At 37.4% G+C, this 65,239-nt stretch overlaps 3 protein-coding genes and 1 long non-coding RNA gene across 4 annotated transcripts; 1 reads left to right on the top strand and 3 right to left on the bottom strand.

Moving 5' to 3' along the window:
• Nucleotides 1-9,258: 9,258 nt before the first annotated feature.
• Nucleotides 9,259-9,579, bottom strand: LOC132281222 (uncharacterized). The gene has a single exon (XM_059782946.1). The coding sequence runs from the start codon at nt 9,577-9,579 to the stop codon at nt 9,259-9,261; it is 321 nt and encodes a 106-aa protein (XP_059638929.1).
• A 10,643-nt stretch (nt 9,580-20,222) lies between these two features.
• Nucleotides 20,223-23,981, top strand: LOC132281213 (sodium/calcium exchanger NCL2-like). Its single transcript, XM_059782940.1, has 9 exons — nt 20,223-20,517; nt 20,830-21,048; nt 21,156-21,349; nt 21,517-21,587; nt 21,859-22,108; nt 22,478-22,629; nt 22,720-22,978; nt 23,168-23,482; nt 23,583-23,981. The coding sequence occupies exons 1-9, from the start codon at nt 20,223-20,225 to the stop codon at nt 23,829-23,831; spliced, it is 2,004 nt and encodes a 667-aa protein (XP_059638923.1). The 3' UTR covers nt 23,832-23,981.
• An 813-nt stretch (nt 23,982-24,794) lies between these two features.
• Nucleotides 24,795-27,723, bottom strand: LOC132268130 (uncharacterized). Its single transcript, XM_059768908.1, has 4 exons — nt 27,343-27,723; nt 25,571-26,487; nt 25,326-25,491; nt 24,795-25,212 (listed from the first exon to the last, which is right to left on the bottom strand). The coding sequence occupies exons 2-4, from the start codon at nt 25,672-25,674 to the stop codon at nt 25,009-25,011; spliced, it is 474 nt and encodes a 157-aa protein (XP_059624891.1). The 5' UTR covers nt 25,675-26,487; nt 27,343-27,723; the 3' UTR covers nt 24,795-25,008.
• A 4,673-nt stretch (nt 27,724-32,396) lies between these two features.
• On the bottom strand, nt 32,397-33,774 carry LOC132268050 (uncharacterized). The gene is made up of 2 exons (XR_009469211.1): nt 33,466-33,774; nt 32,397-32,609 (listed from the first exon to the last, which is right to left on the bottom strand). It is a non-coding gene; the product is annotated as an uncharacterized LOC132268050 (long non-coding RNA).
• Nucleotides 33,775-65,239: the final 31,465 nt, after the last annotated feature.

Below are 65,239 nucleotides of genomic sequence, written 5' to 3'. Positions count from 1 at the left end.
ATGCAATGCATTCCACACACTCTCTTACACACCTAATCCACACACTGAAAATGTACTAACTAGCCAGACTTTGGTACCCCCGCCGTCCTTAAGGAGAATTTGCTAGTCATCCTTGGTAAAGGGTGACTCTCAACTACCATTTGAGGCCTGAGATAGCTAAATTACTCACGGGTACCTCTCGTGTCCCTATTAGCTAACTAGCACCGCCGATAAGGGGGTACCTCCCTAAAACCAAGTTCTAGAAAACTTTTCTTCAAAAACTTTCTTTAAACTTTTCCAATTCACTTCTCAAAAATTTCCTTCACAACATACCCAATACTCAATGCCAATGCAACAATGTTAATGTCATGCTCACAATTATCTATAAACTTCAATAGTCATCATTGTGCACTTATATCCGTAATTTTACCTCCACATGAATTGTTACACAATCATCAAATTATGAACATACATGGCATTGACAATGATACAATTATTCTACAAGTCAACATATGATCATTAACACCAAAATAGTATGAATTCTACAATTAGACATTCACATTGGCAATTTTACAAACACATAGTATACTTGGCATTTCAAGAATACTAAAAATGTCAATTTAATATCAAGTAGCATGTTTGCTCACAATTAGCCACGTAGTCCATTCAACAATTTAAGTTTCTTATCACATAATCATCATTTAACATATAACAACAAATAAATTAACATATATCATCAATTTAATAAAACCCTAATATGCTTGTAACGACTAGAACCCATAGATCCGAACCGTTAACCGGATCCTTACCAGAACCCAAGGTCAATTAAGGGCAATACCGTCCTTTCCTATGCTCATGGGTGACACACTAATCATCATAAGGTCCTCAAAAACTTCAAAATACAGCCTAAGGAGAGAAGTCAGTGATACGGGTCAAAAGGGCAAGATCAGCCTGTTGATGGCCCTTTGTCGGCTGGCTGAAAGTGTAAGTTCGGTCGGCTAATGAAGATAATCAGCCAACCGAAATGATTGATCAAATTGCATGTTCTTGGGATTTTACCAAAATGAACTGTTGGCCGGCTAAAGGTGGGGTATCGGCCGACTGATGCTGGAGTTTCGGTCGGCTGATGGGGAGGTTAAGCCGACCAAAACGATGATGCTGAGGATGTAACTATCTGGAATGGCCTCGAAATGGTCTATCGGTGGGCTAACAAGCCCTAGGATACTGTTATGTGCAGTCTGAAGATATTAGAATACTGGGCTCTTGTGAACCAACTCTGCACCAAACCTAATACATAATAAATCCCGAATTCAAAGCAACAGTGCTAAACATTTCACAAATATTAACATCAATAATTTATCAAAGTAAAACTTTATTTCCCATTCAACATAAAACATCTACATAGTCCCAATTTATTTCAAGATACTGTCAAGTGTCATAGTTACATTACATGGCCATGGTTTACAAAATGAACACACTTTTCTAAGGATCGAGACTTTACAAAACAATGGATCCAAATATATTTACATAAGGTGACAAAAATGAATTTCTAGTCCTCTTCAAACTTATGGTGGATTGTTATCCGCCACCTCCTTCCCATGACCTGAAAAAAATGTTAAATATAAAAGGTGAGCAAATTGCTCAGTAGGTGGTGCCTAAGACACACCTTTTGTGACCCCGTGAATCTAAACTAAGGAATAGATATAAGAAGAACAGGATCATGCCATGCCGGGAAAAATATCACAGTTTCAAGGCCAAAATAAACAGTGTGATGCTATGGAATGCAATACCATGTTATATCGCTTCCCATTTTTCAAAATCACTTTCATTCTTTACTTTTCAAACTGTTAGCATAACCCATCCCACGGTGACCCCATGGAGACACGAGAAAAGGATTAGCTACTGTTCCTGACCTTTGGTAACCCCGTGGCATCATTTGGGCCCAGATAGCTCAACCACGCTAGGGTAATCTCCCTAGTTCCCTCTAGGTTACATTAATGCCACAGACCCTCGGTACCCCCTTGGCGTCCAGGTTTTCACAAAACCTATTTTATCAAAACTTTTTCCAAAATTCCCTTTTTCATTTCAAAACAATTCTTTCCCATTTTTCTTTCCCAATGCTATGCATGAATGCATCATGCTTTTCCATGTCATGCCAATGTCCATTTTCATACATCCAATTTAAGTTCAAATCACATAGTACAATTTTACAAGAAATCCTAAAAGAAATATCATGCTTTCACATTAAAACATAATAGGCGAGGAATGTTACCAATTAAGCATGCTAATTTATGCAAAATCAACTAACACACAAAATCACATACTTCATTTACAATAATTTTAGCATCTTGAAAGAAAATCAACACAATCTAGCATAGTAGACATCAAATCATGAAGGATAATTCACAAATGTACAAGAAATCATGCATTAGAAACCCCTACCTCCAAAAATGCAAAACCCCCCAATTTGGACCCTTAAATTTGAAATTCATAGGGTTGGCCAAATGGTGAATTGCTCCTATCAGTGCGTAAATCTCGACGAGCTCTCCGTTTTGACGCAAACGGTGCCCAAAAATTCCAAGAAACCAAAAAATGATTGAAACTTGAAATTTAAGAGTAAAAAAGAAAAAGAAAAAAGAGAAGAAAAGTGAGGGAGAAAGAGAGCTTACAGGGAGAGAGAAAGAAAAATGAGACCAAACATGATCTCATGGCCACTAAAATGGATGATGGTGGCCCCCCCAAAAAGATTTTTCTTTTTAACATTAAATTTCTACCACAAATTCATATATATGGGCTACTTATATTACAACCACACAAAATGACATACAACCATATAAATATGTATAAAATAAATATGCATGGAATGCAATGGACCCAAAATAAAATCTTCATACCAACAATTCTGGTAGCGGATCCCACCAGGGATCGTCTAGCCCGAAAAAACGGAAAAATGCTGAAATGGCAATCCTTACATTTCAAAAAGTCTTGAACTCAATGCAATACCTCAATCAGCTCTCGGACACACTCGACACACCCCACGGTGTCCGGTACGTAAAACGAGAAAAGACGAAAATACCCTTGGCAAAAAATTAAAAATCCCAGAAAATTGAAAGATGGTGAAAAACAGAAATATTACAATGCTACTACCAAATTAACATGAAATTGGCATGTAAAAATTGGGGAAAAACATGAATTCAATTACAAAATTTAAAAACTATGCAAGTTAGACAACTCTACCTTATTTTGAAACAAACACCCCAATTCAAGCCCTAGATTTCAAAATTCCAAGGGTGCCCAAATGATGATTTGCTCCGAACAAAATGTAGATCTCAATAAGCACTTCATCTTGCTGCAAACGGCACTAACAATCTCACAAAATTGAGAGAGTAATTATATTTTGAAATTTGTAAAGAAAAGAAAAAAGAAAAATAAGAAAAGAGAGGGGAAGAGAGTGCTGATGGGAGAGAGAGGAAAAATGAGGCCAAAATGGCCTCTTGGCCACTAAAATGAAGTGGTGGGTCCCACCACTTAAAAATATATTTTTCACTTAAATTTTCTTCCACAAAATTCCTATACATACACCACTTATAATACAACCACAAATTAGCATTGGAACAATTAACTAATGCACAAAAATAATTATGCATGGTATGCAATGGACCTAAGACGCAATCCCCGTACACAAAAATTTCGGTAATGGGTCCCACCTGGGACCGTCGAGCCTGAAAAATGCCAAAATGGCAACCATTGCATTTTCAAGAGTCCTGAACTCAAAGAAATGCCCCAACCAATTCCAAGACGCACCCGGCACACCCCATGGTGTTTGGCAAACAAAACGTGAAAAGAAGAAAATACCCTCAAAAAATCAAAAAATTGCAAAAAATGAAAAATGGCAAAAATTGAAAACATTACATGTCAAGACTATATCATCCATATAGATAATTAAGACTGCAACCTTGCCTTCTCTACTGTGTTTGTAAAACATGGTATGGTCAGCTTGGCTCTGACAGTAGTCACAATTCTTCACAACTCTCCCAAATATCTCAAACCAAGCTCTAGGGGACGATTTGAGACCATATAAAGATTTTTTCAGTCTAAAGACTTTATTAGTTCCCAATTTTCCCTCAGACCTAGGTGGTAGATTCATAAAGACCTCCTCCTCAAGATCTTCATTTAAAAATGCATTTTTTTACATCTAACTGGTGTAATGGCCAGCTGAAATTCATAGCCAAAGATAATAAAATTCTAATTGAGTTTATCTTGGCTATAGGAGCAAAAGTTTCCTGATAATCAATTCCATAGGTCTGGGTGAACCCTTTTACTACTAGTCTTGTCTTGTACCTCTCTATGCTATCATCAGTTTTACATTTCACAGCAAAGACCCACTTATAGCCTACTGTTCTTTTCTCTTTAGGTAAATCAACTATCTCTCAAGTACCACTTTTTCTAAGAGAATTCATTTCTTCCATCACTACTAACTTCCAATTCGGATCATCAAGAGCTTTCTGAATGTTTCTTGGGACAAAAAAGTGTGATATTTTTTAGGTAAAAACCGTATGAGTATGAGAGAGTTTTTCATAAGATCGGTATTTAACAATGGGATATTTTGGATTTGTATATTTGATTTGAATACCTTTCCTAATAACTATTGGAATATCAAGGTCTGATGGTTCTTGGTTAGGAGAAGCAACAGGAACTGAAGAAGAGTTAGGAATAGAATTACCTATAATATCTAGAGGTCCAGTTCCTGGAGGTTAAGATTGATCATTTCCAAAAGGAATAGGCTGACTTTGACTCTTTTGATGAGATATTCTCCTAGTATAAACCAGAGGCTCAGTATAGGGAACTTTTATGCCTGGTTGTACTGATTTTTTCCCTGTTTCAGATACAGTAATGTTTGGCACTATATGACTAGGATTCCCTTCATTATTTTTATTGGTTTTATCACATTGTTCCTTACTTTGAATTTTAGGAGTAAAAGTAGGATGATGTGAAGTAGTCAAAATTACATTTGGTAAAGGCAAGGAGATAAATCCCAAAAATTTTCTTCTATCACCTCATTCTCTCCCTAAAGAGAATATTTGTGAAAGTATGATTTATTTTCAAAGAAAAAGACATCCATACTCACATAAAATTTTCTCTCTTTAGGGATTATAGCACATATATCCCTTTTAATTATAAGCATACCTTATGAAAACACATTTTTCAGCTCAAGGATCAAGTTTGGATCGAGTATTATTGGGTATATGAATAAAAGCTATGCAACCAAAAACCTTATAGGTAAATCCGAGTATATCCTTAATAATGGAAAAATTCTTTTGAAACATTCTAGTGGCATGTTATATTTTAAAACACGTGTAGGCATTCTGTTAATCAAATAAAGCTGTTAAAACAGCTTCACCCCAAAGATATTTTGGAATATTCATTGAAAACATTATATATAACGACCAGAACCGGAGGTCCGGATCGCTAACCGGGTCTTTAAGCAAACCCGATGACACACTAGGAGTAAAATGGTCATTTTACAATGTGAGAGGTTTATCCATCATTAATTAGTCAAATGAAGTTTAAAACAATCATATTAGTCATTCCATGAGGTTTGAAAAGGTTCTACGGTCATCGGTTATGAATTCCCAAAAATGCCCTTACTCGGTTCAAGGGGAATTCCGACACTGTTCCACGAAAATAATCATAACTCTCAACATGAATGAAATTTGAAGACGATGTTGGTCTCATTGGAAAGCTAACTCAAAATCCTTGAAAATGGACTCAATAATGACCCTATTTGGGTTCAGAACGAAGAAGTTATGACCGCCCGAAGTTAGATGATCAAAGCTAGCAAACTGACAAGGCAAAAGTGGGTACTGGAGGTCTTGAACTGGTTTAAGAATCCTGAATCGGTTCAAGATGGGCAGTATGCCCATATGTGAACCAAATGCACCCCTTGAACAGTTCAATGGGACTGAACCGGTTCAAAATGGCTAGAACTTTAAAATTAGCCCAGAAAGCTTTAAAATGTACACTTGTGCCTATAGGCACCCCTTTGGTCCCTTAGTGACCTTACCTATAGTCCAAACCTGTCCAAAATCATGCAATTAACATTGTAAAAACATAATTAACCCCGTACCTTCAATTAAACCGAATATAAGTCCAATATATTGTTTGAAGACCGAATTAAAAAATTAAATACAAAGAATGAGGCCTCCATGGCCAAAATTACATAGCTTTAATATAAATAAACTGAAATCCTAATTACATCAATATCCATGGATGCATATCATTCACCGGCTCATCTCTGAATTCCTGAAAAATGTTAATGTTAATAGGGTGAGCTCAACAGCTTAGTAGAAAAAGCCTAAAGTACACTCCTAAAATTCCCGTGAGCCACAACCAAAGAAAAAAGAGATCAAGGAAAAGGGATTATGGGAATATAAGCCATATTATCATACATGAATTTCATAAATTCATAAACCATTCCATCACACATTACAATGTAAATGCCCCCTTCTCCGTTTCCAACCCAACCTCACCAAAACCTTCATAACCTTCACCCTAACTTACAACACAAATCATCACCTCACTTCCTAACCTTCTCTCCCACATCAAACCTTCATCCTCTCAACTCACCCCATGCCAGGAATATGTATGTCATGCAACCATTCATCAATATACAAGTCATAATTTACATCATAGTTATATTAAAACATCCAAACATAAAAAATTGATCACTCTTATTTTCACATTTTCTCATAGAAAAATAGCATGATTGACACAAATACAAGAAAAACCACCATAGTCTCAACCCACAACAATTAAATCAATACTATCTCGTGCTTAACATCACAACCAAAATTGACAAACTAAGCATGCTTCACAACATCAAATTATTCAAGTAAGAAAACACATAGAAACTCACTAAAATTATAGGACTTGTAATTTAAACTTTCCTTACCTCAACATAGCAAACCAAACAAGGCCTTAGCAAGCCCTAGCTTTTAAATTCTCCAAACCCTAGCAATATGGGTGCCAAGTGGAAGACCTCTCCAAGCTCTCCAACTTTTCCTTTCTTGGTCACCTCCAAAATCTCACTCTAACCCCTTCAAATCAAGATTTACAACAATGGAGACATGTGTATATAGATATATAGATATATAGAGAAAGGAGGAAGAAAACTAAAGAGAGAGAAAGGGTTTTCGGCCAAATGAAGAGGAAGAGAAATTGGTTGATTTTTTTGCAATTCATTCTATAGCTTTAAGTGCGCTACTTGTCAAAATTTGGTTGATTTATAATTTTGTGCAAAGTTACAATCTTGCCCTCCTTCAAACCATACATTGCCTCATTTGCCCCATAAATATCTACCTCTAATATATAGATATAGATGTATAAATTATGGGAGAAAAGTCCATTATGCCCCTTTCTTAAAATGACAAAACCGGGAGAAGTTTTCGAGTCCGGAAATCGTCCCGACTTCCAAAAATTTTAAAAATAATACCTTCAGCTCAAATAACCAAAACGCCCCTCTGGGCCCGCGTGGCATGCAAAACGAGGTAAGGATTAAAATAACCCAAAAAAATCAAATAAATTACAGAAATAGTAAATAGGGAAAATCTGTAACATTACATTATAGAAGGAGTCACTTCAAGTAAATGTTTATTTTTTCTTTCAGCAATTTCGTTTTGTTGAGGGGTATCCACACAAGGTGACTAAAGATGGATACCCTGTTCTTTAAAAAAACTCCCCAAAATTTTATTTAAATACTCGGTTCCATTATCAGTGTGAAAAATGCTAATTTTTTCTTGAAACTGAGTTTCAACCATTGTGTAAAACCTCAAACTTTTCATTCATCAAATAAACCCAACATAAACGGGTATGATCATTTATAAAAGTAACAAACCATTTTTTCCTAGAGATAGTACTGACTCTTGAAGGTCCCCAAACATCACTATGTATTAAATAAAATGGTTTTGAAGAAGTATAAGGTTTTGGCAAAAAAGTAGTACGATGACTCTTAGATAAGCAACAACTTTCACAATAGAATGATGAACAATCCAAACCTTTAAATAAAGTAGGAAACAAATGTTTAAGATATGGAAAGCTAGGATGTCTTAGTCTTAAATGCCAAAATATTATTTGTGCATAAACAGAGTTAGAACTAACATTACAAAGGCCCTGAGCCATTTTATTACTGGAGAAGTCCCCATCAAAGTAGCAAAGTCCATCTATTATCTTAGCACTGCCAATCTTCTTACCTGAGCTCCGGTCCTGAAATTTACAGTAAGAATCACAGAAAATTACATAATAATTAGATTCTTTGGTTAGTTTACTCACAGATAAAAGGTTACAGGCTAGTTTAGGGACATGGAGAACAGATTTAAGATCTATATTCTCGGATAATTTTATCAAACCTTTTTCCTATAATAGGTGAGAAACTTCCATTTGCAATTCTAATTTTTTTTAAAGGCCAGAACATGGTGAGTAAGTGCTAAAAAGATTGGAAAGGCTGGTCATATGATCAGAGGCTCCAGAATCGATGATCCATGGAGTAGAATTTAAATAACAAGAAAGGGCATTAAGTGCACTACCTGTTTGTGCAAGAGAAACACTAGGAATACTAGATGAGGAATTAAATTTCAGCAACTTCAGAAGGTGATCCATCTGCTCCTTGCTTAAGGGACTTGTCTTAGCTTCATTAGCAGTAGGAACCGCACGCCTATTTCTGTCACCAGGCTTGCTACTTTTCCAATTCGCTAGTTTTTTGTGGATTTTTCAACAGTTCTCCTGAGTATGTCATGGTTTGTTATAGAAGTCACACCAGACTCGTGGCTTCTTTTCAAGTTTTTGTTGAAAATTGACTGTTTTATTAGCAGCAGTCTTGGCAATAATAAGGGCAGAACTCTCAATAGGTCCACTTGTAGTCTTTTTCCCCAACATTACATGTATGTGGCTTTCTTCTCTTCAAACCTCATCAAACACCTCACCAATTGGAGGAAGTGGAGTCCTGCCAATGATCCGTCCCCGTACTTCATCAAATTCTACGTTGAGCCCAGCAAGGAATTTGTAAATGCGATGAGCCTCCACGGTCCGTTTGTAGTGATTGGCATCTTCATTGGATTTCCATTCATAATCATTGAATAGATCCATATCCTGCCAAAGGCGTTTCAATGAATTGAAATACTTAGTGATCGAGTCTTCTCGTTGCCGAATCTCACCAAGTTTTAGAGTCAATTCGCAGATTTGAGACTGATTTCCCAAATCAGAGTACATCTGATTCACGTTGTCTCAGAGCTCCTTAGCCGTGGAGTGGCACATATAGCTGGAGCTAATATCCTCGTCCATGGAGTTCACAAGCCAAGTCATCACCATTGAATTTTTTGCATCCCAGGTTACGTACATTGGGTCCTCCGATACTGGTGCCTTCTTGTCTCCCGTCAGGTACCCAATCTTTCCCCGCCCTCTGATGTACATCTGAACGGACTGGGACCACCGTAAATAATTGTCACCATTAAAGCGAATATTGGTGATCTGAACTGAGTGAGAATCGGCATTGGGGGCTTGGGTTGCAGGATTTGTTGGTTGGGTTGTGATAGGCGAGGTTGACATGGAAAAACGTTAGATATGGCTCATCAACGAATAAATTGTGCAGAAAAGAAATATGGAATAAATCTTTTCTCTATATTAGTACACAATTCACAAGTTTACACCGATTCTTTTATAAAAGAGAATACACACACAAAATTAGAAAACTGATTACAATAACTAGTTAGCCTAATTAATAATTTTCTAATTTACAACATTTGACAAATATTCAATTTACAGCAAATATCCTCCAAATATTATAATATTTAGAGCTAATAATATTTGGTAGTATTACTACCGAATCTTTCATTTTCAACATTTTTCAACTTCAATCTGGTGGGATCAATTCATAAAATAAATACATATCCAGCCAACATAATCTACTAAATGAACTCGAATCTTCACGATTCAATCGTGTATACAGTATCTGGACTTTCTGGCAACAAAGATCGAGAGTGCTCAATCTTAATTTGGTGGTGATGGGAGTTGGTATTGCTAGTCATCTTGGGCATTGCAATTCTGACTTTTCTTGCAGGGCCTCTGGTATATGCTGTCTATAACTTATCGGTTGCAGTTCGCATACCTATTTTCTTCATATCTTTTGTAGTAATTCCTCTGGCCTTGAATGCTAGAGTGGCAGCATCAGCCATCTTTCCTGCAAGTCAAAAGAATTCAAAATTTTCTTCCTTGACATTTTCAGAGGTTTGTCTCTCAATTAGCTTTTCCTTCTTTATCTTCTTCATTATGTATGGGATTGGAATTGAATTCTTTGGGCCAAACTAGTACACATTTTTTTCTTTGTATAAGTTTCTCCAGGGCTGGTCCTGAGATTCCAAATATTTTGAGAGGCCCTAGGCAAACTTTTAAATGTGAGGCCCTTAAGTTTCACACAGGCAAAAAAAATTATAAAAGTACGGAATTTTCACACGATGCTTTCAAATTGTATAGCTACTTTAATTGTGCGCATGTGCATTGTGCATAAGACAACTAACTAATAACTATAATCGTCATTCGTTAAGCCTTCATGTTCATTGACTAACTTCCTATGATCTTCATTCATTAAATCTTCATATTTATTGAGATTTTCTTTATTTGCTTTCACATTCATATGTTCTTCATTCACCAAATCTTTAACTAAACTCTCTATTTGTGTATTGCTTCTAAAAAACTAAAGATTATCTCCTTTTTGAGATTGAATCAATTCTTCTTCTTCTTCTTCTTATTTATTTATTTATTTTCATGCCCAGATTCAAATTTTCTTGTAGACATAATGAAATCTCTTAAAATCTAAATAATAGGAACCATAATCAACATAAAACTAGACTGCAAAATAATAATAATAATAATAATAATAATTTGCTTTGTTTAAAGAAAAAATATATTACCTCAATATGCAATGATTTGATTCAAGTTGAAGGCAAATAACATCACGAGATCCTAAGAAGAGTGTCCTGCTAGCATAAAAGAAGATCACAATTAACATAAAACGGATGGAGAATCAAACAGAAATAATAATAACTAAGCATTGCCGATCATACAATAACTATAATAAAAATAAAAATTAAAAAAAAATCTAAAATCAAGCAACTTGGTCGAATGATCTCCTGGCTGGAGTTTTCACTGGAATCTGGAGGAGAGGAGAGAAGACAAAACAGAGTATCCAAAATACGGTCCAAAAGTGGAAACGGGGAATAGAAAACTGTAACGTCTTTTTTACATTCATTGTTTATCTTTTTTACTATATATATAGGAGGCTGAACTTGTAGTGCTGAAGAAGTAGTGGGACTTTTAGGTTATATGTGGCAATAGTTTTGTCTTTCACTCTTTATATTAACTACACTTTGTGTGTGTTTTTTTTGAGAGCCAATTAGCCCTTTCTTGATTTCAGGATGAGGAATCAACTTTAGTAGCAGTGATTGATTAATCATTGCTACAGAAGACCTGTGCAAATTAATAGAAAAAACCATTAACTTTTGTTTTGTTAAAGCCTACTCTTGATTTCCATGTGTTTGTACATTCTGATGGCTAGTGCTTTGACAGTATTATTAACTGAAATTCTAGCTGAGCCAACTTCAAATAACATCAATAATGGTGGTATGGCAAATTTTTTAAGTGCGTTTCCAGAGGCGATATCAGAATTAGGTTTTCAACCTTAGGGGGTTCGGCTTCACCATGGAGGAGGGCCAACCCTCCTCCCCTCCTTCACCGGCAAGGTCTGTCTGCCGGAATTCACCACCCATTCGACCTAAGTATAATAGTTTTTTTGATGAGACATAAGCCACTTTCAAAAATCTCAATTATCACCAAGAATGCAGAGGTGTAAAAGTGTCCATTACAGATGATGATGTTGCTAAAGAAGTTGCGTTTTGGAAATCGTCTGTGGTTGGATATGTAATGGGCAAGAAACCCTACTACCCTTATTCAAATCTTTTGTGGCCAAATATTGGGCTAAAGATTTCACGTTAGTATACCTTAAAGATGGTTTTTTCATTGTGCGCTTCAAAATTGAAGAGGATGTACAGAAGGTGTTGTCTAGAATACACACTTTTGAGGGAAGACCAATTATTATGAAGAAATGGAATAAGAATGTTAATCTACAGAAAGAGATTCTTGAAACCGTTCCCGTATGGTTGTGTATACATGACTTACCGGTCCATTGCCGAAATGAAACATCTATCTCTAAGGTTTGTTCATCTTTTGCGAAACCTATATACATGGATGATCCAGAGACACATAGGGATAAGGGACAGTTTGTGAGAGTTATAGTGGAAGTGGATGTTAAAGAAGAGTTGCCGGATTCCACGATTGTTGATATTCATGGTATTGATTGTCATATTGAACTGGATTACGAATGGAAACCGACGGTGTGTAAACCGTGTAAGAGAGTTGACCATCTTGAAGAGAGATGTCCCCAAAAGGTTATTCAGATTACCACCAAACCAAAGAAACCCACATAACGATGGGTGGTTAAACAGAAAGGCAAAATGGTTACAATTACAGATGCTGAGAAGGTGCTTGATATTATGCTACAGAGAAGCATACCAGTTGCTCCTGTAGTTTCTACTTCAAATACTTTTGAGTTATTGGACTCTAATGATTCTATAGATGAGGAAAATACACTTGAGGAGGAGAATGTTGTCTTGGAAGTTAAAGAACTTGATGTCACAAATCAACAAAATAAAACAGTAGAAATAGATGGTTTGGGAGTTCTTACGGCTTCAAATACTATGGAGGATTGCACTGAGATGGTTTTGGGAGAGTCCAGGGATACACATTCAGTTGAGGCTATAGTTGACGAGGTTCCAAACAATGAAGAATTAGTTGATTTAACAATTGACAATACTGTTAACAGAGAGAAAAATGTGTGTATTTCAGATCCTCAAATTGAGGAAGAGGATTTAGTTTTGAAGAGGGATTTCAAGGATACATCTGAGAGCCTAGAGCAAGAGGGGGACATTCAGGCAGTGGAGGTCCAACAAGGTAGCAGATCATCCAAGCAGAGGAAGAAACCCTATGTGTCTCATTCAGACAGAATAACTAGGGGAATGCAAATTGGCAGTGGGTCACTGCCTAGCTCTCAATAGTGCTAGGAGCATGGAATGTGAGAGGTCTTAATAGACCTCCCATGCAAAAGGAAGTAAAATAGTGGATTTTAGATCATAAATTTGTTTTTACTGTCCTTGTGGAAACTAGAGTTAAGGAGGGTAAGGCATCCAAAATTCAGAAAAAAATATGCCCTCAATGGAGTTGGTTGGCTAACTATAAGTCTAGCTATTTGGGAAAAATTTGGTTTGGTTAGAATAGAACTTTATTTGATGTGGTTTTGATTCAAGAAGATGCTCAAGCCATGCTAGTGCAAGACACATATATTGATTCTGTTAGAAGCATCTATATTACTGGGGTTTATGCTGCTAATAGAGTTAAAGATAGAAGAGATTTGTGGAAATCTCTTAAGGTTAGTGCTGAAAAAATTTCAGGACCTTGGATTGTTTTGGGAGACTGGAACATTATTAGATATAGCCATGAAAAGAAAGGGGGTCTATAAGTCCCTCAATGTAGACTTGATGAATTTAATAGCTTGATTTATGACATTAGAATGGAAGATCTCCCTACAAATAAGGGTGAGTGGTCTTGGAGCAACGAACAGAATTTATATTCAAGGATCAATGCTAAGTTGGACAGAGTACTTGTGAATTCCATTTGGTTACAACAGTTCAATAATTCTAAGGTGTCTCTTACACCTGTTTTTTTGTCAGACCACTATGGCCTGGCAATTCAATGGTATTTTGACTGCTCGAATGGTCCAAAACCTTTTAAATTCTTTAAGATTTGGTGTTTACAAGAGGAAGTTGAGAAGGTTGTTAGCAAAACATGGGAGATTGCAATTACTGGCAGCCCATTACATGTTCTTCAGAAGAAATTACGAGCTGTGAAGGTTGCTGTGAAGGAATGGAATAAGGACAGGGGTACAATTTCAGAACACATTCAAACTATTAGAGATGAGTTCAATTCAGTTCAAATGGAGATGTTACAAGGGACAAAAACGCTAGACAATATAGCTAGAGAAAGAATTCTTTTTGGTAAGTTGCAAAATGCTCTTGATCTTGAAGAAATATACTGGGCTCAAAGTCCAGGATTAAATGGCTTCAAGAAGGAGATAAATGCACTGCTTTCTTCCACAATGTGGTTAGGCAAAGGAAATGCTCAAATTCCATTACTCAACTGCAAAACTCTACTGGTGACATCTCTTCAGACCCTAATACTATTAAAGATTGGTTGGTTAAGTTTTATGATGAATTGTATAAGAAACAAGGAGAAGTAGTTGTTGAGTTGAGGGCACCTAGAAAGGTGTTAAGTGAAAACGATTGTCAGAGTTTGGATTATGGTATTTCACCAGAGGAAATAAAAAGGGTTGTGATGTAATTCCACCCTGATAAAGCACCAGGTCCAGATGGATTTCCAGTCAGGTTTTATCAACAATTTTGGAGGTTTATTGGACAAGATGTTATAAATGCTATCAGTCATTTTTTCAATTAGAGTACCCTTCCACAAGGGATTAATTCAACTTTTCTTACTCTCATCCCAAAAGCTAATCATGGTGATAAAATTGCAAATTACAGACCTATTGCCTTATGTAACCTGGCTTACAAAATTATATCCAAGATCTTGGAAAATCGATTGAGCAGAGTTCTCCCCAATATTATTGGACTTGAGCAAGTTGGTTTTATTAAAGATAGGAGGCTACATGATAACATCCTTCTTGTTTCAGATTTAATCAAAGGGTTTGGTAAGAAATATGGTGATCCAACCATTGCTTTCAAGGTTGATCTGCTTATGATTCTGTTGATTGGAATTTTATTCAGAGAGTGTTACAAGGGCATGGGTTCAGTGATAAATGGATCAAATGGATTTCAGTTTGCATCAACTCTCCAAAATTTTTTGTTCTGTGCAATGGAGTCCCTGCTGGTTATTTTTCTGCTTCCAGAGGCATCAGGCAAGGCTGTCCTTTATCTCCACTGTTATTTGCTTTTGTCACAGAGTATTTCAGTAATTTGATGGAGAAGGCTATTGAAGAAGGTAGAATCAAAGTGTCCAAGGCTGTGTCACTTCAGTAATTTGTTGAGATTAGTGCTATACTCATATCTCTACCATTGGGTTTTTGGCTTTAAAATTCCTTGGGAGGTCAAGGTTGGATTCGAAAGGAAATTCAAACATTTCTTGTGGAGTGGAAAACAAGATGTTAAAAAGATGTCTCAACTAAAATGGAGTCAAGTGACTCTTCCAATTTCAGAGGGAGGTTTCAACCTTGGAAGAGTTCAAGACATAGATGTAGCTACAAAAATGACCTTGTGTTGGGATTTTGTTCAGAAGAAAGATAAGCTTTGGATCAAATGGCTGCATGCAATGTACCTTCAAAGAGTTTCATTTTGGAATGCAGCCCCAAAACCAACTGATTCTCCTATTTGGAAGCAACTTTTAGGGGTTAGGCAGTTGATTTTACAAAATATTGAGTTTAGAATTGGAGATGGGTGAAATTCAAACTGCTTACCGACCCTTGGTGTGAAAACCAATCTTTAATCCAAAGATTTGGGGCTACTTTGTTTAGACAGGTGGACAGACAAGCTTTATTGGCAGTGATTATTGTTGATGGTAGATGGGAAAGGCCTAATTATATTCCTGAGAGAGTTTTTAATGTTATACAAAGGATAAGAATTATACCCGGTTCAGATATTATTGGCTGGAAGCATGGTGGCTTTTCTTTAAAATCAGCTTGGAATTTATGTAGGTATACACATCAAATTGTGAATTGGAGTGACATTTGCTGGAAGCATTGTAGACCTCGAATTGCTGTGGTGGTTTGCATTATTTTACACAACAAAAATTTATCTTTGGTGAATTTGCAGAAAAGAGGCATTATCTTAGCTGCAATCTGTCACAATTGTATGAGGAATGTGGATTCTAATGACCATTTGTTTTGTACTTGTATCTATGCAAATAAGGTCTGGACAGAGATTTTTTATTTGCTACATATAGTGTATCCAGGCTGTACTTCTGTGCTGCAGATGGTCGATTGGTTTGGTTTGCAAACCACTACCAATTCTACTAAATTAAAAGTGTTGAGTGCAATTTTTTCAACTGCTATTTGGTAAATTTGGGCTGTTAGAAATGAATCTTTGCACAAGGGAGGTCACGAGCAAGCCACAAATGTTGCTCAATTTATTGTTTGGGAGGTTCTATCTCATCTCAAGATTCGTTTGGAAGACTTACTTAGCCTTTTTTAATGTTGTTCAGTTTTGGTCGCTGATCAAGTGGAATTGGAGTTTTGTCTCATCGGATTTCAAGATTGATGTTTTGAGAAGACCTTTCAATTTCTTTGTTGTTGGTTTTTGCTGCTGGTTTGAGGAAGATTGTTGCAGAGATGCAAGCTCTAGAGCAGGATTTTTCTGTTTTATTTTGTTTTTGTTCCTTCTAGTTCACTCTAGGCCAGCTTGTTTTTCTTTTGCTGCTTTGAAAATGGACTTAGTCCATTACTTGCTTTGTACTAGAGGATGTCCTCCATGTTTTTGTAATTGTACTATTCGGTTTTTTCTTATATAAAACAAAAATCCCATTCAGAAAAAAAAAATAAAATAAAATAAGATAATGGTGGTATGTATCTTCATATAAAAATAAAATATAAAAAAAACCCTTAATTTGGCACTTTTAAGTATGAGCATAATTTAGAGATCGAAAAAGTTAAATTATTACCTCAACGGCTCAATCCACTAGAAGGGATCCTTAATTTTCGTAGGATTGAATGTGAAAATGCAAAAACTTATGAGGAAAAGGGGTATGATTGCTGCTGTTGTGAGATTGGAGTGGAATTAGGGAGAGGAAAAAAACAAAAAGTGCCTGCCATAGATTATGGACTCGATCCCCATGAAAGACACATGTACAAAGGCACACATTTATTAATACTCCGTATTTTTTTTCCATCCCCTATTGGTCTCAAAATTTGAGGCCCAAGGAGACCAAGACTTGTCCTAACTTAATTTTTTTTTTTTCATCCTTTATGGGACTCAAAATTTTGAGGCCCTCTAAAATTTGAGGCCCAAGGCCAGGGCCAGCCCTGGCCCCTGAGCTTCTCTCTGGTGCGGGCTTATGTTCTTCATTGAGGCTAAACCTAGCTACATGTCACGGGCCTAGAGATTTGGTGCAGCGGCACGGCCCGTGCGGCACCAAGGCGTTGCTTCAGCTCGCGCAAGCGCCCTGGTCAGCCACCACGACCTGCCCTCCCAAGGATACATGCTGACTGGTTTCGGCCTGCCATGGCCTCGTCAGGGGAACGGCTCCAGCTCCCGACCAGTTTGTGCAGGGATGGCCAACTCCCTTCTTCATAGTCAAGTCCAAGACTAGCGACAAGCACCTCGAACTGAACCGAGTCGACCTGCCTGAACTCTGAAGAGGTACCATCCTATGGTCCTGCACGCCCCTTCCCTGGAACCATTCCCAGTCAATGAATGTTCTTAGCCAACCAGCATGCGTATCTTCTATGCTCATGGCGTCGTTAGGAATCGGATCGTGACATTCTCCCCCACCCAAATCCTGCGACACCCTCGTCGCAGTGCGGCGCTGACTCCGCTGCGTCCAACTTTCCAAAGCCTGTTTCCTCCAAGTGGTATGCTCGCCTGCCCACCATCGCTTCCTTGTACAACCCCTGGCTGCACTCGCCCAATGATAGGGTTTCGGGCTAAAGGGACGCCCACTTCTTCGGGACGCAACCCCACGTTATGCCGCCTCCGCGACACCCCGAGCAAACAAGCGCCCTCCGGCTGACTTGATACCCGCCCTTCACAACGGTTTGCACGCCTCTTGAACTTGCAAGAACTTTGGTGCGCGCGGCCCTCCGGCCATCCGATGCACGCGGCCCTCCGGCTTAAAGGACGCATCTTCATGGGGAGATGGAGGCTCTACTCCAACAGCATTGATTACCCACCGACGCTTTTTCAGTGCACCGTCTTCATTCTCAAGACCCCCGGATCGACAAGGGGGCACACCTTTGTGCTTTTCCCCAAGTCCTGCTCTGATACCATTTGTCACGGGCCTAGAGATTTGGCGCAGCGGCACGGCCCGTGCGGCACCAAGGCGTTGCTTCAGCTCGCGTAAGCGCCCTGGTCAGCCACCACGACCTGCCCTCCCAAGGATACATGCTGACTGGTTTCGGCCTGCCATGGCCTCGTCAGGGGAACGGCTCCAGCTCCCGACCAGTTTGTGCAGGGATGGCCAACTCCCTTCTTCATAGTCAAGTCCAAGACTAGCGACAAGCACCTCGAACTGAACCGAGTCGACCTGCCTGAACTCTGAAGAGGTACCATCCTGTGGTCCTGCACGCCCCTTCCCTAGAACCATTCCCAGTCAATGAATGTTCTTAGCCAACCAGCATGCGTATCTTCTATGCTCATGGCGTCGTTAGGAATCGGATCGTGACATTCTCCCCCACCCAAATCCTGCGACGCCCTCGTCGCAGTGCGGCGCTGACTCCGCTGCGTCCAACTTTCCAAAGCCTGTCTCCTCCAAGTGGTATGCTCGCCTGCCCACCATCGCTTCCTTGTACAACCCCTGGCTGCACTCGCCCAATGATAGGGTTTCGGGCTAAAGGGACGCCCACTTCTTCGGGACGCAACCCCACGTTATGCCGCCTCCGCGACACCCCGAGCAAACAAGCGCCCTCCGGCTGACTTGATACCCGCCCTTCACAACGGTTTGCACGCCTCTTGAACTTGCAAGAACTTTGGTGCGCGCGGCCCTCCGGCCATCCGATGCGCGCGGCCCTCCGGCTTAAAGGACGCATCTTCATGGGGAGATGGAGGCTCTACTCCAACAGCATTGATTACCCACCGACGCTTTTTCAGTGCACCGTCTTCATTCTCAAGACCCCCGGATCGACAAGGGGGCACACCTTTGTGCTTTTCCCCAAGTCCTGCTCTGATACCATTTGTCACGGGCCTAGAGATTTGGCGCAGCGGCACGGCCCGTGCGGCACCAAGGCGTTGCTTCAGCTCGCGCAAGCGCCCTGGTCAGCCACCATGACCTGCCCTCCCAAGGATACATGCTGACTGGTTTCGGCCTGCCATGGCCTCGTCAGGGGAACGGCTCCAGCTCCCGACCAGTTTGTGTAGGGATGGCCAACTCCCTTCTTCATAGTCAAGTCCAAGACTAGCGACAAGCACCTCGAACTGAACCGAGTCGACCTGCCTGAACTCTGAAGAGGTACCATCCTGTGGTCCTGCACGCCCCTTCCCTGGAACCATTCCCAGTCAATGAATGTTCTTAGCCAACCAGCATGCGTATCTTCTATGCTCATGGCGTCGTTAGGAATCGGATCGTGACATACAGCTCGTCTCTTTTTCTCTTTTTGTAATAAACAAGCCTCTATGTGAAGACTAGTCAATATAGTAACCTTAATGAAGTGAAATCAGCAGCTAGTCTTCCCTTATATTCCGAACCAAACTTCAAGTCCTTTAGGTAGCCATACAAACAAACTCATCGAAGAAAAAATCTTGGCTAAGTACTCTTTTATTAATTAAATTTTATTCAGTTTCACACCCTACCGTAGACACCTAACCTCAATTAAAAGTTCAACCTAACCTCAATAAATAATAGTTAATTTGCGTGTGCATGTGCAAGTACAGGCCATTTTCATGTATAATACCTATTACCCACTACATGTGAATGGCCATAAATTATGCATTGTTGTCGATAACGTGATTGCCTAATGTATAAACTTCACGTACCATTCTTAGTTGCGCTAATAAATTCATGATGACAAAAATATAGCTAATTGATGTCACCTTATGACATGAGCATGTTGCTAATTAGCTTAAACAATAATGGAGTACGCATGATCTATGTTAGTAACTTAGTTTAATCATCTAAAACTCAAAAAGACTTGAAAAATAAAAATAAAACGTTTACTTTACTTCATTTCACAATTCAACAACCATCTATGTCGAGATCTAAGTTGCTGTCATTAGTATATAAATGAGCACCATCCAAGGCCCCTGAATCCAACTGATCTAAGCTGTTTCTCAACTATGACAAGCCTATTATTATGTATGGCCTTTCTCCTCCTTGAGGCTGGTGTGGTGCAAAGCCGGTTTTTAGGACTCAACTCCATATCAAAAGTAATGGTCTCAGATGGAGTAGATCATCTTGACGATCCATCTACAATAATTCTTGGTTCCGAAGGCTTGTTCTCATCTTCATCAGAAATCTGCTACCACTTCTATGGATTTTTTCCATGTGCAGACAACATCTCAGGCTACATATTTCAAATACTGATCTATCAGTACTTGTTGGTTGTTGGGGAAAAATTTCTAACAAAGGGTAGCAAGTGGCTGTTCAACATATTTGGCACTGGCATATTTGGTGCTACTATTTTTCGCATCCTTATGGTGCTACCAGGAGTAGTGGTAGTTCTCAGTAAGTCCCCCATCTCTTCCTTGTTCATTTGCCAATTTTCTGATCCTTGTTATGTGGACTTGATCTATTTTTTATTTAGGTGTTATCAGTCTAGGTGACTTCCAAAATAGGATTGTCCATTTTTAAATTATGTAGTGCATGAAACTAGAAGGGATTCAACCTATATATGTTTCACCTTTAATCTGGTGGGATCAATTCATAAAATATATACATATCCAGCCTAAGTGAATGAGTCCCACAAAACATTGTAGTTCTGTTATACATGGTCTATTAAATGAACTCTGATCTTCTCGATTCAATGTGCGCATGCAGTATCTGGACTTTCTGGCAACAAAGAGAGTGCTCAATCTTTGGTGGTGATGGGAGTTGGAATGCTAGTTGGAACAAGTGTTTTTTGTCTTACATTGCAGTGGGGAACATGTGTTATCTTCGGCAGAAAAGAGTTCAAACCAAAATCATCAACTTCCCTAGATTCACAACCGTCAACTTCAAAATGTTTGCTGGTTGGAGAAAAACTATCACACTTAACTGGTCTGTTTCTTTTACACCAATGAATTTGCCTCTGTTAAATTGGTTCAACTTGGAATGTATATCATCGTTCATATGTAAACCAGTGCTGAGTCACTTTCTCTCCCTAGATGGATTCACAGGTTCTGGTATTACAACTGATAACAAGACTAGCTATACAGCAGGATTTATGCTCCTGTCCTTGATCCCATTTGCTATAGTGCAACTATCCAATATCTTTGAAACATCATCCGGGAGTCGCGTGGTGATTCTGAGTGCACTTGTAGTATCAGTGGCATTGCTACTCTCATACTTTGCATATCAGGTACTTAAATAAAAATCTGATGCTGATTTTTTCCATTGATTCGCATTCCTAATCTTCAATGCATATATATATATATCGATTTTTGTTTACAGCTTTACGATCCATGGATTCAAGAAAGAAGTTTAGAATACACAAAGTATGAAAATCTGCTGCTCGGATTTTTGCAGCATGTGCAAAGGCATGCAAAAGGAAATCTCCTTACAGAGGAAGGGGCACCTAACATTCCTGTGATCAAAAGGTTTATCTTTTTATCACATATATATGCATTGTGTGTGTGTGTGTGTGTCTGTGCAAAGCCATGGAAGATCTGAAGGTCACTTTGATATATATCAAGTTTGATATTAAGTTATTTACTTCCTCATTTGATAAGTTACTTCCTCATTTGATAGCTGCAGATGTGAAGTTATGGAAGAAATAAAATAATATCAGCTCTAATAGTACCACCAGGACAGAGGACTACCTTTCTAGTCCTACCTCTGAAGTTGCTAATTTTCAAATTTATCTTGCAGATTATTCAATCAAATTGATAGAGATGCAGATAAATGCATAAAACGTACAGAAATGGAAGATCTGATGCAGGAAATTCAAACTGGAAATGTGCTGTTAGACAAAGAATTCTCAATTTTTGAAGCATTTGACTCGAACAAGGATGGAATGATTAATGAAGAAGAGTTCATCAAGGGATGCGAAGAGGGGATAAATAGAGCCAAACAGAGAGTTGAAGGTGGAGATTCTAAAGCAAGAAAATCCTTACAACAGGCAAGCAACCTAATTGTCACATAATGGAAGTAGCAACCTCTGTTTAGCTAACAGAAGTGGCAACTTCTTCCATCCTTTGGGCATTCCCATTGATCCTTGCAGAAGTCGAATATTAGACTGCATTGTACTATTGTTTCGATCCACGTCTTATTTACAGTAATCATACCCATCCCTTGGCCAAGTTATTGAAAAGATGCAAAGAAAATTGAAAATTAATCTTACAAATTACAATATCATACCAAAATTAAAAAAAAAATAGAAGCCTCCTTGATATAATTGCACAAGGTACCACGTCTATACAACTTCACTAATAATTATTGGTAATTAGATTTTTCTTATGGAGGAAAATTAGTTTGAGCATCTGTGCAGGTTGTTCAGCCATGGATTAATAAGAGACGACTTGAACTTACAAAAATTGAACGTCTTATGGCAAGAATTTTGAAGCACGTCCATTATGAAGTACTTGAAGCCAGAGGCCTCCTCACTCATGATGGAAGACCTAATCTAGATCACATAAAAAGGTTCATTTTTAACATTTCATCTAGTTTTTTCTTTGATTTTGGTGAATATTTTCTTTATATTATTTCTTATTACAAAAATTATTTTGGCAGCCTCTTTAAGCAGTTGGACAAAAGTAATGATGGATATATAGAGCAATCTGAACTAAAAGAACTGATTCAAAATGTTAACTTCGGAATAGAACTGGACCATAATGGGGTGGTGGCAAAAGTGATGAAGGAATTTGATGAAGATGGTAACCTTATGATAGATGAGAAAGAATTTGTCAATGGAATCGGGAAATGGATTAATGAGGCTTCCCGTGTGTGCAGATGCAAGGACTCAAAAAGGTTTATTGATGAATTTGATCAGGTAGTCGTTACAAGTTTACAACTCATTTGTTATTGATTTAGTCATGTTAGACTTTACACAATTTTGTAGTTCCTAAGTTAATATGAGCTTGCCATTGAATTTTTTTTCTTTCTGAAAGGTAGTTAATCTTCACTCCATGTTTTGTAAATTCAATTATTGCATCACAAAATCTTGCATTTGAATCTGCAGATTACTTGGAAACAGTGGAAAGAAATTGACTCATTGGTCTATGGGGTGGAAAATAAGGAAGGCATCATTGATAAGTTTTTATCATGGGATTGCATAAAGGCGGTATTGCTAGTCATCTTGGGCATTGCAATTGTTACTTTTCTTGCAGGGCCTCTGGTATATGCTGTCTATAACTTATCGGTTGCAGTTCACATACCTACTTTCTTCATCTCTTTTGTGGTTATTCCTTTGGCCTTGAATGCTCGAGTGGCAGCATCAGCCATCTTTCCTGCAAGTCAAAAGAATTCGAAAATTGCTTCCTTGACATTTTCAGAGGTTTGTCTCTTAATTAGTTTCTTCTATTACAGTGATTTTTAGTTATTTTACAGATTTTCAATTTGGGAGAACTTGAGGCATTCAATTTGTTGATTTGCAGATCTATGGTGGAGTTGCTATGAACAACATAATGAACTTGTCAATATTTATAGCAGTTATATATATAAAAGGCTTGACATGGAACTTTTCAAGTGAAGTGCTTGTTGTTTTGGTGGTTGGTGCCATTATAGGTCTGGTTGCGTTCTTGCGCTCCACCTATCCTCTCTGGACTTGTATTTTAGCATTTTTCTTGTATCCATTCTCTCTGGCGCTGGTTTACGTTCTTCATTTTGTATGGGAATGGAACTGAATTCTATAGAGTTGTATCTTAGTATTGTTTTCTTTGTATCTGCTTCACTCTGGTGCAGGCTAGTCTCTTTTTCTCCTTCTGTAATAAAACAAGCACATCTTGGAAGTTTGATTTAGTTTTCAATCTCATTTGGCTATAGAATTTCATTTATTTACAAGGAGTGAAGCAGCAAATGTGAACTACGAACATGAAACTACATGCAGCACACTTTATCCACTCCATTGTGTAACCAAGGCGTTTCTAATGCTATCTTGTGATTTAACACCCCCATTTCTCCACCACTGTCTATAGACTTACAGAATTTTGTTTTGTGGTTCAGAAAAATGTATAATGGTGTTGGTTAAAATCACAAACCAATACTTATCTGCACAGAAAGCTTTTGTTCCCAGGTCACAAAGTGCAGGGCTTTGTTTGGTTCAGTGAAAATATAAGATTTTGGAAGAGCTTTCTTTTCCAGTGAGCTGGTATTCAACGAGCATTAAATAGGAAAGCATAACTCTTCTGGTAGAGTGCAGGAACTAGGAAGCCTGCAACCAGCTTCTATAAATATGCCTCAAATTGTAGACGCAGTTTTTCTCTTTCTTTCTTTCTTTTTTTTTTTTTTTTAATTAATTTATTATTATATTCAAAATTGAGATATATTTCAAGAAGGGAAAAGAAATAAGAAAAGAAAAGGCAGAGTTCAAACTTAGTACACATCATATGTTCAAGCCTGACTTTTAAGAATTATTGTCTTAATATTTCCTTCGACTCCAGTATGAGAAAAGAGCCAAATACATAGGAATGCAGCTGCAAGGAGGAACTGCCTTCCATGTTAGACTTCAACATCTCAAATAATTTCATTTGTTACTACTAATAAGGACTATACCAGATCAGAAATTGCATTTTGTAGCATCAGCAATCATGTATGAGATAAGATCTACAAAAAACGAATCAAGACTAGTATAATCAAAACCCTTCGGCTATATAATAATTTATACCAAATTGTGTGCATATCTTGTAAAGCACAAATACAACTGAACAAAAACTTCATACAGAGCACAATTGAACAAACAACTAACATATTGTGGTCACATGGGGTATACTTAAAGAAACATCTGACTTTACCATATCAAACTATTGAGAATGAATTAGGAGATGAAATGCCCACTTGATTTGTTTTCTTGGATAAACGGAACTATTGTTCTCCATCTGAGCTACCCACTGACATCTTCAGATTGCGATCAACGCTATCCTCTCCGGACTCGCCTCTGCTATTGTCCAAGTTTGAGGTTGTCTCTGTGCTGTCCACTTGCTCCTTCAGTGGTAGAAAGCTATAAAATGGTTTTTGCGGGCTTGAGCGACCTTGTCCTGACCACTCCTGTAGATCATATCTGCTTCCCTTCAAAACATTTGATATAAAAACACACCATAAGTAACTGCAATTTAGTTAAAACATCAATTTGCAATATCGAAAATCAAGCAGGTTAAATATAATTTTAATGTACGCTTTACTTGAAAGGGAGGAAAATTGAATTCAGAAAGTTCATCATAGGAAGTTTGTGTCGAATGCAACGAAGTTGCTGGAGGGCCTAATGTGAGGAAATTGGCATCGAAAGTTCCACAATCTGTAATGACCTTCTCTGAATTAGGCTGAGACTGCCTTCCCTTCTTTGCATCTCTGTTAACAGCAAAAGTAATGTGACCTAATAACACAAAACTAAAAATGAGCAGAAAGTGAAAAACAACTACTAACACACCTGAAGTTTGTTTTGTGCATTTGGGAGAAACACGGAGGAACATTTGGGGGAAGAGAACACAGCTGATCCTCTCTGTAGCAAAAGGCCGTCTCCGCTGAGTCCATCTATATCATGTAGTAACCAAATTTTGCCATAAAAGTTTGATCTCAATTTCACCATTTTCCTTTCCCTCTTAAGTAGTAAAACAGAACCAGCTAAATTCCTTCAAAATTAGTGAAAATTTCAACTGCAGAAAAAACCCATTTATCCATTTTCTGTTCCTTTTAAACAGTGAAACAAAATCAACAATATTCCAACCAAATCAATGAACTAGAAAAAAGAGCCTAAAAACAACCATACACGATAGAAAATGTATTACAAATTAAATAAGTACTTTACAAAAGCCAGGCAAGCACATAAATATAGTTGGCAAGTAAAAATCTTGCATATACCTTCTTTTCCTCTGACCACATATGTAACGACCCTAAACTAAAACCATTTATACAAAAATTTCGGCATGACTTTCCCTAAAAGTGGTCCTTCAACAACCTGTCCCAATACACAAAATAAAAAAATATACTCCAGCATCCCATTCATTATACCTCAACATAGTTCCTCTCGTAGTAGAACATGCACACACCAATTAATCCAAATTATCATAATTACAGTCCCAAAATATATGGTTAAGATCTAAAGTCCATGTCTTACAACGTTACATGATACAATTACATGGAAATATATACCATGATTCCATTAGTTTCATTTACATTAAACAAAAGATAAGTTCGTTCTTAAATTACAAGGCCATGAATACTAACTTAGTTACATTTCCACAACTATGAATATACATAGAATGGTCAAAATACAAAATAGCAAACAACCTTCTAATAACTTTCAAGTTTGCGGAGGATTGTCATCCGCCGTTTCTTTGCCATGACCTGAAAAAAATAATAAGTATGTAGGGTGAGCTATATGCTCAGTAGGTGACACTTAAAACACGCATCTTGTGTCCCCGTGAATCCAAACATAGAATAGGTCAATGGGAATGTGGATCATACAATATCGGGATAATACAACATTCCAACCAAACTCAAGTACAAACAATGCAATGCCATGAAATGCGAATGCATGCCGATGTCGCTCCCCGTTTTCACATTTAAAATCCATCACTTTCAAACTGTTAATATAACCCGCCCTTTGGTGACCCCGCAGCGACACGAGAGGAGATTTGGCTAGTGTCCCTGACCCTTGGTACCCCCGCAGCGTCATTATGGGCCTAGCTAGCTCAACCACGCTAGGGCGACTCCCTAGTCCCCTCTAGGCTATATTAACACTCCGGTCCTTTGGTACCCCCGCGGCGACCGGGTTTTCCAAAAACACTTTAATCAAAATACTTTCCCCCAAAACTCCCTATTTTCATTTCAAAAACAATCTTCCCAATCATGTCTCATGGTATGCATGTACATCATGTTCTTAATGCCATGGAAGTGAAAGCTTTCACATTATACAATTGTACATACATTACAAGTACTCTAGGGAAATTACACATGCCATCCCATATCATTCTAGCAAGTTCTACAACAATATAAGCATGGTAAATCAATTTATCAAACAAGGAAATTAGTCAAATAAACATGTTCTCATACAACTCAAGTAACACATTTAATCATAACCTCACATATAACACTTACATCATCTTTAATACAATTAATTCAAAAATAAGCATGCTTTTCAACAACTTAGGAGGTATAATTCACAAAAGAGCAAGAACATCATGAGTTAAGGGCCCCTACCTCAAGATTGTACAAAACCCTTAAAATGGGTCTCTAAATTCGAAGGCCAAGGGGAGACCAAAAGCTGAAATTGATGGTACAACCGCGTAGACCTCGTCGTGCTCTTCGAAGAGCCTCAAACGGCTTCCAAGTATTCCAATTAATGAGAAGAAACCAAGCTTGTAAATGATGGTAAAAGAAAATAAAAAGGGAACTGAGAGGATAGAGCGAGAGAACGTAATTGAGAAGAGAGAAAATGAGAGTCTGATATGTGAATTAAGTCATTTGTAATGACTTTGGTACAGGTGGGTCCCACTGTCATATAAAAATATCTCATTTGCTCCCCACTATGTTGGCTGCCATCTCCTCATGATCAGACAAGAGATATATATATATATATATATATATATATATATATATATATATCATATGTATTTATAAAATTTAACTAAACCAAATCCCATTAATATTTTTTTTTGTGGGTCCCGCGGCAACACATTACCAATCTCTCTTATTCTTCTTCACTCAATTCCCACAGCTGGCACTTGGTAGCAAGCTTCTCAGCTCCATTTGATATCATATATATATATATATATATATATAGATAACAAAACTAAATTATCCCATTAAACATCACAAGTGGGTAAAATCTGCAACCACAATTAGATAATTAATTATGGTAACCAAAAATATAATGAAATGAATTAAAATCTTAGAAAATTGGGTTGTCACATTCTCCACCACTTAAAAAGAATTTCGTCCCGAAATTCAGATCCAACAGTTTCCGCATACCCGAAAACATCCAATCCCAACTTATCCCTTAAAGGATACACAAAACCCCATACAAGGAATCCCGTTTGTTGCACAATCAAGCTCAAACTCAATTCCACCCATCCGTGTCAGACCAAGCACTCGCTATATACCGCATAGCTACTCTATCGCATAACCGTACTAGCGACTACCAACCACACTATATGACAATCATCATACTTAACAACTTCAAGTTGATTAAACAATGAGTCTCCCAATGACTACATAAACATTAGTCACCAAATTAGTAAAATGCACCATCGTGTACCCAGGACACAAATCCTCAAAACAAGATCTTTAATAATCAATGATCGTACCGCAAACCCCTTATCGGACACTTGGTCATACCTAACACACCTCGTCACCCGAGACAAACCATTTGAATCCACCCTGTCACACCGACACATTGCGCAATACCGTACTCTCACTGTTCCTAACAAACTAAAACAATCATGGACCTTTGACCCAACATCGTGCTAAAGATGGAAATGACTCAAGAGAAATGGTTGGTCAGGCCATTCTTATCATTGATTCGATCTCAACACATATGTCGTTCTTGTCCTCAGGTCTAATCCTCAAACACAACCCCATACAGTCCACAAAACAACCGCGAAATCCTCCCTCTAATCAATCTGTCACTCTACATAACCTCGACAACTATACAGTCACCTACCAGCTCTAAAAATCCCAATCGCACATTAATCACATAACCCCTAACAAGCTGGAAACAATACGGCACCAAACGTCACAAATATCAACCAGCATAAAAGATCTCTAATCTCCTCATAATACCCATACCAGGTAAACGACTCCATGTCACCATTCGGTTCAATTCTTACCTCTTCAGAATACTCAATACGACCGTCTCATACCTGAAATCTTAAAACCAAAGTCAATCATCCCTACTATTCCTCAATAGAATCACACATTCACTTTCTCTAATCATAAAATTCTAAAGCAATATCGACACTTATCCTCAAGACACTGCTCAAATTAAACGCTCATAAAAACATCCGAGTATATGACTCACATCCCATCACTTAATCATCCTTAGACTGCGATTCACGACACATTTCCTAGCCATCACCGCTAGTACTAAACATCGGAAACACAACCCCTATTCGGTAACCCGTGCCTTACATCCTACCGGTCAAAACCACTCTTAAAAGAAATACTACAAAAACCAAAGACTCCACCTCCCTCCGTGGGAGTGAGTCGACTCCTTCAATTAGGACCTCAATCGATAAACTCCAATATCGTAACAAACCGTTCACAATTTCGTCCGCCCACGGATGTGCACAACTCCTAGATGGAGAACAAGTCTCACGACGAACGACATCCTTACCAGGACTAGAACAAATGGAAATGGTAATGAACCCCTCTCACAAGACACTGACAACTCACACTTGAATGCACCTAACACCCTGTCACACGTTACTCACCAATCATTTAACCGTGGACACCTAATTTCACCTGAGATGAAATGAACTTTTTACACACAAGGAGAAGAACCAATTGGAAACACATATGGGACTACGGACATAATTCTAGGTGACCTCGCCACTTAAGGACTGTCAAACACAAACTTGGAACCTCACATACACTACGTCGCGATACTCATGCCAACCAAAACCAACCAGATAAGAGCATTAATGCTCACGACACTCGATCACTAGAAACAATCATAGCACTTTGGACACCGTGTTCCGTCCCATCTGGAAACCGTCACTCCCAAATGACAACCTCATAAAATGACACTTTACCACCTATTCCACCTTCACCCTTCAAAACGACATTACCTCGAACACCGAGCACGCTAGACCCATGACCTCAGTCACAACAGTCCACTGACTCCTTAAAAGAAAAAAAAAAAGTGCCTATCCGGCAACACCGCTCTCGCTAGTTCTAAAAACTGAGCCATCCACAATTACCTCAATTGGCCCACAATCCCATCACTTACCTGACAACATACAACAACACTCACAATTCTAATCCATCATCTGATCGTACCTGAAACCATTATGCTCATCAATACTAAACATCACGTCATGACGCCCCTATTGCCACTCATTCGAAACAACGGTTCAAACCTATCACCCCACCAGACCATCAAGCCACAACTAAGTGATTCTTCTTCAAACATCCTTAAGGTAACATCATCAAAACAAGAAATAACCATTCCTCTCGATACTCCCCCCACAACAACCACTATTTACCACTAGCAAAGAACCTCCATACTGTAATGTCATATCGACAAATCCTTAAAACAAAAATGAACATAAAGACCAGAATGCTCAACACTCAACTATCACCTCAAAACCATCAATGATGCCATCAATCATTAACACTTAATCGATAACTTAATCCACTCCTTCTAAGGCGATCTACGTGCCTAAATGAGAAAACCTCATAGTTTAGGTTCAACGTCACTAGCTCCCTTCTTCACTGTTCCTTAGAACATTATTAGCCTCGACAAAAATCAAATGGTCTACCAACTAAGCCTACAAGATCAACCTCATTCCACTCGTTCTTATCATCAATCTACCTTTCCGGATCCTCAAACACCGAGCATTATCTCCTGATACGCCAAACACAATTGAAATACAACCCGAATCCACAGCTTTCAAATTTTAAAACACAATTCATTTGATAACGCCATACTCACCAGCTATCACTTCATCCATAAACAACCAAACTCTCCATTGACCCCAGACTACCTGCCTTATCGTGCAACCCTACATTACACAGCTAAAACTGACCACTATACCTCACCTCGAGACCTTCTAGATAGTCGTGTCAACCCAAAACCCAGCTTATCGACTGAGCCATGCAACCGACTCATCAAGAGTTGATTACCCGCAACACATTCCTGCAACTATCTTAAACGAGAATCACTCCTCAACAAACCAGTCTCCAAAACAGATTCCTTTAAGACCATGAAATGATCTACATCCAACAACCGGTCCTAAGTCACCATAGACCTACAGGGTCTAACAAGTTCCCATGATAATCAAAACCAACACACTTCCTTAAGCCGTTCCAAAATGTTCGAGATACACCTTTACAATCCATAGACTACACTCGTGACTCAGACAACCCCCGTCACACTTACCACGATCGGTTCGAAAGGAACCTCCACATCAATCCGTGACCTAAGTTACAAACACTGACCTCCTAAGGTCATACTGAAACCCTCACTCGTACACTTGACCTCCACGATCACTAGAACCCGTACACCAATATATGAAACTCACACACAACAAGGACACCTTGCCATGAAATATGAACCCGTTCTAAAGTCGTGCTCTAAGCACTGCACAAAATGCAACTATAAGATAAAAATAGCTACACACCAAATAGCTTAATTCACGAGCAAAAAGACCAAGCCATCCATTCGATAAGAACAGGTACCCAACAACCCTGGAGCAATCGAGCTCCTCGCCATCACAGGTCAAACTCACACAACTATCCCATTCTCGACCGCATAAACATATAAGAATACAGGTATGTTCAAAAAAACATACTTATATATATACACAATAACCGTAGCATAAACCTTGACACGACCATGTCTTATCACATAAGTTTAAACTATAAGTCCATTTAATAATTAGGTGAAATTAAATATCCTTTCCATCTTCATCATCATTTCATTTACTACACACTTACATAATCCATGTTCACAGCTTGCCATCTTATCACGTATAAATACATTCCCATTTTATTTTCAAAGTCGGATCATATAACTATTTCACATGCATGGCCAAGTAACATAAATTTTAGCATTTAAAACACGTAAACACTTAGCAATTAGGTATGCCCTCAAAACTGTAAACATATAAGCATGTGATCACATAAACAAATAAACAAGTAAACAATTAAGCATGTTTTTCAAACATTTAAACACTTTAACTCGTAGCACATAATCAGGCAATTCAACTTCCTCATGCAAACCTAAGTAGGCCTCTACCTGTTGTCCTAATGGTATTCGACCCATTGCTCTGATACCAAATTTGTAACGACCCTAAACTAAAACCATTTATACAAAAATTTCGGCATGACCTCCCCTAAAAATGGCCCTTCAACAACCTGTCCCAATACACAAAACAAAAAAATATACTCCAGCATCCCATTCATTATACCTCAACATAGTTCCTCTCATAGTAGAACATGCACACACCAATTAATCCAAATTATCATAATTACAGTCCCAAAATACATGGTTAAGATCTAAAGTCCATGTCTTACAACGTTACATGATACAATTACATGGAAATATATACCATGATTCCATTAGTTTCATTTACATTAAACAAAAGATAAGTTCGTTCTTAAATTACAAGGCCATGAATACTAACTTAGTTACATTTCCACAACTATGAATATATATAGAATGGTCAAAATACAAAATAGCAAACAACCTTCTAACAACTTTCAAGTTTGCGGAGGATTGTCATCCGCCGTTTCTTTGCCATGACCTGAAAAAAATAATAAGTATGTAGGGTGAGCTATATGCTCAGTAGGTGACACTTAAGACACGCATCTTGTGTCCCCGTGAATCCAAACATAGAATAGGTCGATGGGAATGGGGATCATACAATATCGGGATAATACAACATTCCAACCAAACTCAAGTACAAACAATGCAATGCCATGAAATGCGAATGCATGCCGATGTCGCTCCCCATTTTCACATTTAAAATTCATCACTTTCAAACTGTTAATATAACCCGCCCTTTGGTGACCCCGCAGCGACACGAGAGGAGGATTGGCTAGTGTCCCTGACCCTTGGTACCCCCGCGGCGTCATTATGGGGCTCAACTAGCTCAACCACGCTAGGGCGACTCCCTAGTCCCCTCTAGGCTATATTAACACTCCGGTCCTTTGGTACCCCCGCGGCGACCGGGTTTTCCAAAAACACTTTCATCAAAATACTTTTCCCCAAAACTCCCTATTTTCATTTCAAAAACAATCTTCCCAATCATGTCTCATGGTATGCATGTACATCATGTTCTTAATGCCATGGAAGTGAAAGCTTTCACATTATACAATTATACATACATTACAAGTACTCTAGGGAAATTACACATGCCATCCCATATCATTCTAGCAAGTTCTACAACAATATAAGCATGGTAAATCAATTTGTCAGACAAGGAAATTAGTCAAATAAACATGTTCTCATACAACTCAAGTAACACATTTAATCATAACCTCACATATAACACTTACATCATCTTTAATACAATTAATTCAAAAATAAGCATGCTTTTCAACAACTTAGGAGGTATAATTCACAAAAGAGCAAGAACATCATGAGTTAAGAGCCCCTACCTTAAGATTGCCCAAAACCCTTAAAATGGGTCTCTAAATTCGAAGGCCAAGGGGAGACCAAAAGCTGAAATTGATGGTACAACCGCGTAGACCTCGTCGTGCTCTTCGAAGAGCCACAAATGGCTTCCAAGTATTCCAATTAATGAGAAGAAACCAAGCTTGTAAATGATGGTAAAAGAAAAGAAAAAGGGAACTGAGAGGATAGAGCGAGAGAACGTAATTGAGAAGAGAGAAAATGAGAGTCTGATATGTGAATTAAGTCATTTGTAATGACTTTGGTACAGGTGGGTCCCACTGTCATATAAAAATATCTCATTTGCTCCCCACTATGTTGGCTGCCATCTCCTCATGATCAGACAAGAGATATATATATATATGTATCATATGTATTTATAAAATTTAACTAAACCAAATCCCATTAATATTTTTTTTTGTGGGTCCCGCGGCAACACATTACCAATCTCTCTTATTCTTCTTCACTCAATTCCCACGGCTGGCACTTGGTAGCAAGCTTCTCAGCTCCATTTGATATCATATATATATATATATATATATATATATATATATATATATAGATAACAAAACTAAATTATCCCATTAAACATCACAAGTGGGTAAAATCTGCAACCACAATTAGATAATTAATTATGGTAACCAAAAATATAATGAAATGAATTAAAATCTTAGAAAATTGGGTTGTCACAACATAGAACTATAGTTATCGATTTTTTGGTTTGAAGGGAGTTCTGTATGATGATTCAGTCCAGAGCATAGTGGGGAAAATGATGATATAGTGGAGGACGAAGAAACTTTCATCTGAAAAATGAAATTAAATTTCATGACACTTCAAACAAAGAGTGAATCACATTTAACATCAAATAGAAAAAAAGAAACAAGATTACGTACAAATTATTTTATTACCATTGAAGATGGGTACTGAAAAGGTTCGCTTTGCAGCAGAGAAGAGGAAGGCTGAATCAGATCATATTTGTCTGCAAAATACATGGGAAATGGGAACCCTGAATCCAATATGGGAAAATCTTCATTCCCAACCGACCCACTAATGTCACAGACACCACCAACAAAAATGCTACTATCACTACTACCACAAAGGGTTGTCATTGGCAGAGAAAGTGGATTACTCTGTATGGTTACTGAATTAGTCCAAGAGAGATTGTTCATTGTTGTCATAGTTAGTTTATTTTTTGTATTTTCTTCAATCTTGTTGTGTTGATCTCTCAAAATCTTCTCAAGCTGTGCAACTCCAAGCCTTCTTCTCGGTGGTGCTTTGGGGAGTTTGGGTTTCTTGCAACGACGACTCGAACCACCACCACCACCACCCTTCTGGTTCTCTCCTTGTTCATCCATCAATGTATCATCACTGAAACTACACATAAAACTTTCAAATAGATTCAGAAATTCGGAGAATAAACATAAAGTCACAAACATGAAAGAAAAAAGAAAAAATCAAAAATCAAAATAACTAAGGAGTAGAAGGCGGCTAACCGATGGTACAAAAAAACACACAGATAACAAGCCCCCTGCCTTGTGTTCAACAATGGTGAAATATAGAGAGAGAAAATGATAGGAGAGAGAAAGATGATTTGTGAGTTGGAGTGTTTTATCAGCCCGTCAACTCTAGTGTTCATTAGAAATGTTGTATGGTTTCTTTGTATACACAGAGAGTCACGCACACGCACACGCACACTTGCTGTATATTATGTGGTATATAAACACATGATGACCCATTTCCTTCATATCACTATCAGGTTTAAAGGTACTAGCTACAGGCTAATTATGATCTATCCCAACAGATATTGTCCATTTTTGTTCTCCTTTTCTGACCGAAAAATTTCTAAAAATCTTTGCATTAATACATGTTCTTTTTGCACTTTTTGATGGACGACCCCCAATGCATGGAACCTTAGTGTCATGGGCTTAGAGTTTCAGCACCACTCTAGTTGCTCCCGTGCGGTACCAAGACGTTACTTCTACTCTCGTAAGTACTTGGTCAACCTAACTCCCGTGCACACCTTAGCCAACACACTCCCCTCATGCGCTTACTAGTGTTGTAGTGGCCCTCGCCCTCTCCTCACTTGGCTTGCACACTCACACATACTAAGGCACTTAAGTTGACAAGGGAAGGACACTTCCATTACTTCAAAGAATGCTTTGTACAAGGTTAGCTCTCAAACTCTCTACAAGGCTCTCAAGACTCACTCTAAGACTTGTTGCCTACAAAATGAAGTCCTACCTCTATTTATAGGCATCCCCATCCCTAATGGATAGCTATGATGCATTCTAACTAACGGTGGAGATCGATTCTCTAGAATCTTTTCTCACATTCTTCACACTTCCATACTTATCTACAAGTATAGTTCCACACAATTCTAGAGAATTTTAGAATATACTCCACATATCTAGAATCTTCCACACAACTCTAGACAACTTCGGAAGACTCTAGAAACTGCACTCGCCATGTAGTTGCCATACAACGTCCTCCTCAGTGTCTACGTGTCGCCTGCGTGGCACAACCCCCATAGGCGGGGCGTGACATTCTCCCCCACCCATTTCCGTGATGCCCTCGTCACGGTTTCTTCAGCTGACCCAGCCTCTCGTAAGTCATCAGCATGTGCGTATATGTCCTTGGCCCAAACGTACGCGCGCCCTTCGGGAGATGTGAGCTCCTCACGAGCTCCATCGTGTTGACTACCACCTTTGGACTCTCTTTCTTGCCCACAAGCGGCACCGTGCATGCGGCTTTGCCTTCCTCGCCTCCAAGTATCATTAACACACCAAGGTACGGTAGTGGTGCGGCATTGTTCCTGTCCATGAACTCCAGCCCTAGCACCATGTCGTGGTCGCCCATCTCCGCAACCTGGAAGTCGGCCTTGCCTTCCCACCCTTGCATGCATAACTCTACCTCTTTGCACACTCCACTCACGCGTGCCTCCTCGGAGTTGACGGCTTTGATCCAGCCCTCCGTCTTGCGCATCTCCAAGCCAAGTCGCTACGCCTCCTCTGGGGTAATGAAGTTGTGTGTGGTGCCTGTGTCCACCAACACTTGTACGGCTTTGCCACTAACCTGCGCATCCACATAGCGCACCCCAGTTACCTTCTCCGCCTTGCCCTTCGTCTTGGTGTTATGTGCTATACTACTCAACATCTGCATAGCCTCCATGCACCTGTCTTCGTCGCTACTTGCATTGTCCACCTTGCTCTTGCCCTTATCCTTCACAAGGGCGCTCATGGTTTTTTGTTTGGGTAGTGTCGCAATATGTGCGGCCCTTTGCACAAGTAGCACTTCGGCTCCCATTTGCCCTTGTCGCGGCGCTCCCCTTTGCAACTAGCCTTGGACTTCTCACCATGGTCCTTGCCCTTATTATGGGGTGGGCGTTTCTCCTCATCGCTGTGCTCATCATCACTGGACTTGGGCGAGCCCCCTTTCTTAAAGCGCCGGTCTCCCCCACCTTTGCTGTGGTCCCTCCTAGGAGACGTGGCCCTCTTGTCATTGCGCCTAAAGTCTTCAAGGCGCTCCGCTATAGCCATTGCGGATGCCAAGTCTCTAGGCTCCTTCATTCTCAGCTCTGTAGCTACCCAAAACTGCAATCCATCAATGAACAAGCACACGCATTGCCGCTCCGGCATCTCTGGGATCTCTAGCATCAGGTTGAAGTACTCCTTCACATACTCCCTTATGCTGCCCTTCTGCTTCAGGCGCCTTAGGTTGATCATGGCGAGGTCCTCGACACACTCGGTGTAGAACTGCCTCTTGAGCTGCTTTTTGAACTCCTCCAATGTGTCAACCGCTCTTGTGCCTCTATCGGTGAAGCGCTGCCTCCACCATAGAGCGGCAGTGTCCATGAGGTACATAATGCCTGTTTGCACCTTCTCCTCATCATCCTCGATCTCTATGCACTCGAAGTACCGTTCCATGTGCCAGAAGAAGTTGTCGATCTGGAGCGCACTCCTTGCCCCATCGTACTCCTTGGGCTCCTGCGCCTTCTTCTTCCTTGGCTTCACCACGACTTCGCGTGCCTGGGAGAACTCCTTCTTGCATTCGGCAATCTCCACGCGCAAGTCGTCTACCCGATCATGCAACTCTCTTTCCTTCTCTTGCGCCTTGTTGGCGATGCCATCAATCAGCTCATAAAGCTCCGCCATCCTTCTCTCGAGCCCGTTAAACTTGGTTTCCGTGTAGACCAAGTGTGTGGCAAGCTTCTCTTCTAAGCTCTGCTCCAAGACGTGGATTTGGTGGTCTCCTCCGCTAGCCATGTCTACTCCACAAAGCTCCCTTGACGAACCTGCTCTGATACCAACTGTCACGGGCTTAGAGTTTCAGCACCACTCTAGCTGCTCCTGTGCGGCACCAAGACGTTGCTTCTACTTTCGCAAGTACTTGGTCAACCTAACTCCCGTGCACACCTTAGCCAACACATTCCCCTCGTGCGCTTACTAGTGTTGTAGTGGCCCTCGCCCTCTCCCCACTTGGCTTGCACACTCACACACACTAAGGCACTTAAGTTGACAAGGAAAGAACACTTCTATTACTTTAAAGAATGCTTTGTACAAGGCTAGTTCTCAAACTCTCTACAAGGCTCTCAAGACTCACTCTAAGACTTGTTACCTACAAAATGAAGTCCTACCTCTATTTATAGGCATTCCCATCGCTAATGGATGGCTAGGATGCATTCTAACCAATGGTGGAGATCGATTCTCTAGAATCTTCTCCCACCTTCTTTACACTTCCATACTTATCTACAAGTATCTACAATATTCTAGAACTCTCCATACTACTCCACACAATTCTGGAGAATTCTAGAATATGCTACACATATTTAGAATCTTCCACACAACTCTAGACAATTCCGGAAGACTTTAGAAACTCCACTCGCCATGCAGTTGCCATGCAGCGTCCTCCTCAGTGTCTGTGTGTCGCCTGCGTGGCACAACCTCCATAGGCGGGGCGTGACATTAGGCTGCTATAGGCACCACTATGGAAAGAAATTGTCAGATGATCCCACCATCAACCATGTGATCACCAATTAAAACGTTTCAAGCAAGAATTTATTTAGTTATTATTATTATTATTATTTTTTCAAACAATAAAAGTTGATCAACTAAGATATTATAAAAATTCAGGAAAAAAAATTGAATATGAGAATTGATTCAATTGAATAAATTGGGCCACCAAATGACTTTATTGTCCAAAATTGTTTAATAATTTCTCCTGTTGTGAGTGGGCCAACATCATCACAATTAAACTGTGAGTTGTTAAAACTTAAAACTAGGAAACATGGTTAACGGTCCCAATTGATAGCCATGTGAAAAGGATAGTGCTTTTATGCGTATAGGAGGATTAGTCAAATAAAAATGTCAGGATAACTAAATAGAGAGAAGTGTTTGTCTTTCGTTTCTCAGAAAAATACAAAAAGAAAAAGAGAAAGGAAAGAAAATTTGTTGTTTTCCTTTCCTAATTCATTCGAATATCTAATTATATATAGTCAAAATTCGATTTAATGCAACTCAAATTAGTTGAGATTAGGTTGAATAAATTCTCACTCTCCGAATTATATAGTAGTGAGGTTTGAATTAAGCACAATTCAATTTCCGCTACTAAGATTTTGAACTCAACCACAAAACCGTATGGGAATGACATGTGGTAGTAGTAACTCACCATTATTACCCATTCAAAAATCATTATTATTAAAAATAAATTAATATCTCTTATTGAATTTTAAATGGAGACCCATGAAAGCTGTCAATAAAGGCTTTGAATGGAAGAGAAAACCTTTTCAAGAGGTTACAATATACGAAGTACTTCAATAGCGCGTCCAAATCTTGTTCTTGGTTTCTGTTTAGGCTCCATTTGTTTAAGTGTATTTTTTGATGTTTGATTTTAGAAAAATATTTATGAAGAAAAAAATTATTAAAACTTAATAAATAAAAATTTATTTATCAATTTTCGACAAGTTATTTTTACACGTACGCCTTATTTGATGGAATCAATCTTAATTTCGATCTAAACTTTTCCAAACACCAAAAAATAAAAATAAAAATAAAAAATATATTTTACCTGAAAAAATATCTATATTTTACGAAGAAAATATTTTATATCAAAACAAATAATACTATGAGATGCAGTTAATATAAAATAAATGTTGATTGTTATTCAAAAAATACAAGAAGGATGATTCATGTATTTCATTTCTAAAATATTAACCCCTGCATAAATACTCCATAATATATGAAAAGCAATTTTTTTTATAAAAAAAATAAGATTATCATCTTTTCTCATTATGGAACCCTATATGATGTTTGCTGCCCAGGTTAGATGCCAATTGCGGGATTATATATCTCTCTATATATGTATATCAGTGGCGTAGATATATAATCTTGGTAGTATGGTAGTATTCTAATAATTTAACTGCTCATATTAATTTCACTATGTTGAGAAAGCATATGTAATTATATATACACACGCATGTATCTGTACATATAAATGGGCATCATCCTTTTTACCCCCTCCCGGGTTTTGATGCGAACAACCTCCTCTCTTTGGCATTCAACTTTTGAACGTTTGTACTACAATTTTAAATGAAATGGTAATTTTTATCCTAACTTTACAAATAAATAATTATTACTTTTTAAATAATACAACTGTCTTTTCAAATTTCCTCTTCTTATATCTAATCTTTAATTTTTTTAGGTATCTTTTGACATGATCAAAAAAAAAAAAAATGAATAATTTTATTTTTACAATACAAAATAATAATATGTCGAATAAATTGCCTTTTTTTCCCTGACCAAAAAATTAAAAAGTAACCATTACAAATTATCTCTTTTAACATGAAAAACCCCAATATTTATATATTGAAGAAATCATCTCTTTTGTCAAGAATCAAAAAAAAAAAAAAAGGAAGAGGATTATTATTATTATTATTATTTTTATCTCTATTGAATAAATTATCTCTTTTGATATCTTAGGACTAAACAAAAATAACTTTGTTAAATAAACTTCTCTTAGTATTGTACCAAAAAAAAAATAAATAATAAATAAAAAAAAATAAAAGAAGAAGAAGAAGAAAAAGTGACTATGGAATAAATTATCTCTTTTGACTGCTAAAAATAAAATTATTAGTATGAAATAAATTATTTTCTTTGAGAGGACCTCCGAAAAAACAAAAAGAAAGAAAGAAAATAGTAAAGAGGGTAAAAAAAAGTTAAAGTTGTATAAAGGATAGTTATGAAATTATAAATTAATGGATGTTGCATTAATGAATTTAAGGATTTTCTTGTCATTTTCTTTAATGCTCCGTTTGGTTAGATAGAAATAAATAAGGAAAAAAAAAAAAATAGAAAATGAAAGAAAAGTGAAGTGAATGAAAAGAAAAGTTATTTTCTATTAACTTTTCTATCAAGCATTTGGTTAGTATGAAAATTTATTCAGGAAAATTGTATAAAAATATTAATTTATTAGTTTGGATAGCATGAAAATGAAAAGAAATTGATTGTGCATACCAAAATTACCCTTATGATTTCAAATACTAAAAAAATAAATAAATTTGTGTTTGATGATGTCTATTTTTATTAAAGTTTCAATAAAATGATGATTATTAAATTTTAATAATATTATTATTTATATTGTTTAAATTAAAAAAATACTTCAAAACTTCTTAAGTAGAACAGTAGAAGTAGAATTATATATTCATTTAAGAGAAATAAGGAAGCTTAAAAATAAATTTTAAAAAAAATATTTAAAAATTTGGGCTCATGGACTCATGGGCTTTCAACCAGAGAACACAAAAAGTGAAAAATATATATATTATTTTCTGTATATATAATAGAGGTGTATAATATATCTGATACAACGTATATATTTGGAACAAAAATAAATAAATAAAATCGTCTAAATAGTATTGCAAGAGAACATGTTTAGAGAGAAGTTGCTTTCTAGAAATCCACTAAAATAGAAATTGTTAGAGAACTTGCCTCTTTGAAACTTAGTAGAAAAGAAACTCGGTTAGAAAATAAATAAGTTAATTGTTTTACATGATTCAGTTGGTGGATAAAATAGGAACTTCAAATAAATAATAAAAAATAATTTTCACGAGAAAATATTATTTTCCCGTATTTTGTGTGAGAAAAGTTTTGGAGGAAACTAGTATAATGCGGAAAATTATATTTTCTATTACGATTATTTTTCCATCTTTCCAAACTCTAAAAAAATTAAAAAAAATTTCTTTTATTTCTTTTCTAGTTGATTCCATTTAATTAAACGAAGTCTAAAAGAAAAAGATAAATGGAGTGTAATTAGAGAAAAATAGAGTGCGAATATGACTTCTCTTTCAAAATTATAAAAATATGAATAAATAGTTGTTTGACAATTACTGAAAAGATTAGATAGGTAAATTAAAAATTCAAGACACTTTTAGAGGACTAACAAAAAAAAAAAAAAAAAATACAAAACTCTCCTAGTTCAGGACAAGATATCATGAAAGTATTAATAAACAACATACACATCTAAAGTGTCTTGGGATTAGTTAGATAAAGCCTCGGACAACCAAGATTAATTTCACAAAAAAAAAAAAGGTAAAGTACAGCCACACCCCTTGAGGTTTGGTAAAAGGACATTCAGATGAAACTTATCTATTTTTTGGACAGAGACATCACCTGAAGGTTCAAAAATGGACAAAGACATCCCTTTACATGAAAAATTGACCAAATTACCTTTTGACCGTTTAGGAGACTTTTTTAACTTCACAATTTAATAAATTAGATCAATCTACCCTTGTGAACAATTTATGCATAAAAAAAAGGGTAAAGTGCAAAAAAACCCATTCAACTATTGGCCATGTGCAATTAATCCCCTTGAATTACAATTTGCCCCCTTGAATTATTGAGTTTGGTGCAATTAACCCCCTATGTGACAACTCCGGCCAATAAGTAATAACAGAATTAGTAAAAGACAATTTTACCCCTATATAAAACCACGTCGTTTCATAAAATTTTAGCAACCACCAATTTTTTGATGTTATTTTATTCACAAAAAAGTAGAACTAAAAAAATAAATTCTGAAAAAAAAAATTGAAAATTGAAGTCTAAACAGCCCTTAGACACTAAACTCAAGCAAATCGTCCCATCCAGTCTGTATTCACAGTTCTTTCCCCTTTCTCCTCTCCATTTCCTCCGGCTGCCAACTCCTGACCACCACGGTACAATCGTTTTCTGTCTCTTCTTCACTGCCCACCGCCACCTCGAAAGCCTGCCAAACCACCATCCCCTCTTTCTCTCTACGAACCTTAATTTTCATCGCTCATTCAAACCTTTGTAACATAGCTAAATTAAAGGCACCACCGGATTGTATAACCATCAAAGATGATAAGAACACACCACTAGGATAGTGTGAATTAATAGCTAGAATCCTAGAAGACGAATTCTTCAAAACTCGACTTGTTGATCATAGATTCGGCACTCAAACCTTTATATGATCCCCTCACGCTCTCTAGATCGAACCGCGTCTCGCCGTTGTATGTGAATGACATCACCAGCAAACCGCGGCTCACAGCGGTGATGTGATTCCGGCAGAATCAACCATGGTGATGCAATTTCTGCGAGGCTAAAAAGACCATCGGCCGAGAAAGATTTCTCTAAATTTTTTTTTTAATTATTAGTGTCGTTTCTTTAATGATGGAGATGACGACACCGATGCCTATTTGACATAGTTGTATAATAAGATTTTAAGAAATTTGATATATATATATATATATCATTTGGCCTAAAATCAAGGATCCAAGCTTCATCGATTGATTAAATCAATGATTGGAGAATTGAGAAAACATGAGTTGTGATATTTGTGGTCATCGAAGTTCGCCCGGTAGTCGTTGCAAGGATTTTACCCACAAAAAAACAAAAAAAAAGGTTGCAGAGATATTTGGTCTTTGCTCAGTTATAGCATGAATGAGGAAGGAGGAGGAGCGTGCTATCGATCTTGGACATAACGTTTTTCAAGAGAATTGTTGATGCGAGGAAGGCTTGAGGCGTAAAAGCCCCAACCCTGGTGAGCGCGATAATCACCTATGCCGAGAGATCACTTCGTGAACTCGTGTGAGACGACTTCGAGAACGGCAACTCCGATGTCAAATCCCGACGACTCAAACGTTAGAATCTGGCAGCGAGAACTACTCCAATCGATCAGTAGTTAAAGACTAAAAATAAGTTGTTTTATAGTAAGGGTGAGGGGGCATTGTATGAAGGGTTGTATGGTCATTTAAAAAATTTTGGGCTGTCACGTGACCGTCATGTGCTTCTTCACGGTCAAATTCAACCGACTAATCATCGGATTAAGGTTAATTGCAACAAACATGTTAGTTCTTGGGGGTTATTTGCCAAATTATTAGATCAGGGGGGTTTTCTGCTAAATGGCCAATAGTTGAAGGGGGGTTTTTTGCACTTTACCCTAAAAAAAAAGTAACAAAAATAAAAAAATTGTTATTTACTTTATAAATGTCAACTTCTTAAAAATGTAGACGATTTTTTTATCCAATACATATATTTTAAATAAATTATATTTTGCTATTTCCTCTTTTCTTTTTCTTTTTTATTTTTAATTTAAGATGTTTAATTTTTTCATCTAAAAAAATTAAACCAATCTCTTTTCCTTAAAAATAAAAAATATGGTACCAGTATAACTTTATGCATCTTAAATTATATATCAAATATTATGCATTTCCTAACATAAAAGGGAAAAATAATAATAATAAAGCAAAGGGAAAAAAAATAATAAAACAAAGGGAAAAAGTAATAATAAAACAAAGAGAAAAAAAAAAAACGCATACATAAAGTTAAGATGCATAAAGTTATATTAGCACCTATTTTCTTTTATGTTGGGAAATGTATAATATTTGATATATAATTTAAGATGCATAAAGTTATACTATATCATATTTTTTATTTTTAAGGAAAAGAGATTGATTTAATTTTTTTAGATGAAAGAATTAAGTATCTTAATTTAAAAAGAAAAAGAAAAAGAAGTAATAACAAAATATAATTATTTGAAATATATGTGTTGAATAAAAAAATCACCTTTAAACGTCTACATTTTTAAGAAGTTGGGACATTTATAAAATAAATAAATAAAAAAATTTGAACAATATAAAGTTTTTTTTTTTTTTTTTTTTACTTTTTTTTTATGCATAAATTATTCATGAGAGTAGATTGGTCTAATTTATTAAATCGTAAAGTTAAAAAAAGTATCCTAAATGGTCAAAGGGTAATTTGGTTAATTTTTCATGTAAAGGGTGTCTTTATTCATTTTTGAACTTTCAGGGGGTGTCTTTATTCGAAAAATAGTAAGTTTCATTTTAATGTCATTTTGTCAAATTTTAGGAAGTGTGGCTGTACTTTACTAAAAAAAAAAAAAAAAAAAAAAAAAAAAAAAAAAAACCAAAGGAATTTTGGGGATGGGAGGTGAACTGACAATGATTTGGCCAGAGAACACTTAAAAAGATCACTACATTTCAAAGTTTTGGTCAAAATAGTAGAAGCCCAAAATTGAGATGTCCAAATTTGTTCAAAGATTAGGTTATCTTAATTAAGGACAAGTCCTGTGGCACGTTGTGGGCATCATGAGTGTCTGCCCTAAAAGGTATATATGATCGTGATCGATTCAGAATGTCAAAATTCTTGATTTTGACAATGCAAGTTAATACTGTTTTTTATTGAGGTAAAAAAAAAAAAGAAAAAAGGGTTAATTACAATGACACCCCCTAAGATTTGTCATGATGGCAGTCATATACAAGTTAGCCCCTTTTTGAATAATGAGGCCCCCTCAAATTTTATAAAGTTAACAAAGACACCCCTACCATCTCTGACATGAGCTAAAATGACTTTAATACCCTTTCACTTGTGAATTAACCCATTAAAATTATAAAATTACCTTTTTTACCTTTCTAATCATTTCAATGGACCAATTTAGCCCTCACACTACCAGAGCCCTCCTAGGCAATCCTAGCCACACATCTAAGAAAATATGTCTAATAAGATTATATAGTTTAGCAACAACCATTACACGTCTTTTATCTTCTCTCTCCTTCCAACTTTCTATCTCTACACTGTCATTAGGTTTGAGACTCTGATTCAATCAACTCTACGATAATGGATTCTCCGTCAGAATCCCAGTTCACATCCCCGTTGACATCAGCCTTCCATCATATTCATCCTCCAAGAACCCCTCAAGCAGCTCCTCCTCAGTTACTGCCTCGACTATCTCTTCACCGACACATTCCACCGATGGTCCGGTGGTTCCCCGACATCATTGACGCCATCAGGCATTCCACAAATCATCTTCAACGATAGTTGTTGCTTCGCTCGTGTCTGGGAAGGCGAAGGTTGGGTTGTTGGCGGCGGCGGTGAACACCCAAATTGAGGCGTGGATGCTTATGGCAGATCACGAGGTCATCGTCGTCAACGAAGAAGAAAGTTATCGCTAAGAGATCCGGTGAGTCAAAGAACGAGATGCAGTCATCGATGACGAACTAAAAGTTCATTGGAGAACCACGAAACCTAAGTATAGCAATGTTGACGGCGAAATCTGACCTACCGATTCTTCTTGACGCCAACCCAACACTGACTACAACAACTCCAACGGCCGCTTATCCTGTAACACCAACGGCCGCCTCGAGTGCAATGGCCTCGACGGCGCCACCCACGCCCATACCACAGGTGCATCAAGTGACCAAATTTTTTTTTCCTTTTCTTCCCAACTTCTCTCTGTTCTTTCCATCCTCCCAATACCATACCACCGTTACCCACAACCATCATTTTTTTTTTTCTCTCTCTCTCTCTCTCTATATATATATATATATTACTCTAGTTGACATTGATGTCACAAATGCATCACTGCTGTGTCATCCCCGCTGCTAGTTGCCATTGTCGGAGCCCAATCTCATCACCCTGGTCGTCACCATTGCCAGAAAGACTTGCTGAAGTTCCAAATAGTCTAATTTTCTTTCATCTCGACCGATCTCATCAACTATGAGTATTTCTATCAAAATTTTGAAGCAGGAGGTTGTGGTTGAAGAGGTGGTGGTTGGGTGGTGGTGGCGATGGTGAGTGATTTAGTTGGTTTGGGTAGACAGAAGGTGATGAGGGAAGAAAAAATAGGTGGCTGGTATTAATCCCACACAAAGGGCAGTTTGGTCTTTAAAGAGTTTTGATATTTTACCATTAAAAGTACGAAAATATTAAAGGACAATTTGGACTTTTCATAACCTTTTAGGGGTTGTTTGGATGGAATTTCTGACAAGGGGTGTCATTGTTTAAAAATGTTCCAACTTGTATATAGATGTCAATATGGCAAACCTCCAGGGGTGTTGTTGTAATTAACCCAAAAAAAAAAAGGGTAAAAAACCAATTCGAATACTGTATTTCAAGATATTTTACTTTTTCTGTTTTTGTAAAATAAAAAAAATGAAAAAAATCACATAATCCTCTTGTATTAATTTTTCGTTCAAAATGCTCTCACTAAAATTAAACATACTAAACTATAAAATGTTATCACATTGCCCCTAATTATGAATATACCCCCGTCTTCTTTCTTCAACACCTACAATCACAAAGTAGAATCTGACACTCCTTTTAGGTGATTTGTTTCCTCTTCCTAGTTTTAAGAATTGTGAATGAGGGCAACTGCTTAATCCATCGGAGTAGTCATCGACTAGTAGAATTCGGCGACTTCGCACGTCGGGAAGCGCGGAGGTGGACCCAGGCGGAGCCAGCGGGTTGCCAGTCAGGGAAACTGAGTCCGATGGGCAGACCGGCGGAGAGCACGACCTTGTTCACTGGTCACTCCGATCAGAATTGCCGCAAATTTGCCCCTGGAAATTTACATTAAATCAACGTAAATAACATTACAGAAATATTTTATATACATATATGTGTATATTTGTAGATGGGTTTTGAAGTGTAAATTTGATGCGAACCCAAAACTGATTATGATTTAGCTGAAGGCGTCACCAGCGACGGAATTTTGACGGCAAATTCGATAGCAGAAGAGGGAAAATAGAGTGTTGAGGCCGGCAATGGCGGAAGATAACATGACGACGGGGTTGGCGTGGTGGCAGATATCGCTGCCGGTCTAACAGCCAATGACAATAAAAACTAGGTGTGTTCATGTTTACTAACACACCATTCACAAATTTCCCTACCCGAATCCCACACCTTCACAATGAGGAGATGTTATTCCACTGGGTTTCCATTGATATTTTCTTATATAGGTCAATTAATATAACAAAGATTGAAATTTTAAAACTGGTGCTATTTCATGAAACCCTAACTACTATAAGAACTACCAGTCCCTAGAAACGATCTTCAAGCACTACAGAAAAAATAATCTACTCATTTAATGTTCAAGGGACATAATCTAAACTTGTTTTAGCAAATTCAGATTCAAAAAATTCTAAATTGATTAATTTGCACTCTAGATTCAACTACACTCAACAATCTCAATGTAATGTTACCGATTTTTTTTCTATTTTTTAAATTCTGGAATTTATTTGATTTCTCTGGATTATTTTAATCCTTACCTCGTTTTGCGTGCCACGACGGTCCCAGGGGCATTTTGGTCAATTGTTGAGCCGAGAGTTTTAGAAATATATTTTTAATCATTTTAAGTCAATTAGAAGCGACAGTGTCATTTTTAGAATTTTTGGAGGTCGGCACGATTTCCGGACTCGGGAACTTCTCCCGGTTTTCTCACCTTAAGTGAGGGGCGTTTTCGGCATTTCATATGTGTATGTGTATATTAATACATGTATGTATGTTGTATTAGGGTATTGATTGGAGGAGGATATTTTATGGCAAAGTTGAAGTTACAAAGAAGTTCAAGGGGCATTGTTGTCATTTTGACTCAAGGAATAGCCTAGAGAATTCTAGAGACAATGAGGTGTCTCCTTTTGGCCCATTTCTTTCTTTCTTCCCCTCATTTTCGGACCAACCCACAAGCTCTCTTCCTCTATTTTCTTCTTTCTCTCTCTATATCTCTTTTCCTTCTCTAAAAAATTTCTTCATGCTAGATGAAGATTTGGGTTAACTGAAATTAGCAAATTGTAGAGCATTGCAAGGGCTACGTTTTGGTACGGGTATTGCAAGCTTTTGGTGGGATTTGAGTTTGGAGCTTGGAGCTTGAGTTCCTATCTTGAGGTATAGTTTGTCTAATTGTCAAATTCCTTAGTTCTGGTAGTTAATTGGATGTTTTTCCCCCTCTAACATGTCAATTTAAATACTAAAATGCATGATTAAATTTTAGAATTTTGGTAAGTGTATGAGTTTGTGAATGGAGGTGTTTTAAGTGATGAGATGCTTATCTTATGTTTAAATTGCAAATGACATGTTGTTGAGTTGTTCTGTGATGCTTTATATATTTTTCCTCATATAGTTGTTGTGATATTCTTGGTTATATTTATATACTAGAGAACATTTGAATAATGAAGCATGCTCAAGATTATTAAATTATTCCATTGAGACCTTGGAAATGTAAAATTGTATTATGAAAGCATGATGGTTATGGAAAATGGTATTGTGGTATGTGAATCCCTTGCATGATCCCATGCTCTTGTTTCTATTCATTATTTGTAAAACATGTAATTATTTACCTTGCTTGAGGAAATGCCACTTAGGCATTCTCTACTGAGCCTTGTGCTCACTCCTCTACTTATTATCATTTTTCAGGGATTGAAGATGAGTCGGTGAATAATATACATCCATGGATATCACTGTTGATAGGACTTCACTTTTATTTATACCAAAGCTATGTAAATTTTGGCCATAGAGGCCTTACTCTTGTATTTAATTCGTTTAAAATTTGAATAAAATGAGACTTTTGTAATTCGGTCTTTAAATGATGTATTGGACTTGTATTTGGGGATGCAATTAAATATAATCTCACAAAATCCTTCTTGGTGCATTTTCTTGGAACGTGTTATGTATCATTCAAAATATTTATTACCAATATTGTTATCGTATTGGGTTTTGAATTGTATATAAATACGTACATGTGCAATGGTGGTAATTGGGTGATTGGTTATCAAAGTTGGTGTATATGGGACAGTGGGAATTGCGAGTGTGGATAACTCAAAACCGGTCGACGTATAGCATGAACCAGTCGACGTATAGCGTGAACCAGTTGACGTATAGCATGAACCCGTCGACGTATAGCGTGAACCGGTCGACGTATAATGTGAATCAGTCGACCGGTATCCTGGCAGAGAGTTTGTCACTGTACACTTCCCAAACCAGTCGACGTGTACATCCCATACGTCGACCGGTATCTCGGCAGTGGGTATCATTACTGTTTATGTCCCAAACCAGTCGACGTATGAAGCATATACGTCGACTGATTTATGTTTCGTATGTAATTGCTATTTTAAATTCTTAAATTAGACTTTGGTACCTAAGTGAGGTTACACGTAATTATTTTATGACCCAAATAAATGCAATAATTATGTTTTGACCACCGAAAAGACTCTTTTACCTCGGATCTTATTTTAATTATTATGTGATGCAAGTAAATGGCCATTTTACCCTCAGAGTCGCAATTTATTGAATTATGGCAAATTACCATTTTGTCCTTTTTGGACCTTGATATTTAAATTTAACGTGAAATGACTGTATTACCCTCGGAGGTTTATGAGACGGGCAAGGACCCATTTAATGATCCGGATCCATGAGGAGTTGGGTCGTTACAGAATGGAGCTAGGTCGTTTTAGAATGGTATCAGAGCTTTAGGTTCGAAAACCTAAGGACGACGGGTAGGGTTGACCTAGAAGAGTTAGAATTGGGTTTGACGACATTGCATGCTTATGTGATTATTACTTTTTGGTTCAAAAACATGACTTATTGCTATGTGCTTATGTGCTTACATGTTACTATGTTTGGTATATGTCTCTGTATTCATTGCTCATTAAGTTTATTAATTGTTGAATGGAAAAGCATGATCTACTGTTAATGTTAAATGTATATGTGCAGCTACTTATATGATTAAATTTGTCTAAAGCATGCTTGATTTGCTACATGTTTAATTGTTAATTGTTATTATTAATGAATGAATACTTAGTTGACTACGTGCTTAATTGTTAAGTGTAAGTATAATTAAAAGCATGAATATGAGTTCTTATTACATGTAATTAAGCACGATAGATATGATCCTGTTTTGGGAAGTAGCTGTACATCTAGATTCATGTTGTGGTCGTTCATCCACTAGGGAGTGGATGTTTGCGTGACTAGTTTGTTTCGTTGTTGATGAGTTTGAGGTTTCGGGACAGTGTTGTATGTTGAGTTGCAGAAAGTTTTGATCCACGTAAGTGAGGGGCTTAATCACTTCTATGTTTCTGAACGTTTAGTTCCTATCGAACGAATAGTGTGAGCACCGTAGCTCATGGATTGAGCTACTTCATGTATGCTTGTTGATCGTTTGGTTGTCATTGTAGAATCGTGTTTAAAGACTATGTGAAGTGATAGACCCAGATGAAGATGGATAGCGAACAGGTGAAGGGCCATCCCAACCAGAAAGGGTTTTGTTACCCAAGAATTGACTCTAGAGGAGGGGTGAATAAAGTCAATGGCCAATTTTCGCAAATTATAGAAGTACAATTTCTAATCAACAGTATAACCAATTATGTAATAAACAAGATATGAAAGTAATCAATTTAGCATAACTGTAAAAGAGATAAGGGAAGAGAAATTGCAAACAATAACACGGCAATTAATGCGAGGTTCGGAAACTCCTACTCCTCGGCTCAAGATCCATCTTGAGACTTCCCAAATTCCTTAGACCTTCTCCTTAATGGTGGAGAGCAAACCTTCAATTGAAGCAAGACCTTACTTCTCTTTCTTGCAAAGAGAACACCCTTCTCCTAGGCTTCCTTTTGGGTCACACCAACCCTTTACAGTTTCCTTGCTAAGAGACCACATCTCTTAGTTTTACATAGGCCACACCAGCCTTTACAATTTCTTTGCTAAGAGAAACTCTTCCTCCTAGGCTTACAGCAGATTTGTAGATAGAATTTGTAGTACAAGAAATCCTCTCAAGAACTGATACAAATCAAACCTCACAATAGAGTATATATGAAATCAAGTAAAGCTCAAACTCTAAATATGAAATGTATGAGAGATGATGAGGAAAATACAGAACAAAAGCTCTGATGAAATACTAGAACAAAAGTTCAGCAAAGGCTCACTAAATGCTCTCTGAAGTTCACTCTGATTCAACTATGGAAGCTTGTATATGAGATAAAGATCGATGTTTGAACAGATGCTCTATGAGTGAGTATAACCAGAACAAAAGCTCTGTATAATGGTAGAGCCAAAAGCTCTCTTTGATGCACTTGAATGAATGTTCTTGAATGCTCTCTCAAGTAGTATAATAGAGCAAAAACTCTATGAAGATTAAAACAAGAGCAACAGCCCTTTTAATCTTTACTGGAATCTCTCAAGATAGAATAAAAGTGAAATGAAAGAGATGAAGAGAAGAATGAGAACAAAAGCTCTCTTTGCAATGTAATATGATGTCTCTTAAAATCGTGTATTCTTTTCAGACAAGCCCTCTGTATATATAAAGAAATTCATAGCTCAATATAGCTGTTAGAAGTGGTTAGAGGAAATAAATGCAGAAAAATTGCCGTTGTAATTCAAAACCCTCAAAGGAGCCGGCTCTTTGCAAAAGTTCCATTAAAAAAGTGGAGCAGGCTCTTTTTCTAAAATGGAGACGGCACAATAGAAAAATAGAGCCTTTTATAGTTTTGTAAAGCCTTCTCTACTTTCCTGAGCCTTCTCTAAAAAAGTGGAGCATACTCTTTTTTCTAAAATGGAGACGGCTCAATAGAAAAATGGAGCCTTCTCTAGTTTTGTAGAGCCTTCTTTACTTTCCTGAGCCTTCTCTAGTTTTTCATTGAGCCTTCTTTACTTTCCTGAGCCGTCTCTAATTTTGTAGAGCCTTCTCTAGTTTTTCATTGAGCCTTCTCTATTCTTTGAGAGAGCTGGCTCTATTTCTTATAGAGGCTGCTCTTGCTTCATGAAGGCTGCTGCTAAATTGGACAGAAAAAAGTGCATGACTTCAAATGGACATAACTCAGTCCATGAAACTCCAAATGAGGTGAAATTTGAGTCTAAATTTATTGTCTTGAAGTCAGCTATCTAAAACAACCAGCCTTGCTAAAAAATTCCAACCATAGAAATAGTTATAGCTACTTAAGTGCAACATGGTTAGAATTTTCGCAGAGCAAAATCAGGTCTTTTGTGAAGCTCATATCTCAGTTATTTTTAATCCAATTTAGGTGAAATTTGAGTCTAAACTCAAGGGCTTGAAGTCAGCTTTCCAATGCCGCTGGCCTTGTGTAAAAATTCCAACTACACAAATAGTTATAGGAGTTTTAGTGCAAGCTGGTCTGAAATTTTCTAGGCTGAAAATAGCTTCTTTTGAGATATTCATCTTTCTAGCACCTAAGACTTTGATGAATAATTCAATTAAGTTCAAGGCCTGTCTCTAAGAGTCTAGGGACATATGAAGATGATAAATTTCAAGTGCATTGTGTCCTAAAGTCATTTACCAAATTTTGGCAACAAAGGCTTTAAAGATGAAAAATTAATTCAATACCTTTTCCTTTTCTTTTTAGAGACCAAAATAAATATAATGACTAATGTGCATGATCCTAGAATTTCTAACTTAAAAAATAAGTTCTTTCAAAGCTTATCAAGCTTGAACTAACTCTTTCTTAGCAAAAATTTCATATGACAATATATATAAATGAAGTTCCTAGTCTATTGCTAATGGTTATAGGAGCATATGAATGATATATGATATGCATGGTCCTATTATTTTGAGCTTCAAAAAATATTCAAATATACTTTGACATTGAATCTTAAGCTCTCACCATCCTATCTACCCTTTTCTTCATTCTTTGACCATGATCGTTTAGGCTTGATGAAGACTTGCTTTCTTTCTTTGAAATGCTTTGTGTGATCTTTGAAGTCCGAGTTTTTCTTTGATTTCTTGCAACTTTGATGCTTCCTTGAATCCATTGCTTGAATGTTTGGAATGCTTTGGAATGCTTGGAATGGATCTTCTAGCTCATCATTGAGGATTGAATGTTGATCAACTATATATCACTCAATGAAAACATTAATACATAAACATCATTAATGGTTTGTAATCATCAAAACATAAGATTGACCTTTAGATAAAATCCTTAGGCCAACAATCTCCCCATTTTTGATGATGACAAAACATCGATATGTTTATTGTCAAGGTGGAGTTGCATTTTGAAGGAATGCTCCCCCTATCGATATGCATACATTGAATTTATATCAACAACAAATATTTTAGACATTAAAGTGTATAAGTCTCCCCCTTTCAATATGCATCTAAAATAAGTGAAAAGCAATATACGCATAAGCATAACAAGCATAATGAATCACACATCTTTCTCCCCCTTTGTCATCTCAAAAAGGCGGGGGAAAAAAAAAAGTTACTTGCCATCGCATGAAATAACAAAGAAAAAATGAATTAAAGGTCAAATGAAGAGCAAATATTTCATTTTATAAATAACAGAATTCAATACATAAGGAGACTGTGAACACAACTACCACATGATAGAGATTTGAATTAGAGGAGGATTTAGTTTACTAGGGCCTGATTCATTATCATGAGTGCGTTAAGAATTTCGTTTTTGTCCACGAGAAGGATTCTTTCTACGTGAGGATGAAGCCATAGATATTTCTAGAGTTTAGACTGAAATTACAGAAAGAATTCTCTGAAAAAAAATCCAATTATCATACAATGAAAATTTTAAGACTCAAATTAGTTTTGACTGAAGATTAATAGAGGTACTTAAAAGGATTTTGAAACAATGAACCAATCTAGTTTAAAATTCACATTCAGTTAATTTGAGTGCTAAGACAAATTTATACTTGAAAACCCCATAACAAAATTTTATATAACAAGATTTAAAGATTGAAATTGATAAATTCAGCCTAAAAGTGAAAATCCAGTAGAATCTTGAAATTTACTGTCCAATCGAACCATAGACAACACATGTTTTAAATTTATTCAAAGATAACTTCAAAAAAATAGGGTTTGAGTTTGCAGACCATAGACTAAGCAATTCTTATTAGAAGAAATCTTTTACATATGAAAGAGAAAAGCTACAGTACAATTAAGGGTATCATGGAATGATGGATTAAAGGAGATGAGTTTAGAAATTAATCACTAGAATTCATTTAAAAAGCAAGAATCATATTAACTTTAAAGAAAATATTGATGAAGGAAGCTTACTGGTAAGGATGCCCAACAAAAGTCCTAGCTAAGATGCTTACCCTTTTATGCTTAGAATACAATGCCCAAATCGCAAGTGATGGCTGCCTTGAGGTGTCTCTGGAATATTCAGCATAGAATGCCTCAAATGGAAGATGCTCAAATGGAAGATGCCGAGACTTTTAAAACATGTAGACAACAGATGTGAGAGCCGGCTCATAGAAATTTGGAGCCGGCTCTGTAAAGGATCTTGGAGCCGGCTCTTGGGAATTTTGGAGCCGGCTCTTACATGCTGCAGGGAGATGCTGAGAGCTTGAATTTGGCCAAAAATAGGAGCTGGCTATTTAATTATCTTGGAACCGGCTCTTGAATTTTACTTGGAGATGGCTCTTTATATTTTTGGAGATCGCTAAAAAAAAATTTGGAGCCAGCTCTTCCTTTTTGTTGAGCAGGCTCAATTATCTGCAGAGGAGATCCCGAGAGTTGGAAGAAAATAGCACTTAAGGAGCCGGCTCTACCATTTTCGAGAGACGGCTCTTCCTATTCCAATTTTGTGTACAGGTTGGGGAGTCGGCTCTTGTTTTTATAGAGCAGGCTCTTTCTTAAAATTTTTGAGATCCCGAGAGCAAGTAATTTGATATCATCTGTGGAGACTACTCTGCCTTATGTAGAGACGGCTCTTTTTCTTCAAAGAGACGGCTCTACTCTGAATGGAGCTGGCTCTGCTACAGTTTGTTGGTTCATCTTCTCACAAAAGCTCAGAGGTTAAGCAATTCATTTCATAATTTAATTTCAGCCTCAAAATCTGTTATAGACCAGTTTCTGTAGAAACTCTGCACTCAAGGACAAAGCTGTAAAATCACTGCACCACTGCATTGAATTCGAACCTCTCAAACATATTTCATGTAAATACACTTGCTCAGATAGTAATTACATCAAGATAAGCATGGTAAACAATTTTCATAGTTTGAATCCCATATTTTCAGGCCTTAAACCTTAACAGCTTAGGTTTACTAGGCCAAACTTCAAGTTGGTCAGTTTTGATGTAACTTCTGAACTTCACTAGTCTCTATTCAATCACAGACACTTGCTAGAATGATTGGCAGATGAATTACAACAAGATATTAACACTTCCTTTCATAAATTAGAGGCTGAACCAGAAAATAAGCTTAAATGAGGGTTAGGGATATGAAAAACTTACTTCAGCTCAACTTTATTCAAGTGAGCACCTCCTGCAGATGTAAACATGATATAAGAGCTTATTTAAACCTTCTTCAAGCTAAGATAGTGATTCCAGCAAATTTAAGTCCTTCCAGACACCTTTTGCACCAGATTTTCAGTTTATGAAGCATCCATCATCACTTCAATGTATTTTACATTTGCTCACTGATTTCTGAGTATGTATTCAGCTTTTATTCTTGATTAAGAACTCAGGAAATCATGTGTTCATATGGCCTCTCAAGACACTCTCATTTAGCTTTCTTTTCTAGGGATTTTTTTTTTTTACTTTGAGGCTTACCCTTTCAATTTGTTATAACAACCTTTGTATAGACCACACACTTCCAACCCTTAGGAAAGCAATATACATTCTCATTCTTCATTTTAATGAGATGGCTTTTCCAACGAGATTTGTTCCTCAAGTTGAACAACCTCATTTACTATATGCATGGAAGTGACACAATAAGTAGATAAAACATTTAAGATCACAAAAGCATATAGATGACTTTTTATACATTGCTACTTTAATACATTTGATAAGGTTCACATGAAATAGAATTGATGGTCTACATTAGATAATGTATGCTTTCATTTGATGGCATATCTTCCAATAAATCCATCACAAAGATTGGGCATAGTTAATCTAAAGATCATTTGAAAGATAGAAAATCATTTCATGTTAGCATGTTCATAACTCATATATAAAAAAAAAACTTTTATGCAAAATATCAAAACATAGACATTTTTACATCTATTAGGAACACGTAACATATCAAGAGCGTCATGCTTAGAATTTCATGATTGAATACTTCATATAAGAGCATATTAATGAGAAAGGAATTATTTATCCATGGTACTAACTTCATTAGCTTGGAAGATGTTTCTCAAATAGATGCATCATTTATAATCCTTGATTGATGCCATCAAGTAACCCTATAAAAAAGGGTTGCATATTCTTCTTTTAGTACCCAAATTTTCTTGGGTCTATTTAAGTTAGGCAATGGAACATAAGTTCCTTTCGGAATTCAAACCTTCTTTGACCTCAACTTCTTTCTAAATGGACAATCATGAATTTTGTGTCCTAGCCTCTTACAATAATTGCATTTAAAGGAATTGGTACCACTTTTGACAAAGTGATCATACAAAGGCTTTCTTCTTCTCAACAAGCATGCATCTTTAGTATGAGGATCATGTCTTAGCTCATTTTTGAAATAGACAACTCTTTGATTTCCAAGCATAGAACTTAAGTTCTCTTTTCCTTTAGTTGTCTTCGCTAAAGTGCCATTTTGATCATTAATGATTTCCTTTGAAAAATTATACTCGGAAACGCATCAATTGATGATGGCTCTATAGATAGTACATTATCCTTTTCCTTTTTCAAGGATTCATTTTCAAGTTGGATCTTTTGTAATTCTTGCATAAGATAATGGTTTTTCATTTTCAAAGAATCATTTTCCATTTGGACTTTTTCATGTCTTTGAGAGAGATTGTGATTTTCCTTTTTAAGAGAAGCACATTTCACAGTCATATTTTCTAGCACACCATTTAACTCTTTAAACGCATCAAGTAATTCATTATGTTCATCAACTAGTTCATTATAAGAGGCTTCTATATCAAAAAATTCATGATTAGAATTTACCTCATTTTCATTGGCCATGAGACAAAGTTTGTCCAACTCTTTAATGTCACTGGCCTCTTTGCTAGAAGCTTGGAGAGCTATACTCTTCTTTTGAGTTGCTTTATTTACTTCACTATAGAAAGAAGAGTAAGTTCTACTAAGAAAATTCAAATGATTAGTAATGTTAGTAGAACTAGAATACATCTCACTAACTAATTCATTTTCATTTATGATGGAAACAACATCTTTTTCAATAAGCATAGGCATATATGATTCCTCACCATTAATTGATCCTCCATAGGCTAATTCAAGTGAGTTCCAAATTTCTTTAGCCGTTTTACAAAAGGTAATCTTATTGAACTCATTTTTGCTTAATGCACAATAAAGATGGCATATGGCTAAAGTATTGCATTGTATTAATCTATGATCATTTTCATCCTATTAGCCTTTTAATTTAGGAATTTCATTCCCTTCAATAACTTTGGTTGGGATATGACCACCATTTTCAACAACTTTCCATAAATCAATATCAATGCTTTTTATGAAGGCCCTCATTCTAATTTTCCGACAAATATAATCATTTCCATCAAAACAAGGAGGTTTATCAATGGGATAACCTTCTAAGTGTGTGATACTACTATTATTGGCCATGATCGTACTCTAAGACGGTTAGGTCCTTTAATAGAGTTTAGGCTCTGATACCAATTGTTACCTAAGAATTGACTCTAGAGGGGGGGTGAATAGAGTCAATGGCCAATTTTCGCAAATTATAGAAGTACAATTTCTAATCAACAGTATAACCAATTATGTAATAAACAATATATGAAAGTAATCAATTTAGCATAACTGTAAAAGTGATAAGGGAAGAGAAATTGCAAACAATAACACGGCAATTTTTGCGAGATTCGGAAACTCCTACTCCTCGGCTCAAGATCCCTCTTGAGACTTCCCAAATTCCTTAGACCTTCTCCTTAATGGTGGAGAGCAAACATTCAATTAAAGCAAGACCATGCTTCTCTTTCTTGCTAGGAGAACACACTTCTCCTAGGCTTCCTTTTAGGTCACACCAACCCTTTACAGTATCCTTACTAAGAGACCACATCTCTTAGTTTTACATAGGCCACACCAGCCCTTACAATTTCTTTGCTAAGAGAAACTCTTCCTCCTAGGCTTACAGCAGATTTGTAGATAGAATTTGTAATACAAGAAATCCTCTCAAGAACTGATACAAATCAAACCTCACAATAGAGTATATATGAAATCAAGTGAAGCTCAAACTCTAAGTATGAGAGATGATGAGGAAAATACAGAACAAAAGTTTTGATGAAATACTAGAACAAAAGTTCAGCAAAGGCTCACTAAATGCTCTCTAAAGTTCACTCTGATTCAACTATGGAAGCTTGTATATGAGATAAAGATCGATGTCTGAACAGAGGCTCTAAGAGTGAGTATAACCAGAACAAAAGCTCTGTATAATGGTAGAGCCAAAAGCTCTCTTTGATGCACTTGAATGAATGTTCTTGAATGCTCTCTCAAGTAGTATAATAGAGCAAAAACTCTATGAAGATTAAAACAAGAGCAACAGCCCTTTTAATCTTTACTGGAATCTCTCAAGATAGAATAAAAGTGAAATGAGAGAGATGAAGAGAAGAATGAGAACAAAAGCTCTCTTTGCAATGTAATATGATGTCTCTTAAAATCGTGTATTCTTTTCAGACAAGCCCTCTGTATATATAAAGAAATTCATAGCTCAATATAGCTGTTAGAAGTGGTTAGAGGAAATAAATGCAGAAAAATTACCGTTGTAATTCAAAACCCTCAAAGGAGCAGGCTATTTGCAAAGTGGAGACGGCTCAATTTCAAATGGAGGCGGCTCCATTAAAAAAGTGAAGCAAGCTCTTTTTCTAAAATGGAGACGGCTCAATAGAAAAATGGAGACGGCTCTAGTTTTGTAGAGCCTTCTCTACTTTCCTCAGCCTTCTCTAAAAAAGTGGAGCATACTCTTTTTCTAAAATGGAGACGGCTCAATAGAAAAATGGAGCCTTCTCTAGTTTTGTAGAGCCTTCTTTACTTTCCTAAGCAAAAGCTAGTTTTTCATTGAGCCTTCTTTACTTTCCTGAGCCATCTCTAATTTTGTAGAGCCTTCTCTAGTTTTTCATTGAGCCTTCTCTATTCTTTGAGAGAGCTGGCTCTATTTCTTATAGAGGCTGCTCTTACTTCATGAAGGCTGCTGCTAAATTGGACAGAAAAAAGTGCATGACTTCAAATGGACATAACTCAGTCCATGAAACTCCAAATGAGGTGAAATTTGAGTCTAAATTTATTTTCTTGAAGTCAGCTATCTAAAACCACCAGGCTTGCTCAAAAAGTCCAACCATAGAAAAAGTTATGGCTATTTAAGTGTAACCTGGTTAGAATTTTCGCAGAGCAGAATCAGGTATTTTGTGAAGCTCTTATCTCAGTCATTTTTAATCCAATTTAGGTGAAATGTAAGTCTAAACTCAAGGGCTCGAAGTCAGATTTCTAATGCCACTAGCCTTATGTAAAAATTCTAACTACACAAATAGTTATAGCAGTTTTAGTGCAAGCTAGTCTGAAATTTTCTAGGCTGAAAATAGCTTCTTTTGAGATATTCATCTTTCTAGCACCTAGGACTTTGATGAATGATTCAATTAAGTTCAAGGCCTGTCTCTAAGAGTCTAGGGACATATGAAGATGATAAATTTCAAGTGCATTGTGTCCTAGAGTCATTTACCAAATTTTGGCAACAAAGGCTTTAAAGATGAAAAATTAATTCAATGCCTTTTCCTTTTCTTTTTAGAGACCAAAATAAATATAATGATTAATGTGCATGGTCCTAGAATTTCTAGCTTAAAAAATGAGTTCTTTCAAAGCTTATCAAGCTTGAACTAACACTTTCTTAGTAAAGATTTCATATGACAATATATATATAAATGAAGTTCCTAGTCTATTACTAATGGTCATAGGAGCATATGAATGATATATGATATGCATGGTCCTATAATTTTGAGCTTCAAAAAATATTCAAATATACTTTGACATTGAATCTTAAGCTCTCATCATCCTATCTACCATTTTCTTCATTCTTTGACCATAATCGTTTAGGCTTGATGAAGACTTGTTTTCTTTCTTTGAAATGCTTTGTGTGATCTTTGAAGTCCGAGTTTTTCTTTGATTTCTTGCAACTTTGATGCTTCTTTGAATCCATTGCTTGAATGTTTGGAATGCTTTGGAATGCTTGGAATGGATCTTCTAGCTCATCATTGAGGATTGAATGTTGATCAACTATATATCACTCAATGAAAACATTAGTACATAAACATCATTAATGGTTTGTAATCATCAAAACATAAGATTGACCTTTAGATAAAATCCTTAGGCCAACAGGTTTCGATGGGACAGGACCGAGGAAGAGAGGTGCAGGATAATCCACAAGTACTGGAGGACGATGTTCTGGTGGCAAAGGCTGTAGCTTCAGCCTTTCAGAAAATTGCAAGTACCACAGTTCTTCAAGTGGTACCACAACCGGCTATTCAGCCGCAGGAAACATAGATGAAGCGGAATCTTGAATATTTGCTTCAATTTAATAAGCTTATGAAAATAACATTTAAAGGAGGTCCAGATCCATATGTAGCAGACGATTGGTTGGATGAAGTTGAAAAGCATTTCAGGGCAATAACAGTGCCCAGTGATCGGTTGAAGATCACCTTAGCTACATACAAGTTTATTAGTAACGTGGTAGTATGGTGGAAGACCATGACTAACGCGCATGATATTGACAGTATGAGTTGGGATGCATTCAAGAGTCTTTTCTTTGAAAAGTATTTCCCGCAGACTAAGAGACGAGAATTAAGGCTGCAATTCGATAGTTTCAAGCAAGGTGACATGTCAGTAACAGAGTATGAGAATAAGTTCACTTTCCTCTCACGTTTCACTACGGATGTGTTAGGGAACGAGGAGGAGAAGACATGGCGTTTTGTGTACGACTTAAACCGTTCTATTAGGCCGGGGTTGACACTTTTGGGGTTAAAGAATTATTCTGAAGCGGTTACGAGAGCATTAATGGTAGAAGCAGAAGCCAAGGATTGGCAAGAGAGGAGTGGTACTGTGGGTTCCCAGGAACGAGGTATGAGTATGGGTACTTCTTCTAGGAGTCAGGACAGGAAGAGGCACATGGATGTTTCCTTATTTACTCAGGAGCAGCGAACGGCAAGTGCTACTCCTATTGTTGGTGTTTCTTCAGAGCCTTCTAGGACAAGCTTAGTATGTTATCATTATAAGCAGCCAAGACACCGCAAGGCGGAGTGTTCTCTTGATAGACCTAGTTTCGGAGTTTGCTTTCGGTGTGGTCAGTCGGGTCACATGAAGAGGGATTGTCTACAGAGGAGATGAGGTATTATTGTGATTGATTCTTGTGTAATGGGGGATACCTGTGAGATTAGGCAGTTGCCTGTGCACAGTTGTGCTAGATGTAACAGGGGTTACCTGTGAGTTGTGTAACGAGGGTTACATGTGACTGTTATAACAGGGGATACCTGTGAGTCGTGTCGGTTATAACGGGGGACACCTGTGAGCCGGCATATGTTATAACGGGGGATACCTGTGAGTTGTGTCGTGTTATAACGGGGGCTACCTGTGAGTCATGTTGTGTTGCATGGTTGTCTGTGAGTCGTGTTACATGGTTGTCTGTGAGTCGTGTTGCACAGTAGTTTGTCAGTCGTGTTACATAGTTATTAGGTAGTCATGTCATATTATCATATGTGCGTCTTGTCATGTTGTTGACAATGCATCGTGTCATGTTGTAACGGGGGATACCTGTGAGTCCGGTACAGTAACGGGGGTTACCTGTGACTGTGTAGCGGGGGATACTTGCGAGTTCTATAACGGGGGTTACCTGTGATTGTGTAGCGAGGGATACCTGCGAGTTTAGGTGTGACAGGAGGTACCTGTACACAGTTGTTCTGGTAGCGGGGGATACCTGCGAGTTTGGGTGTGACAGGGGGTACCTACACACAGTTGTTCTGGTAGCGGGGGATACTTGCGAGTTTGGGTGTGACAGGAAGTACCTACACACAGTTGCTCTGGTAACGGGGGCTACCCGTGAGTTTGGACAGGTGCCCGTACACTTTATGCAGTGTTGGATTCATTTGTGCCAAGATGGTGGACATATCCCGTAGTGTGGTTCCGGACCGAATGGTGTTGATGATGATCAAGGAGTTTTGTATGAGTTTTAAGTTGTGATGATGTATCAGTTGTACCCGTTATGTATTAAGGCAATGATGTAATTGTAAGACTGTATGAGTATTCCAGACAGTTTTATTGGATAATGATATATATTTTGTGAGCAGTTGAGCTCTTATGTAATGGTTTTAATGATGGATTAATGACAGAAAGGTTTTAGCCATGTTATTTTAAAGGTTATTGATGTAGTGGTTAACATTGCCTAGTTGTAACTACGAACGAAATGTTTGGAATTTCACTTATTAAGGTTCTACTTTGGATAGGATGGGACGCGATGTCTTAGGATTCGTTGTCTAGCCTTAGTGTTTGGGAAGAGGCACTGTCCTTGTTTGCATATGGATGTTAAGTGTACAAGTTACGGATTGCGCTGTTTCGTCTCTATTTAGACCCTCCTTCTTGGCATAGCTTATGCAAGGTATCGATAGATATGTGTTCTATTCTGTTGCGGTAGAGGGACTTGATCTTCCTTCTTCTTGTGTTGGTATTGGCAAGGACTTTCTTGTTTGTGAGTTTTGAATATCCACATAGGGGTTGTGCGTTTTAGCGAACGAAAGGACTTTGTAGAGTTCCCTCTTTTATTAGGGATTCCGAGTGAAGATTTGATCTTGATCGTTCAACTTAGCTCAACGGTAAGAGGTGAAATCCTTAGTTTTGTGGGTTTCATTTCGAGAGGTTATGATCAATACGGCGTGAGACGCGCCTTGTTTACCGGTGTGTACGTTTTCTTAGGGTCTTAGAGTTAGTGATAATATCTAGTAGTTATGATGTGACTTGTGTGTTGAGGATGGTTAGACCGTGTGTCTAAAGTAGACATAGGGAGTAGTCTGTAAGTGTGTTTGAGGATTAGACCTGAAGACAAGAACGATGTTGGTGTTAAGGTCGGATCGACGATGGGAATGGCCTGGCCAACCATTTCTCTGAGTCAGTCTTTCCTTAACACAATGTTGGGTCAAAGGTCAATCATTTTAGTATGCTTACAATCAGAATACGGTGTTGTGCGTTGCATACGTGTGGTAGTACAATCCCATTTTAGAGTAAATCTTAATTGGGATTGATGGTATTCTTGTACGTATTCAGGTCACTTGTTGTGAATGGTAGTGTACTTGGTATGGGACTACGTGTCCAAGGAGTTTCAATTGTTGGATCAGTTGATCCTTGAGCAATACTAATGGGTTGTTTTCCTGGGTACCTGATGATACACTTGACAGGTCGGATGATTCTCTCGATTACAGTCGTGGGTGTTCAGCTATAATGTAGCTATTAAGACAATAGCTGTCAGAGATGGTTTTAAGAGTTTCTTTAGGATCGCGAGTGATAAGCGCCGAATATTGTATATTCAAGCGCCCTAAATTGCATTAGTTAAGTTCTTTATTTGTGTATTTTATATAGATTATCTCCAATTGTATGTTTTTGCACATTTTCAGGTTAAATTGCAAAAAGGAAGCAAAAATGATGCTTTGTGGAGTTTTGAACATAGGAAGGTGCAATGCTGAATTCTGGCAGCAGTGAAATCCGGATTTTCTCACCATTTTTGACCTACCAAAATCGAGAACTGGACTTCCATCATAACATGAAAGATTTAGAGCTCTGAATCAGATTTCCAAATCTTCAAGCGGTTTATCATTCGGAGTTCGGATCAGAGAGTTATGATCTTCTTATTAGAGGTGCTCAGAACTGCCTGGCAGCAACGAAAGTCTGCCTTGTTCTTCAATTTCGACAAACCAGACCTGAGAATTGGATCTCCACCAAAACATAAAGTTTTTAGAGCTCTGAATTAGCTTTCCAAATCTTCAAACAGTTTGTCATTCGAAGTTCGGAGCACAAAGTTATGGCCATTTTACCAAAGTAGGTCTGGCAGAGCAAACCAAGCATAGGGCATTCCGCCCAATTTTCGAGTGCTCGAGGCCCTATTTCGAGCACTTGAAATTAGGGCAGAATTCTACACGACTCAGCCCACTTGTGCTCAGATTTTAGCCCTTTTGGATTGCCTCCTTTATGAAGTGGTTGGAGATGTTAGTTGGTAGCTTTTGGGGTGGATAAGTGATCTAGATAAGGGAAGCAAAGCCACTCATTATCTCTTAAGCTTCATTTTGAGAAGATAGGGGAGGAGGATAGAGCAAAGGAAGGAGAGTTCTTGGAGCAAAAAAAGAGAGCTCGAAAATGGAAGGAGGATCCATGGTTCTTCTTCATTCTAAGGCTCCCATATGTAACTAACTCCTCCTCTAGGGAGGTAATAGAACCCCTCATTGTAAGCATGCTTTACTTTTGATTCTAGTTTGGGAAAAATAATGTATTTTTGTGGTGATTCCATAATCTAGAACTCTTACTTGATGTAATGAATTGATTTTGATTTAATGATCATGTTGGAC

This window comes from Cornus florida, unplaced genomic scaffold (genome assembly GCF_030987335.1).
Source record: "Cornus florida cultivar Cherokee Brave unplaced genomic scaffold, ASM3098733v1 CherokeeBrave_3.0.0_Hap2_Chr01, whole genome shotgun sequence".
NCBI classification, from domain to species: Eukaryota; Viridiplantae; Streptophyta; class Magnoliopsida; order Cornales; family Cornaceae; genus Cornus; species Cornus florida.
This window is presented reverse-complemented; position numbering and strand designations above follow the sequence as displayed.

Coding starts and splice junctions, on each gene's coding strand:
- LOC132281222 (XM_059782946.1), bottom strand. CDS start 9,579: ATGTCAACCTCGCCTATCACAACCCAACCAACAAATCCTGCAACCCAA.
- LOC132281213 (XM_059782940.1), top strand. CDS start 20,223: ATGGTCTCAGATGGAGTAGATCATCTTGACGATCCATCTACAATAATT. Junction 22,630..22,719: donor AATCTAGATCACATAAAAAG/GTTCATTTTTAA, acceptor TTATTTTGGCAG/CCTCTTTAAGCAGTTGGACA. Junction 22,979..23,167: donor TTATTGATGAATTTGATCAG/GTAGTCGTTACA, acceptor TTGAATCTGCAG/ATTACTTGGAAACAGTGGAA.
- LOC132268130 (XM_059768908.1), bottom strand. CDS start 25,674: ATGGACTCAGCGGAGACGGCCTTTTGCTACAGAGAGGATCAGCTGTGT. Junction 25,492..25,570: donor ATGCACAAAACAAACTTCAG/GTGTGTTAGTAG, acceptor TGCTGTTAACAG/AGATGCAAAGAAGGGAAGGC. Junction 25,213..25,325: donor TCAATTTTCCTCCCTTTCAA/GTAAAGCGTACA, acceptor AATGTTTTGAAG/GGAAGCAGATATGATCTACA.